At 37.8% G+C, this 55039-nt stretch overlaps 2 protein-coding genes, 2 long non-coding RNA genes and 2 pseudogenes across 4 annotated transcripts; 2 read left to right on the forward strand and 4 right to left on the reverse strand.

Moving 5' to 3' along the window:
* Window positions 1-7946: 7946 nt before the first annotated feature.
* Window positions 7947-8369, reverse strand: LOC133736137 (uncharacterized). The gene has a single exon (XM_062163575.1). It carries the CDS (start codon window positions 8367-8369, stop codon window positions 7947-7949), a length of 423 nt encoding a protein of 140 aa, XP_062019559.1.
* Window positions 8370-16057: 7688 nt separating this feature from the next.
* LOC133737026 (tubulin alpha-1 chain-like) lies at window positions 16058-17259 on the reverse strand (annotated as a pseudogene).
* Window positions 17260-27941: 10682 nt separating this feature from the next.
* On the reverse strand, window positions 27942-31602 carry LOC133740249 ((-)-germacrene D synthase-like; annotated as a pseudogene).
* Window positions 31603-34444: 2842 nt separating this feature from the next.
* Window positions 34445-35272, reverse strand: LOC133737027 (uncharacterized). Its single transcript, XM_062164655.1, has one exon. It carries the CDS (start codon window positions 35270-35272, stop codon window positions 34445-34447), a length of 828 nt encoding a protein of 275 aa, XP_062020639.1.
* Window positions 35273-38176: 2904 nt separating this feature from the next.
* LOC133739367 (uncharacterized) lies at window positions 38177-40349 on the forward strand. Its single transcript, XR_009860592.1, has 3 exons — window positions 38177-39698; window positions 39815-39912; window positions 40052-40349. It is a non-coding gene; the product is annotated as an uncharacterized LOC133739367 (long non-coding RNA).
* Window positions 40350-43352: 3003 nt separating this feature from the next.
* On the forward strand, window positions 43353-45181 carry LOC133735353 (uncharacterized). The gene is made up of 3 exons (XR_009858963.1): window positions 43353-43952; window positions 44196-44261; window positions 44863-45181. It is a non-coding gene; the product is annotated as an uncharacterized LOC133735353 (long non-coding RNA).
* Window positions 45182-55039: the final 9858 nt, after the last annotated feature.

Here is a 55039-nt window from a genome sequence, read left to right on the forward strand (position 1 = left end):
AGGTACGCCATTAGGAAATGATGTCTTAGTGATACAATAATAAATCAATATGGTTGATGCTAATGGACAAAACATTTTTGACCTAAAACTTGGTTTAGGTTCGCCACCAGCCAATGAACATCTTCACTCCAAAGAAAGTGATAGATTTTTGAATGCATCTTTTGAGCATGGTCATAATAAGACAGTCTTCCCGCCGTTAGGGGGAGGAAAGACTACTGTCATTTGAATAACGGCGTGAATTTGTGTGGATTGTATCCACTAGGTCTAAAGTTTTAAGCTCCCAAAACAGGGAAGATTATACAAGCCCTATAATGCTCATACATGAGATTATAAGTAAAAAGATCCACATTCGCTACATGACGCATCTATGAGAGATGATTGTCCTAGAAGTGACAATATATGCCCCAGAAGTGGCATGGGTACCCAATATCAATAAGCTTATTACAGCTAATGCATGCACATAAGAATGTGTGGGATCTATGATTAATGACCATCAATGATAATTTATAAATGGTAGCTACCAAAGAAAAATCATTAAGGGTTGTATTGATGTTATACCACGTTTCATTATAAATGTCGACAAAGTATATTACTGGCCAAATTGGAAAGAGGCAATTCCAATGAAATTGAATTTTTGAAACGTGATGGAATTCTTGGACCTTTAACCCTACATGTAGAAAAGGGTATTTGTCAAAAGTGAAGATAAATCACTATGACACAATGTCTATTTATAGAGACATGAGATTATGATTATCTTCCTTTATACGAATGACAATTTTCTATAAGTACAGTGTTACATATAGCTGTTATATTGACGAGAGATTTATGGCATGTTGTCATCGTATATCATGAAGATCTTAAAGACACATTGCTAAAAGCAAAATCTCAAAAGTAAAGTGTCATTATAAGCGTATTTCTTATCAAATCCTCAAGGGATTCAAATACATGAATGATTATATTCAAATGCAAGTCCATGAAAGGTTGAAAGAGCCTGAAGCTCATTCATGGAATCAAAGAGTCTAAAGCTAGCCCATATGTACTCATTTCGTTCTAGCCAATGAGATCTAAATTGCCTTAATGAGTACTATGATGAGACTACTATCGAATTCAAATTATGAATATAATGTTGCAACATATTCTAACTTTCGCAAAGTTATGAATTACTTAGAGCTCTTGAAGAGCTTATATGAGACATATCAATACACAAAGATATTGATGTGTATGGCTAGGTATGCCATGATGATTTTTCAATGTTTTAAACTATACAAAGTTAAATGTGTCAATTTCTTTATATTGTTTAGCTATTACTTTGTGTATTATTTTGAGCATATGAGATTGTTTTCTAACCTTATCATATGAGGTAAGGCTTATTGAAAATCGTCTAGCTTTGTTAGTATTGCTTTAACTTTGCAGGTATGAAATTTTGTGATGAACCCCTATATAAAAAGCACACATGGTCTCACTTCAGTGATAGACACATCAAACTACTATACATGGTACATGTAGCTTATCACATACATGAATGAGGGTTGCAATAATCAGGGGGAAATTCTCATCAGGGGGAGCATCCAGAAGCATGTTACCTAGGACATATGCGCGTTGTGCTCTTTTTGTCCTTCGACCAGGGTTATTTTTGTCCCACTGGGTTTTTGTTACCTGGCAAGGTTTTTAACGAGGCAACAATAAGCGCGTCCAATACCATCATTCATTGGTGGACATCCAAGGGGGAGTGTTGTAAATATTATTATCTATGTGGATGTCCATGTAAATACTCATTAGTTATGTACTTTGATGTAAACTCTACCTCTATATAAAGGAGGCTAATGAGACTGAATGAGAACACTTCTACTTCTTCCCAACTATTCTCTCTTCATCTTTTCTCTACTTTATAACAAATCTCAATAATTAACGACGAGATTATGTCTTTCTTCATTTAGCACCCTATTTTTCACTATAAAAGGGACCATAGCCATATTTGTTAGAGGTTTCTAGATCTAACACAAAATTTCAATACAATTCAACATTTTCAACATATCTATTGCATTTCAATAAATCTACAGCTTTACTGTATTTTTATCACTTATCCAACCTTGTAACATAGAGCTCGATCTATGAGAAAATTTCATACTTCATAAGATAGGTTACAGCTGGAAGAGAATTTGTATTTTTTTGGGGGGGGGGGGGGGGGGGGGGAGGGGCACTAAAGTTTACAAAAAATGATGGTTAATGGACACACTCTTTTATAGTCAGGGATGAAAATCTCTAGAGCTCATTGATGCACCACCATCCAATCACTTGCAATAAATGCTTCCTTCATGAATCTTCCAATTTCTTGAATCTTCAAAGTAACCACTTGCATAGGAATGTGTGAAACCACTATAAACTTTATGGGAGAACTCAAAAATTACATGGTCTAAAATATTCAACACATGCATGAAAATATTTTCTTTTACATTGGGTTAAAATCATTTCCTTCCTACTATGTATTGGCATCGCCCATCTTTTGCTAGGCAATTTGTTGAGCTGCAAAAGTTCTAGTTAGATACTGAGATGCATGAATGATGAAGACCAACAAGGGCCTCTAAATATGTTATATTGTTTTCCCATATATAACCTGTGGAATTAGCCTTAGCTAGTACCTTTGTGATCAGTGGCGGACGCAGAAACTTTTGGACGTGGGGACGAAAAAAATTAACAACCACAAGATAAAACTTCGATGAATGAAACAAAACTTTAATCGGTATATTTTCTAGCAAATATAAATATCGATTTTCAATCAGTATATTTTTTTTTTAAATACAAAACATTGCTAATATTTCCCTAGAAAATTAAATCTTTCATATCAGTAAAATACAAGAATGTATATTATTGCAAGCCACAATGTGACATTAGGTTGCTTTCTATAACCAATGCTACAGTTCGATCTTATCTGAAGCTTTACATTAGGTTGATGAGCTCTTGAAAACTGTGCTCCTTGTCTTGATTTTCCTCAATAGATTACTATATGCATATTATTGTCCACTAACACCAATATACAAAATTGAAAAATAAAGAATGAATGAGAAGTGGGGTATGATTGTGGGGGAAAACAGTGAAATAATACTAAAATCTGAGGCTCAGCTCAACAAAAATAAAAACCCACTGGGGGCCACAACCCCCACTCACCTCTACATGCGTCCGCCATTGTTTGTGATATTCATTTTGCCTGTCAATTGAATGTTTGAGGGCATGAGCTGCTGCCTGCTAGAATACAACCACCTAATTAAGGCAAGAATAAATGGATCACCTAGAGCACAAGAAGCCATTCAAATATATGTCTATCGTAAATACATAGACAAATTAACTGAGAAAGTGGCATATATCCTTAGTAGATAAAGTTGGTGTTGAGCAAAGTAATAGAATGGAAGTAACAACTCCAACCACAAAAGGAAAAATATGCAAGGAAATAAAGAGTAAAAGAAAGGGAACACCAGATATAACGTGGTTTGACAAGGTGCCTACCTTCATGGGCAAAAACAACATAAACTTCCACTATGAAATAATGGATGGAAATAAGAAATACACGACTTCAAGAACACTACTTGAAGGAAACTCTCTCACACTTGTTTTGCTACCTAACAAGTAACAACTACTACACTCTCAACTTGGATGAGATGACTAGAATGAGCAAATGACTTCTCCTTATATTGGCCAAGGAGGAAACCTCTTTCATTAATGCTTCATTCATCCAACCACTTCAATAAATGCGCATTCATGAATCTTCCACATTCATCTTGATCCATGTACTCCAACATGATGTTCTAGAAAGCCCTCATAAATTCCTTGTGGGAAACGAAAATATCATTCATGTATACACTTTGTATTTTGGTCTGGATATTTAACGATTGGAAATGAGAACTTGCCAAAGTTACATCGATCCCGCAAAACATACTATACCAAAATGCCATCCAATACCAAAGTTCTAGTTTCACTTTAGTTAAAGAGAGCGTGGGAATACCACTCCTCTATTAAGATGGTTAGCGAATACTGCTCTAGCTAGATAGCAGATTAAAGAGTTGTCCTTTCAAAGTCTCCTTTTTTGCATTAGCTAGGTCAGAGTCGGAAGGATCAAGATCCAGCCTTTTTTTTTGCTTCGGTAGTGAATCACCTTTCATTCAAATGTGTCATTGTTGTAGCTCAGAGAAATCTTGACTATCCTTTTTTATACCCGTACGTAATTCGATATAGTTGAAAGTCATTGTTGCTACCCTATAGATGTAATGATATATTGCCGAACCACATTATAATTTGTTTCTAGTGGTCAAACTTAATTCCTATTTGATTTTTGTGGTTTGTGTAGTTACTTGTGTTTATCATTTTAATCTAAATAATTTGGACGAACGGACAATCTTGATACGAATGTAATGAACCAAAATATATTAATTTGTTTTGGCTTAATTTCATGAATAACCCAACTGTGACAAGTTCTTTACTTTATTACTTGCATGTTTAAAAAAGAAATGCTATGAAGTTTAAAGACCAGTGATTACAAAAATTAAGATTTTTTGTATTTTGGGAGGGATCACAAACAAAAATCAATTTCAATTCAGTAAGCAAGTTGAACTACATATTCGGATATTCATTCCTACTCTATAAATCACTTGTTGTGAAAAATTACGTACATAAATGGTCCACTACAATTCTCAACTTGAACTGATTAAAATGAAACAACATATTAATTGTCAAAACTGTGGAAGAATATTGTTCTTTGATCTCTCTAAATGATCCTTTTCATGATCACCTGGCACCCGGCCAGATCAGAAGTAATAAGATCAAGGAAGGTCTCTTCTCTGTAAGGAATCGTGAGACCCCCCATCGGATGATTGAAGCCAAACTCATCTTCGGCTCGCTTAAGCAGGTCCTGGAATGAAGAGTGGTTCAACAAAGATACTGACACCACATACCTGATCGTCTTCCCAATCTTCTCTCCTACATAAACTGCAACATACCCTTTATTGTCTTGGAGTTATTAGTTTAACCATGACTATAGTTGGTATTAGTGGCATTCCTGAGTGGATGACTACGCATATATATATTTACGTGAAATATATATGTATTGGTGCAATTGTTGTGATATGGGCAGCATAGGACGTACTGGGTTCAGTATCATCGGAAATAGTGAAATTAAGTATTGAATCTTTGTGATGATTGCTATGTGAAGCTTGTGTAGGAATATTTGTGTAATGAATCGTTGAAATCAGTGTATTGAATCTTTGTGATGATTGCTATGTGAAGTTTGTGTAAGAATATTTGTGTAATGAATTGTTGAAATCAGTGTATTGAATCTTTGTGATGATTGCTATGTGAAGCTTGTGTAGGAATATTTGTGTAATGAATCATTGAGATCAATGTGATGAATCTTTGTGATGAATACTATCTCTGTGATGACTGGCGGAATCTGTGTGATGACTCGCTGCATGATGGCTATCTGAGTGATGACCAGTGAAATTTGTGTGATGATCAGTTGGACAATTGTTATCTGTGTGATGACCCACGGAATCTGTGTGATGATCAGTAGGATGATGAATATCTGCGTGATGATCGGTGAAATCTGTGCGATGATCAGTGTGATGACTGCTCGGTAGCGGAGCTGAATTGTTATTAAGTTAACAATGATCGAGAAGACTGATGTGATAGTCGGGGTTACCTACGAACGTCAGAGTGTGGGGTTAAGATGACTACTTTGACTTGAATTGCTTGACTTAATGTGACTCCCTGAACTAAATTATATGCAGTGGTTACTATGAATTGTTTTGCTTGCTGCTTGAATTGTAATTGCCGTGTTTTCTTCTTGATTTATTGATTGATGCTTTGATTTATCTTAAGGGCCATTGTGGTGACGAATAGTATTATGTGGTGAGGATAGGAAGGTGATTCATTGCTTTTCACCTTTGATGTCATGTTGATGACAAAAGCTTCCAGTGGGGAGGGAATGAGTGTGATTCTGGAATTCGTCAGGGCGTTAGGATGGCGTCAAACATTGCTTGAGGAAGTCTTGTTTGACAGAAATTTGTGTAATTGGATGCTAGGATTAAGGATCTGAGCATGAGGCTTTAGTCACCAGTTGACTTATGTAAGCACAATATGGAAGGATATGGAATTGATGGTTGTTGGTGTGAGATGTGTGCTTATCATTGTTTAGGTTGTGGTGACTTAAGAAATGTGTTTTGCTTTGTGGATTTGAGTTTACTCATACGAGCTTCATAAGCTTACCGGGTTTGTTGTGTGGCAACCCGGTGCACTATTCAATGGAATGGTGTAGGGGTTAATTCTGCAGGTCAGGGTAATCGTGGCTGAAGCTAAGGTGGCGTGCTGGCAGCATTACGGTATGAAGCCAATTCTGTGACTTTACCGTTGTTATGACTTCCGCTTGTAGTAAGCTCTGAGGAGCATTTACTTATTATTTTGTTGTTGACAATTTAATTCGTAAGCTTATGTAATATATGACTCTGTGGAGCGGGTCAATATGGACATAGTGGGTTCGGGACATCAATATGTATGTTGTATAAGGGAAAAAGTTTTCCAGATATTTGGTATTGATGGCTGAACGTTCACGCATGTATAATTATGGGGTTATATATCGATTTTATTTGTGTTAAAAATCAGGGGCGTGATAAGCAGCCTGTGCAATTTCACTTATTAGCTTTAGTCTTTGTGTTAGTAGAATCAGAAGGATTATTCCTTTAATTTTTAAGCAAATCTAGTTGATGCTGATTTGCCTTATGAGAATTGCTTAGCTTGGAATGTGGTTTCAGGTTATTGGTTCAGCTAGACCTTGGTGTATGATCTTGATGTGCTATTGGCTTTTTTGCTAAATATAGGTTACATTATGGTTTGACTGAAAGTGTTGATAACGTTTGTGTCTAGAATTGTAGAGGTTGTATGTATTCGGAATTTTGAGAATTGCATATCATTGACTGTCTTGAAATGTTCTCTTCTGCCTGTAGTGATTACGGGGTGAAAGGTTTGATCGATTTTGAGTCCTTGATCTTACTCTGAAGAAGAAGAAGAATCACCCAGACACTCAGAAAGTTTTGAGGTTAGTCAGAGTCCAAGTTTGAGGCATTGTTTTTTTTACTTTGCTGCCTTTTGTGGATGCATATCATCTTCTTCGAAACCAAGCATCAATTCGTTGTGAATTGGATCCTTCTGCTGTAAATTCATGATCTTTAAATACCTGTTTCGGATTTGGAAATTGCTTGAGAATGCAAGACTAGACCTATCTATGGTTTCTTACTAGTATATTCTGGGTCGGTTGTTAGTTTCTAATATATGAAATTGTGTGTGCTCACAGGTGACTGTTTGTGACTGCAGATGCTAAATAAGATAAGTGCTACTTCACCAAATCTCCCTGCTGTTTCTTCAATACTGCTTCTAAGGTTGCTTTGGAGTGTTAACCTTTCTTGGTGTTCTGATTGGTATTCCTTTTTCACCAAATTTGCTTATTCTGTCTGTGAAAATGGCTTGATCTCAAATTGGGCTTTTGTGGCTTGCATGTTTGCAGTGATATTGATATTAAGGTTTGTAATTTCTTGCGGAAAGTTACAAACCCATGTTTAGTTTTTTACTTTGGAATCAGTTTGAATGGCAAAATGTATCTATTTTTTCTCACCTAAAAAATTGAAGATCATGTATCTTACTTTTATCTCAAAACTTTTTTTCCTCTTTTATGTTCTGTATTTCGAAACCATTGCTATGTCTGTTAGAAAAGTTTCATGTATATTTTTTTTTTTTTGGTTAATGAATGAATATATAGAAGAAACCTGGCTTTAAACAAAGCCAACAAGCAACAAGGAACATTAACTAAAAAAGCTAACAAAGCAACACCCTCGGCAAAGAGGGAACAGAAAAACAAAGGGAAACAAACACAAACAACCTAACAGCTATACATCCCAGAGATGGCCCCATTAAGAAGGGAGTCTCCACTCATGAATAATATAACTGTTAGAAGGAGAAGGAGGGATCTTCCAAGACAATAAGCATAACTGCATGGACTCCACAATTGCCTTGAACACAACAGCAGAAGGGAGGCTTTCGTTACGGAACTTGCGGTTATTTCTCTCGCACCAGATAGCATAAACTGCAGCTTGCAATGCAAACTTTTTTATTGCAACAGATAAAGATTTACCCTTCCAGTTAGCAGCAGCCCAAGGAATGAAATGCTGCAAAGAGAGGAGAGGATTACTCACATCACATTTAGACAAACTGTGAGTCCAAATGCCAGAGGTATAAACACACTCAAAGAAAAGATGGTTGTGAGTCTCATCAGCAGCAAGACAAAAAGCACAGTCATGGGCAGCAAGAGGAGAACAAAATCTTACACAATCCATAGTTGATAACCTTCCTCTAATAGCAAGCCATAAGATGAAGCTCCATCTAGGAACACAACTACCAAACTAGACTAAATGATACCAAGGAACAATAGGCCTAGAAAAACGAAGAGCATTCCATGCAGAAGAAGTTGAATAAACCTCATTCGAAGAAAGTTTCATGTATGTCAGCGTCGCACGATTAATTGAGAGACTGTCCCACTTGTAGGACCAAACTATTTTATATAAGAAAGCTAAAAGTTTTTGAACAGCTCTAGTTACTGGTTGTTATTACCATATTTTCGTTAATTGGTTGAAATTTTTGAATTCGAATATGCAAATTCAATGTATTGGTAGCTACTGAAAAAACATTTCACCAATCTGTCTACTGGTTTATCTGTGAGCTATTAAATTGTAATGAACTTGAAACTTTTTCCTGTGTACCTGCAGGAGCAATATGGGTATTACTGAGGCATTGCGGTTGCAGGTAGAACTCCAAAATCGGCTTCATGAAAAACTTGAGGTATGCAGTTGGAAACCATGTACTGTCTTTATGTCTCTGAGCTGGTTGTTGGTTGGGATCTATTTACAAGAAGATTTTGTAGAGATTCGGAATATATATAAATTTATGTGCCAGAGTCTAGTCCTGAGAATAACTAATGATTTCTTCTGATTTGCTTCTTCTTCTATACAAACTATACGCTGCTATTATGACTTGCATAATACAAATTTCCAGATAGAGTTTTGCTTTACAGTTACAGAGTTTGGTTATGATGTGATACTTACATGTCAAAACAATCTCCATTATTTTGGTCTTTGTAGTAGGCAGATGGATGAAAAGGTTTATAAAGTTGAGGTGACTGCTCTTGAGTGATAGTGAGCTTTGCTGACTGAAACCAAGCCTTAGTAGGTTTAGATCAAGCAGCTTTGGCAATTTGAAGCCACCAGCTGTGGGGTTTATGAGTCAAGAGTAGTAAAGTTGGGCGGTTGAGCTGAAGAGCCAATGAATTGTATTTCATAGAGTTCTGGTGTACATTTATTACTATGTAGGCCTATATACAGCTTTGATCCCATACATCACCCAATCTCTCTTGGTTTTTATGGCTCTTCTTCACTTTGTTTGGCACAAGCTGACTTAAATTTTCAGCTGAGATGATCCTCTTGTTTATTAATTACTTTTATATTTCCAATCCTAAATAAACCCAAAATGAATGTTATTCAAGTGATGCCAAACCCATCAGTCAAATGATGATATTATTCATGAATGCCAAACCCATCATCTTCAGCTGATGAGCCTTTTATTGTTCTCTTTTTCTTCTTGGCTAGGTAAGTAGTTTATTGCACATACTTTGTGGTACCATTTGTCTGTTATCAGTTTTTTGCTTTCTGTTCAGCGCACTTCTCTGTTGGTTTTGATAAGACCAGTTTTTAAATAGTTTAACAGATTAGTGCAGAAAAAATACACTAGAAAGACCATGATATGCAGCTATAAACATTGATGCATGTTTTCTCTTCGCTATAGAATTTTGTTCTAGGTTAATTGTTTGCTAGGTTGTGTGCAATGACCTTGCAATCAATGACGACAGATATACCAAACAATTCTTCAACAAAGCAGACTATATTAGCAGTAAGAGAAAAGGTAACGAGTTATTTTAATAGGAATGTCTGCTTGTAGCAATTGCAAATTCTCAATGAATGTGCATGAGATATAAGCTTAGATAACCAGACAAAATTTGTAATAAGCTTAGATGCATGTATTGACTAGCTTCTAGGTTAATTCTTAGTTAGGTTGATTGCAAGGTCATTGCACACAACTAATATACTGGTGGTTGATTCACAGCGTGACCAATTTTTTTTCTGGTTTAGATTGGAGTGCAAGGTCAAACAAAATAGTTACTTCATCTCATGATTGGAACTTGGACCTAAATTGAGATATTTTTATTCTGTGATAATTTTAAATTGACATGGTATCTGCTCTCTCTTTCTCTCTCTCAAATGATTTTAAATTGACTATATTGACACTTTTATCTGTCTTTCTATCATTTGGAAGGAGAAGACTTCCTTGTACCTTCCTTGAAGAGGAAAAAATTAGCATCGAATGAATGATCCATACGAGAGGGAAAAAGGCAGACTGGCATTGAAAGCCTTTTTTTTTTTTTTTTTTTGTTGGCATTGGAGGAATCTGGATGTTGAAACACATTGTAAAGAGATGGCATGGTGACCAAATCCAAAGCTCTTGTCATCACCGGAGTAGAAATGAAAAGTGGTAGTTTATCAGAAATTTGATGGGAATGTTACACACCGAATTCAGCATCAAGTTATCAATATGATTGAAGCCTAGTCCCCGTTTGTCTAATATTCAGTATATATAGACGCTTTAATCTGGTCATATCAAGTACTTGCACTAACTTTGAAGTTAGGATAAGAAAAATAATGCCAATTTCCTCATTAGACAGTGTTTATCTGTAACGTGTACTAGAATTGAAATTCTTTACCTCCAAATGCAATTACATATTATCTGCAAGTGTGCAAGTTCAAGTCTTGGTCATACTATTACGTTGAGTTTATACATATCTATATGCAAGGCACTCAAGTTCTGCTTCGCCATTTCAGACGCATTTGGGTCACTGATGGAGCCTTTAAGGTTCAAGACTGTACCCAAGATCGTTTTGCCTTCTCCTTTGATCTGAAACGTGACCGAAATAAGATCTTAAGGGGAGGGCCGTGGTATTTCAACAAAGCCTCGGTTCTGCTACAACAATATGATGGTCTGGAAGATCCACTCGGTATTCCCATGAATCTGCTCTTCTTCTGGGTCAAAATCACAGGTATCCCGCTAGCCATAGAAGATAAGAAAACTATCATGAATATTGCGTCTGTGGCGGGTAAGTATCTGGATTTAGACCAAAGACTGTTTGACAATAAAGGTCAAATTAGGGTTCACGTTGCTCATGCCATATCTCATCCTTTTTTTCTGAAGAGAACTCTCAAAATCATTCCTGGAGTAGTGAAAGAAATTACTTTTTTCTTTGAGAACTTACGTGGAAAATGTAGGGATTGCCATCTTTTGTTTCATGAGCAAGGAGTATGCCCTAATGCTGATGCACAAACTGTGCATGAAACTGCTGCCAGTTCGAAGACATCGGGAAAATCTCTGACATCCCAATTTCCAGGTTTTTCTGATCTTCGTTTCCAGTGTGGAACGTTTCGGTTTCAGGGAATACAAACCCCTCTACTGCCCCCAGTTGCACGTAACCTGTTTGGCACTCCTGTCATGCATAAGCTCCCCAAGCCTATTGTGGTACGTAGTGAGGACTTAAGGCAGGATGATGATGCAAATGCTTTAGCATTGGTCCCTGTTGAAGTGGAGTCCTCCAAGGCGAAAAGAGGCCGGCCTACATCGCCATATGCATCACCAAAAAAACTGAAACTTTGGTTTAATGAAGGTGTTTGAGCCCAAAAGTAATTTTGGCAAGATCCCTTAGGGGATTTAGCACAGCGGGCCGATACCTGTGGCCCAAAAATAAGCCTACTTGGGTTTGGGTTACAGCTTCACCCATTCCGAAATCCATAAGGAAAACGAGCCCTTATTGGAGTCAAGTAGCGGAGATTGTATAGGAAACTTCAATCAATAATCTTTCTATGGCAAGGAACAGTCGAAACCCTAGGTATAAATACCAGGTTTCAAGGACGAATCAAGGACAACTCTCTTCAATCAATCAAACAGATTATCAAAGCCTCTCCGGAGCAAACCTACCTGCAACCTAGTTGCAAACCAGCGAAGCAAGGGTGACGCCCTCGCAACCCAGCGAAGCTAAAGTCACGCTTTAGCAAAACCCGTGCTTTCTCCAAACTTCCCAGTGATTGCTCTGCTCAACCTACAACGTTGAGTATCGATTTGGTGACCCGAAGAGATCACAACCAAAACCCTTATCCGTAAGGCAAGAAGTCCTTTTCCGAAAGGCAGAGAAAAGAGCCTTGTGACGAGGTTGGTGCTCTCCTCGTCCACAACGCTTGATCAAGAAGTCAGGTCAATGGACTCCCCGACAACTGCATCCCACGGTGTCGGCACGCTCACGCACTCAAAAGAGACAGTTTGTACCATACTGGTTTTGGAGCCAAACAGAAGGTGAGACTGCAGCTAGCTCATCTATGGTGCCCAAGAAATTGAAAGTACAGGAATTCCACACCAAATTTTCTGCTAAATCCCTAGGTCTCATTGAAGCTCCAGGGGGTGTCTTAATTCCTAAGGAAGGCTCACTCCCTAAGGAATCTATGCAGCTGATCAAGGTGGAACAAAAAAAGAAAAAAGGTCGGCCTCTGGGGTCGAAAAACAAAAACCCTTCAAAGAAGAAGGTTGCAGCTGATGAGGTGCTTAGCGTGCTCTGCCCTGGAAAACCTCCTAGCCCAAGTGTTAAGGGCAAGGAGAAAAGTTAGTTTTAAATTTCTTTGTTTTATGCCTATTTACTTGTCATTGGTAACATAGTTTATAGGCTTTCTTTGAATAAATGAGCATGGGTACCGTCAAATGATCGGACCTAATCTATGTATCGCTGTGGTTTCACCACAAACTCTTTATCTGCCCAAAGATGGTAGAAGGAGGATATGTAATGGTCCTTTCTGGCCTGAGTATTATTAATATATCGACATTGTTTAAGGAAATCTCTTTTATGTGTTTGGCTCAAACTCTAGGTTACTTGACCTAGTGGTAATAGGGTTAAATTAGAAGGATCTAGATTCCTATTCAATGTACGATTACTTTCCTTATACGATTGAGATTCTATGCATTGTAATCCTCTATATAAAGAGGCCCCTATTATCAATGAGAATACACAACAATTTCCTCTCAATTTCTGATTCCCTAAAACACGTTATCAGCACGAAGCCCTAACCCTGAAACAAATAGCCAAACCCTGATTCAAGAAGCTAAAAACCTTGAATCCGAATTTAAAACCTTGAAGCCTTTTCTGCCTCCACCTCACACATTGAAGAACTCGATCCCAGGAGTCCAGAACCGGCGGCCCCACCCCAAGAACCGGCCGGAAACCCACCGAACATGCCACCGGAAGCTCCATACAAATCGCAGCAAATATTCCACCGGTTCACCATCTTCCGGACCTTCAATTTCCACCAAATTTTGGTAGCAGAAGCCTCTTGATCTGAAGTTTCAGGAACCGGAAGAAAAGGTCCAAAAACCGGCCTAAAAATACTTGAACCGGCCACCTGAGCAGCTGCACCTTGAACCGGCAGAAAAGAAAGAAGAAGAAAAAAAAAGAAAAAAAAAGGGAAAGGAAAAGAAGCCCACAAGCCCAAGAAACCCAAGGCAGAGGCCCACTGCCACGTCAGCAGAGGACCCACAACCACGTCAGCACAGGGACCACTGCTACGTCAGCATATGCTGCAAACATGCCTGCAAGGAAGGACGTCCCTACAAGAGGATGTAGCGCCACCCTACACGGAGGTAGGCATGGCGCCAACGCCAAAGAGAGTAGCACTCTGGCGTTACAGGCCATGGCCCCAGCTAGGATGCATGGGAGGCCCGTGGGTTTCGAAGGATAATTTGGCACATTGCAATCCTTTGATCATCAACACTCAAAATCCGTCTCATGAGTATCTTCCTGGTTATGGTTATCGTTGGGGGACGCCTCAACGTCAGAACCTATTCTTGAGAATATAGAGCTCTATGAAACTTACACTAGTGTACATGAGACGTGGGATAGAAACTCCATCATAATTGATGATGTAGTTGCGCATTTCGTTGTGCATGAGTTTGTTGAGTCAGATGATATCGAACCACGCTCCGTTGATGAATGAATGCCAACGTAGAGAAATCTGGCCTAAATGGAAAGATGCGATCCAAGTTAAGTTGGATTCTCTAACAAAGAGGAAGGTTTTTGAGCCAGTGATGCCAACACCTCCTAACATAAAGCCTATTGACTAATGGGTCTTCGTTAGAAAGCGTAGTGAGAAAAAGATATGGTAATCTCGCCTTATGGCGCAAGGCTTCTCATAAAACGCCCTGGAATTGACTACGATGAGACATATTCTCTCGTAATGGATGTCATTGCACTCAACTACCCTGTCAGTTTGGTAGTTTCCGAATAACTGAACATGCAGCTTACAAATGTGGTCACTACGTATCTCTATAGGGATCTAGATACGGAATATACATAAAGGTTCATGGTGAACTTCATTTACCCAAGTCAAGTAGCTCTAGACCATGGAGCACGTTTACAAAGAGGTTGAAACGCTCACTAAAGTGACTACTTGATTGGGAAGGGATATGCCCACGCGTTTCCATAACAAGTTTCGGATTCTATCGCGGTTCATGTTGGACATGATCTTCATTAGAAGCCCTTAAAGAGTTAAGGGAAACCGCTGAACACTTGAAATCCGATTTTGAGATGAAGGATTATGGGAGAACACGATTATGTCTCGGTTTGGAACTTGAGCATCGTGTTGATAGATGCTTAGGCATTTTGACAATGTCAAACCTTCAAGCACCCCCATGATCGTCCGTAGTCTTGATCCTGAAAAGGATCCTCTTCGTTCGAAGGATGATGACGAAGATGCGCTAGGGGCAGAAATGCCCTAGTTAAGTACAATAGGCGCATTATTGTACCTAGCTCAATGCACAAGACCGTACATCTCATTTACCATGAACTTGTTAGCTAAGAGATAGCTCTGCGCCAACGCGACGCCATTAGATTGGTGTAAAAGATATCCTTCATTACTTGAGATGTACGATTGATATGGGCTTGTTCTATCCCTACAGAGAGACGATGGATTCAAACTCATCACACACCAGGAACGCCGCCAACACTGGCCTGCGTCCATTATCCCCATCCCAAAACGACATGTGTTTTGGAAGGTTTTGCTGATATTGGGTATCTCTCTTACCCATACAAAGGTCATTCCCAAACTGGTTAATTGTTCACCATGGGTAAAGACAGTGATATCTTGGAGGTCTACAGAAATAGACCCTAGTCGCTATATCTTCGAATAATGCAGAGATCATTGCTCTTCACGAAGTGGTTCGTGAATGTATATGGATTGGATCCATAATTACGCATGTTCAAAAAGTTGTGGTTTGAAGTTTACCACAAATGAGCCTACACAAATGAAGCAAGGCTACATCAAAAGCGACAACACCAAGGATAATCAGCAACAACAGACTCTCCTCAAGATCAAAGTGAACTAGGTTCAATCTGAGGACAGTGTGGCAGGCTTACTCACTAAGTCATTGCCTAAATTCCACTTTCGAGAAACATGTTGGTAGCATCGTTTGCGGAAGTTATCCGAACTCCCATGACCGTTGTCATCAGGGGGAGATGCAGACATCAAGGGGAGATGTTTACATGTATGGTCTCGAAACGTGAAGGGTGTGTTGTGTTCTTTTTCCCCTTCGACCGATGTTATTTTTGTCCCACTGGATTTTTGTTACTCGTCAAGGTTTTTAACGAGGCAACGAGAGAAGCACCGCGTTTGGGCAACACAAAGGGGAGTGTTTAAGGAAATCTCTTTTATGTGTTTGGCCCAAACTCTAGGTTACTTGACCTAGTGGTAATATGGTTAAATTAGAAGGATCTAGATTCTTATTCAATGTACGATTACTTTCCTTGTACGATTGTGATTCTATGCATTGTAATCCTCTATATAAAAAGGCCCCTATTATCAATGAGAATACACAGCAATTTCCTCTCAATTTCTTATTCCCTAAAACAGACATGATATTCTTCAAAAAAAAATATTAAAAAAAAAGGGCAAATTACTGGTCACTCCCTCAACTTTTGGGGAGTCGACAGTTCAGTCCCTCGTATCATAATTTTAACAAATAACTCCCTATACATTCAAATCTCACACAATTTGGTTCAAAATGACCATTTTACCCTCACTTCTTTTTTTTCTTTTCTTTTTTTTCTATCCTCTCTCTCACTTCCTCTTCGACTCAGATCAAATAGCAGAGAAGCAGTGAGTGAGGAAATGACCTGAGAAACAAGCCTGTTGAGATTGGTGTAGGTAGGTCGCTCAATGTCAAGCAATCTGCGGCAGATATCATTGATGGCTTCATTGTCCAGAAGCACAGCCACATCAGTGTGCTCCCAGAGCGAGCGAGTGGACAAAACACTGTTATAAGGCTCAACAACAGAGGTTGAGACCTGAGGAGATGGGTAAACAGTGAATCCAAGCTTAGATTTCTTCCCATAGTCCACAGAGAGCCTCTCCAAGAGCAGAGATCCAAGCCCACCTCCGACGGCATGGGACACTAGAAACCCTTGAAGCCCAGTACAGTTGTCCGCAAGCTTCCGGATCCGATCCACAATCTCCTTCCCAATTGTGTAATGGCCTCTGGCAAAGTTATTGGCGGCGTCCTCTTTGCCGCTGATGAGCTGCTCGGGGTGGAACAGCCGGTAAGTTCCGGTCCTCCTCGTTGATGACGGTGGGCTCCAGATCCAGGAACACGACGCGGGGGACGTGCAATCCGGCTCCGGTTTCATTGAAGAAAGTGTTGAAGGCGTCGTCTCCACCGCCGACGGTCTTGTCACTCTGCATTTGGCCAAGCGGAATGCCGTTTTCCTTACGGCGTATCTTCTCGAGCCCGTCCATGATGGCGGAGACGGGGAGCGTGGAATGGAAAACCTCCATTTTCTCCGGAACACTTGAAATTGGCGTTGGAGAAGTTGGATTTGTAGGGTCTGAATCACACTTGAAATTATGGCAGATGTGATTCACACTTGATTAATGCAGATGTGATTTCAACTTGATTAATGCAGATGTGATTTCAAATTACGGCAGATGTGATTCACACTTGATTAATGACCTGAGTCGAAGAGGAAGTGAGAGAGAGGATAGAAAAAAAAAAAAAGAGGAAGTGAGAGAGAGGATAGAAAAAAAAGAAAAGAAAAAAAAGAAGTGAGGGTAAAATGGTCATTTTGGACCAAATTGTGTGAGATTTGAATGTATAGGGAGTTATTTGTTAAAATTATGATACGAGGGACTGAACTGTCGACTCCCCAAAAGTTGAGGGAGTGACCAGTAATTTGCCCAAAAAAAAATATGCAAGGAAGTAATTTATACACAAGTTCTATACAATGAAAGTAATTTAAACATGATTTCTACAAGGAACTCTCACACAATTCTATTTACATGCAAGGAATAGATCCACAACAAGATTAAGGAATTCTATGGATTTCTGTACAAGGTTTGTGCTTGTAAGCAAGGTAGGCTTGAACCACAACTAAACATGAACATTCCAAGAAAGGCTTTTACTTTGAGTGGTAAAACATTACAAAATTGACATGACGGAATTTGCTTTCCCAAAATTCGCTTTTGGATTAGAGCAGTTATACATCAGATGCATCCCAACATGGCTATTAATCTCAATTTGTTCACGACACTACATTTTCTCCTGAAGTTCTGATGTAACTCGAGGGCAAATTGTCAACAAGAGCAAGTAACAATAAGAGATCTCAAGTACCTGCAGCAAAAGCAAGAAGAAATTGATGTATCAATTCAAAAACATGAATGCTTCAACTAATAACGAAATCACAAGTTAACATATCATCTGTATTATTAGTCTATTGTGAAAAAATAAAATGAACTCAGTGCACATAAACATCCAGGGACGGATGAGTTCACAAACCATAAAAGGAAAGATAACCCAAGGCCCAAGCTCATATCCACAAAATGCTAGACAAAACTAGCAAACACAAACTAGAAGAACATATAAATGGAGAAAGAAACGAAGACTTAAATTTCATAACATACTTCTGTTATAGTTAAACAACCCAACTTGGAGGAAAATAAGGAAAGGAATACTTTTCCACATCGCATTTATATTGACAATGGAGGAAATATGGTTATCTCATTTACCCAACTACAGTACAAAGTTAACAATGCAGGAAAGCTAAATATAGCAAATTGATCTCAAATTGTGATTGATGCCATTATATCAATATCTCCTGGCTGCAAAAGTAACTTCACAGACAAGGAAGTCTAATTCAGCCTCACAAGAACAGGTTACTACTAATTAAGGAAAGCTCATAAAAAATACTTTGTGAATACCTAAGTTACATCTTCTGTTTCTTCAAATGGTCTAAGGTCGTAAGTCACAACAAGCATAGCTACATCATCATTATCATTTTACAAGAAATTTACATGCAGCTTTTACAACATAGAAGTGACAAAATGAGATGGGTCATGTATGACACAGATATTCTCTGATTTTTATATGACTAGCTTCCAAGGACAAAATAAACTTAAAAGAATGACTAATTTAGTTGATTCATCCTGAGATCTAGAGGAACAATAGCAACATTTGCAATGATTAAGTGTTCAAAACTGTCTATGTGGTAAAGTCGTAAAGAAGTTTCCAATCTTTAGGCACTTTGTTATGTGCTAAATGAATGCCAAAGAACACCGTCTAACAGTAGCAATTGCTTACGTAGTTGCAGCTCTGTAGATATCCCACCGATAACTAATGACTAAAGCAATCTTTTTAGACCAATCCAGCACATGCTGCCAATTTGCACTTTCTGTAGCATGTTTTTATTAGTATAATATGGTCCACAAAGATTCTAAAACTTCTACATAAGACGAGAAAATTATGATGGTGTAAAATAAGGTCTGCAGAACACATATTTCACACATCAGTGGATACAACTATTTGAGAAGGCAAACAAATCACAGTGGTGCTGAACAAGTACAAATGACTAAAAGAAATGAACAAAAACAAATAGGACATACAGACCCGGAAGTAAGACTAAAAAGCCCATGGACAGAAATGTGTTGTGATCTCGTTTCTGTATCCCCTGTTCCAAGCTGTCCATATTCATTGTTATAAGTGCCATCTGCCTTCTGTGTGCCCGGGGGGAGGAGGGGTCGCCGTGCGTGAAATGCCCCCTATTAATGAGCTTCACCGCTACTCAGAGGATATATATATATATATATATATATATATATATATATATATATATATATATATATATATCATTCGTCTCAGATAAAAAAAAAAAAAAAAAAAAAAACTACATGCTTTCTGTAGCAAAAACTGAACTCCAGCAAAATCATTTACAAGCAAGAGCTTTGTAACCACTTTGCGCAGCAACATATATATAGCAGGACACATTCGACCTATTATCATGTAGAAATGTTCTCACGTCTCTAGCAAATGTTTAAAAATTAAAACTACGCATGCAAATAAAGCTCTAAGTTGCATAGGTTGCTGAAATTTTGCACAAGGGTAATTGGCTGCGTTTCACATATGCAGTTGCAGTCAAAGACAGCATATCCCATGGAAGTCACAAAACACAAAACCGCAAGAATTAGCCATTGTTGGAAGTGAACCTATTCAAAGAGGTAAAATGCATGAGACATTTGTAAGATCAAATATGGACATAACACATATCATCATAAAGTAATTGATGATTAGCTTAATATCAATCCTAGTTTAACATGGATACAAACAGTAAATCAATACTAGTAACTTAATGAATAGTGTATCAATTCATTAAGGATAGTAATCCATTGCTTAGTCGACAAGAAAGGCTACAAGTTGTGATACATTAGGAATCTAAGAGTGAAACCTAAACCGACAAGGAATGCTTTAATGGGAAGCTTCTTGAGGTTTAAGTCTCATATATATACAGATGAATTGGTCCCTGATTACTACCACGACTATTGCATATTGTTCTGTCCATTGAGAAGCAAGTTGGTAAGTAACAGAAGACCACATTCAGTGATCGAGTTAAGCAGTTGCATAAGATGGAATCCATGCCTGTTATTGCTGAAGGTAAGCCTTAATCCTTTTATGATTGTTGTGCATATGTTGTGAGCATGTAACTATGGTTTTACAATTGGTATCAAAGCATAGGCTCACAAATATGAAAAATCGTTTTAGGGTTTTGCAAAACAAACATAAAATTTTTTAAGAGTTTTTTGCTTTACGGGTCAAGTAATTGATCAGGTTACTGACCAAGTCACTGGTCATGTAACTGGTCAGGTATCTGACCAAGTAAGTAACTGACCAGGTAACTGACCAAGTAACTAGTCAGGTACCTGATCAAGGTAAGTTACTTAAGTCGACTGCTGCATCTGGTTAATTATAAAATTCACGCTTCCGCTATGATTTCTTAAGCAGCAAATTGGGGAAAAAGCAAAAACAGGTTTTTCTGTGAAAATTGTTTTCGGTTCAAAGCATGATAATTGAATTTTTGATTGTGCTCAAGAACCCTAGTTGCATTCCCGGCGTGCGTTAGGCTAGAGTAGATGGTGACCGGATGAAATTTACAATTTCTTGATTGTTCTGTGGTTTCTTGGAATCGAATCAATTTTGGTTATGCTTGAATATGCATGTTGAATTGATTGATGATATGGTATTGTATCTGTGATTGTGTAAAATTGTATGAAGAACAGAAATCTCCCAGATTTTGTTTACACGTTAAAGTTGACAGATACAAGAGCTTAATTTTCTTACAAGGATGAATCTGGATAGAATGTAAAGTAAAAGAGCTCATATGTTTTGTGGTTTTCTGTTGGCATAAGTGATTATGATGCACAAAGCATCCTTCATTGATGTTGGCAGAAAACATTGATCAGGTACGTGTAACTGGTCAAGTAACTGACCAAGCAACTGACCAAGTAACTGTACCTGATCGAGTAACAAAACTGAAATTGTGTTTTGTGTTTTAAAACTATGCTTCAGTTTTATCTTCCAAAGAAGTGGTAAAGTATGGTTTTAGAATACAAAACAGCAGTATGCATGCTAGATGAAAATAAATACGGATACTTAGAAATTTTTCTTCTGTCTAAAGATGTGGATAAATTTCTTTGGATAACTTGTTTTCATTGAACATGGCATATTGATAAAGAACTCCAGGATATTAAGTTTCTGCTCAAAAGTGATGCTTAATATTGTTTTTGTTATGGACTGACATGAATGCAAGTATGGTTGTTTAGGTTTTCTGTATGTTCTTGTTTTGGTTACTTAAAGCTAAATAAAACACAGAAAACTTAAACATATTTTCTTTACAAACTGAGAACTCACTCGAATTTTTGTTTTGCTCCTTAGGTAACTCTTACATGAACTTGAACAGTGTCTTGATGTTAACTGGAACCAACTATAGAGCTTGGCTAGACTCTGTGGAAAATTATATGGGAATGCATGAGAACATAGACTACTGCTTTACTGAGGATAAGCCTGAAGAGTTAAATGAAAAGAGCACCAAGAAAGATACTGACCTTTACAAGAAGTGGCATAGATCCAATAGAATGGCTAAGAACCTCATTAGAACATCTATGTCTAAGACTGTCAGGGGAAGTATAGAAGAGCCTGAGCTAGCATCAGATTTTCTGGAACTCATAGGTGCTAAGTTTAAAGAAAGTGAAAAAGCAGAAGCAGCTAGGCTAACCAAGGAGTTTCATGATCTAAAGTACATGGGTTCAGGGGGAGTTAGAGAGCATATTATGAAGATGATCAATATAAATGGCAGACTCAGAGAGCTCTTGATGGGGGTTAGGGATGAGCAGGTAGTGCATTATGCACTACATTCCTTGCCTAACAGTTTTAGTCATCTTAGGACCAGTTACAACTCTCAAAAGGGAAATTGGACTCTAGATGCACTTATATCCATCTGTGTGGATGAGGAATCTAGGATCAAGGAAGAAAAGGAACCTGCTACAACCATTAACCTCATTGAGAAGCCTAAAAGGAAAAAGCCCCAGAACAAGCTCAAGCCTACCAAAGCCATAACTAAGAGTTCAACAGCTGCAGTGGCCAAGGAAAACAGGCCATTCAGGTTCAAGTGCTACTTTTGCAAAAGAGTAGGACACATGAAAAAGGACTGCACTGGCTATAAGAATTGGTTAGCCAAAAAGGGTAAGATTTTTTCTAATACAGTTTTTTCCTTAGAAATTAATCTTATAAATGTTGAACCACAGTCTTGGTGGATAGATTCAGGCTCACCTATTCATATTACTAATTCTTTGCAGGGATTCATAAGGAGGAGAATCCCAAAAAGTGATGAAGTGAACCTGTGTGTAGGCAACGGCATGAGAGTGGCAGTCAAGGCTATTGGAACCTTAAAGCTCGATTTAGGATTAGGAAAATTATTAGTTCTGGACAATGTTTTTTATGTACCTTCCATGAGAAGAAATTTGGTTTCAGTTTCTCTTTTAGTAAAATCTGGTTGTAGACTTGTTATGGATAGTAATGGAATTCTTATTTCTAAAAATTCTGTTCAAATTGGTTCTGGTGTTATTATGAATGATTATTTACAGTTAAATTGTTCAATGGCTCAACAAGAAATTTTACTTGTTGAAAATAACACCAACAGTACTAGCACTTTAACAGGTGTTAAAAGAACCAAACTAAATGAAAAGTCTGCATTTTTATGGCATAGAAGACTCGGCCATGTTTCAAAAGAGAGACTGAAAATTTTGGTGAAAAACAACATCCTAAATGAACTTGATTTTTCTGATCTAACAGATTGTGTTGAATGCTTTAAGGGAAAAATAACTAATACTAGAAAGAAGACTGCATATAGAAGCCAAAATTTATTAGAACTCATACACACTGATATATGTGGACCATTTAGGCATCAAACTATCTGTGGGAATGTGTATTTTATCACATTCATTGATGATTTTTCTAGATACAGTTATGTTTATCTACTTTCAGAAAAGGCACAAGCATTGAAAGCTTTTCAAATCTTTAAGTCTGAGGTAGAAAATCAACTAGAAAAGAAAATCAAAACAGTAAGATCAGATAGAGGGGGTGAGTTCTATGGCAAGTACACTGAATCCGGCCAACAAAAGGGTCCATTTGCCTTGTTTTTGCAAGAAAATGGAATTAAAGCTCAATATACAACACCCTATAACCCACAACAGAATGGTGTTGCAGAGAGAAAGAATAGGACTCTTTTGAACATGGTTAGATGTATGATGTGTACAACAGGTTTGCCTAAATTTCTGTGGGGTGAGGCTTTAAAAACTGCAAATTATATTTGCAACAGAACACCTAGCAAAGCCATAGAAAATACTGCTTTTGAGCTTTGGTGTGGCAGAAAACCTAGTCTTCATCACTGCCATGTTTGGGGATGTCATGCAGAAGCTAGGATTTATAATCCAAGCTTGAATAAACTTGATCCTAAGACAGTTAGTTGCTATTTTATAGGTTATCCAGATAAATCTAAAGGCTATAAATTATATTCTGCTCATCATTCACCTAGAATTTTTGAAACACATCAAGTAAAGTTTCTAAGTGAAAAAGTTCACAATACAAACCTTGAGGATTTAACCTCAGATTTTGAGGAAATTGTGTCGGATGAGAATATAAGTGTTGTATTGCCTTTAGAACAAGATGTAACTGATCGAGTCACTGGTCGAGTAACTGACCTCGTAACTGTCCCTGATCAAGTAACCGGTCATGTAACTGGTCATGTCACTGACCATGTAACTGACCAAGTAACTGTACCTGGTCATGTAACTGACCATGTAACTGGTCAAGTACCTGTCACTGGTCAAGTCACTGACCAAGTAACTGTCGCTGGACAAGTAACTGACCATGTCACTGGTCAAGTAACTAACCAAGTAACTGTCACTGGTCAAGTAACTGACCCTGTAACTGATCAAGTCCCTGTCAACCCTCAGCCTAGAAGATCACAGAGAGCAAGAAAACCAACTTATGGGGGGGAAGATAATGACTACATTGTTTATCTGCAAGAAGCAGAAATTGAAATGGACTGTGCAGAGGACAATGATCCAACTACATTTAACCAGGCTATTGAAAGTAATGAATCTCACCAATGGCAGCTAGCAATGGAAGCAGAAATTGATTCCATGAGCCAAAATGCAGTTTGGGAATTAGTTGAACCTGACCCTAATCAGAAACCTATAGGTTGTAAATGGGTTTTCAAAACCAAAAGAGATGCAAATGGCAATGTAGAGAGACATAAAGCAAGATTAGTTGCCAAGGGTTTTACACAGAAGGAGGGCATTGATTTTACTGAGACTTTTTCTCCAGTTTCTACAAAAGACTCGTTTAGGATAATCATGGCTTTAGTGGCTCATTTTGATATGGAGCTGCACCAAATGGATGTTAAAACAGCCTTCTTGAATGGTGAACTAGATGAAGTGATTTATATGAAGCAGCCAGAAGGTTTTGTGCAAGCTGGAAGTGAAAACTTAGTATGCAGGTTAAGAAAATCAATTTATGGCCTTAAACAAGCTTCTAGACAGTGGTACAAGAAATTTGATTCTGTGATTTCTACTTTTGGATTTACAGAGAATCTTGTTGATGAGTGTGTTTACTTGAAGACAATTGGGAACAATTTTATTTTCCTAGTACTCTATGTCGATGATATACTTTTGGCTAGCAGTAATTTTAAACTGCTTAAAGACACCAAGAGTTTTCTGTCAAAGAATTTTGACATGAAAGACTTAGGAGAAGCATCCTATGTACTAGGCATTGAGATTAAAAGAGATAGAGCACATAGACTACTTGGTTTGTCTCAACAGAACTATATTACCAAAGTTTTGAAGAGATTTGGTATGGAAAAGTGTGCAGCTGGAGAAGTTCCCATGTCCAAAGGTGATAAGTTAACCAAGAAGCAGAGTCCTAATAGTGATGTTGAGAAAGAAATTATGGAGTCAAAGCCTTATGCTAGACTTGTAGGAAGTCTCATGTATGCACAAGTCTGCACTAGGCCAGACTTGTCTTTTGCAGTAGGGATTTTATCGAGATTTCAATCTAATCCAGGCCATGAACATTGGGTAGCTGGGAAGAAAGTGTTGAGGTACCTGCAGAAAACTAAATGTCACATGCTAGTTTATAGGCAAGTGGAGGATTTGAAACTCGTTGGATTTTCAGATTCTGATTTCGCAGGGAACTATTCGGACTCCAAGAAGTCAACTTGTGGATATGTGTACATGCTAGCAGGAGGTGCAGTTGCTTGGAAAACCATGAAGCAAACACTAGTTTCAACCTCCACCATGCAAGCTGAATTTATTGCAGTATATGAAACTGTGTGTGAAGGACTTTGGATCAGGAATTTCTTGATGCAGACCAAAGTGTTAAGTCACATTGTGGCAGGCACACTTGTGATTTATTGTGATAATGAAGCAGCAGTTTTCTTTAGCAAGAACAGTAAAAGATCAAATAATTCTAAACACATTGATCTAAAGTATTACAGTGTTAGAGAAAGGGTAAAGCATGGTGAAATAGCTGTTTTGAGTATTGACACGAATTCACAGCTAGCAGACCCCTTCACCAAGGCCTTGTCAGTAGCAGCATTCCAGAAGCATACGGCAAGCATTGGAGTTTTAGCTAATCTAGATGCTTAGGTTCAGTAGAGAGTTAATCCAGTTGGAGCAATTTAAATTTCTAAGGTTTTTGAGTTCTTGTATTTTTAGTTGTGATCTTTTGACTTTATTTATCACAACTTGTTTGTAATGACAGATTTTATTATTATCAATAAACTTTTGAGGTATTTCCAGTTATGATTTTGCTGCAGCTTTATTGTTTTATTTTGGAAATTATCATCTTGTTTTGAATATCATACTTGCTATCAGATGGCTTAAATCATGTGAAGCATGATGTTAAGGTTCAAGCAATATTTTTTAAGCCATCAGTGTTCAGTAAATTTGCTTGAGTTTCTGGTTTTAGAAACATAAAGTAGGACCTAATATATGTTTACTTGTTGATACACATTAACATATATTGTATCACTTCTGGTTGAACATATGTGGATTGCAGAAGCTTATGTTAGTGGTTTTGAAACTCTGCATTTTTGTTAAAATGTATACTGTTTCTTGCTCTGCATAAGTAACTGTGATCTGACCATGTTGGAATGGATTTTCGATTTGAGTTTGTTATCTGGCGCGCACTTCAGTAAGTTAAGTAGGTTTTGATGTTCTCTGGTGCAAATCATCGAGCATGATATGTGTGAGTCCAAGGGGGAGATTGTAAGATCAAATATGGACATAACACATATCATCATAAAGTAATTGATGATTAGCTTAATATCAATCCTAGTTTAACATGGATACAAACAGTAAATCAATACTAGTAACTTAATGAATAGTGTATCAATTCATTAAGGATAGTAATCCATTGCTTAGTCGACAAGAAAGGCTACAAGTTGTGATACATTAGGAATCTAAGAGTGAAACCTAAACCGACAAGGAATGCTTTAATGGGAAGCTTCTTGAGGTTTAAGTCTCATATATATACAGATGAATTGGTCCCTGATTACTACCACGACTATTGCATATTGTTCTGTCCATTGAGAAGCAAGTTGGTAAGTAACAGAAGACCACATTCAGTGATCGAGTTAAGCAGTTGCATAAGATGGAATCCATGCCTGTTATTGCTGAAGGTAAGCCTTAATCCTTTTATGATTGTTGTGCATATGTTGTGAGCATGTAACTATGGTTTTACAACATTTGCCAAAAAATTGCATTTGGAGCATTTATTCAAACAGCTAATGTGCACACTAAAAGATCCAATGAATCAAAATTTTCTAACCTATAGGTTGATTCATAGTCCCACAAATTCAGTAATCTAGCCATAAGCGGCACTCAAACCCATCTCTCTGATTTTGTATAAAAAGAGGAAACAAGCTTACCTTTGATTTTGATTGCAGCTCTGGGAGCAAGCAACCCCTATAACTTGGCATATGTAAGGCAAATGTTCAAATATAAGCAAAGTGAGAATTCCCAGGGTTTGTTAAAAATGGGATTAAAAAGAGTTTTAATGACCTCCTCTCCCTGGGATTCAAGAGCAGTGAGAATTCCGAGGAATTGTAAAGATATCAATCAAACAAATGACAACCCACATTGGTCAACTCAAAACGTACAAATGCCTCCCTCATGTAATCAAAAGCAAACTATGCTACCCATCAAAAACAAAGAGCTAACCATCAAAATTGATCAAGTGATAGTTACAAAAACAATAAACAAGATAAATTAATTAGAAGAGGTGGCGGAACCCGATCCCATTCCCATCATGAAAACCAAGCAGCCTAAGCTTAAGACCCACCCAGCTTTTCTCACCATCGTCTTCCTCATCTTCTGGTTTGTAATCTTCCTAAATAATCAACACAACCGGAAATCATTTATCGGACATGATATATAAACTGCATGATATATAAAACCAGAGGCTCTAAACGGGAAACTGGGGAAAGCTAGCCAGCAATTGAGCATCATCGGGAACAAAACCCATCTGGTCAGTTTTATGAAACAAAAGGGGGGAGGTTCAAATTTAATGGATGAAATGGTAGCTACATATAGCCTCATTCTGAGTTGGAATTGATGGCTGGTTTGTTTGAGGGTATCTAAGTCTAACATGCTCAGGTCCCATATGTTTTGTTTTCTTTTATATATCCACCAATATTGCTGTTCAGACGAAAAAAAAAAACAAAATCCACCAATATTGCTGACTGCAACTCCGTACTTATATCTATATATTATTCTGAATAATTCTTCTAGAGAGAACCTCATAAATATATGGCAGAAAGATCGATATAGCTCCATGTTTTCTATTTATTAGATTTGAATAGGTTTTTTGTGTGTTTGGTTTGTACGTACCAAAGAACGACAACCCATCATATGTATTAAGATATATAAGAAACGTACATGATTTGAAGTTTATACAGGCACGGGTTGGACAAGTGTAGAAATTACAAAATCCTTGAGCACAGTATCATGAAGAGTAGTGTAACCGTCTCCGTACTTGTATAGAACATCCGTGGCACGTGCAAAGTTAATAATTCGAGTTAGCAATGGCCTCGGAACAACATTAGGGAGCTGAGGAGGAACGATTCATTTATGTCCTTCCATGCGTCACTCACTTTCCTACGCAATTCGATTATTGCCTCTTCTTCTGTGGCACCATATTCTTTCATGTACGTAGCACTCTACAGCTGAGGTTATAACATGTCCTCTCTTTTGCTCAAACTACAAATGCAGAGACGTACATGATCATCTAGCTAGGTTCAAATACAAAGCTTAATAATTGCTGTAATTAGAAGAAAAAAAATGCATGCACTAGAGGAATTGGCTCATATATATACAGAACCGTGGTAAGTACAATATATCAATTAACAACCACTATACCAGTATAAAGTCTTAAAGTGATCGATGATGAAATTAGTGGACAACAAGTATCGATCAAGACTTGCTATATAGCAATAGGTATGTACGTACCTTATGGTCCGCTATGTCATCCATGAGTCGGCCAACTACCGCAGCCGCTTTTACAGCCTTGGGATAAGTGGCCAACCAATCGAAGGAGTCTTGTGTAGCAACATCTCCCATTCCAACAAAAGATGTTGTTATTAGCAGAGGGAAGCCTGTGGTCATTCAAGCTAGGGCCATGTATTCATCCATTGTTGGTATGTGTTTCTGGTGCAACCATTTAGCTTCAAGGAAGTAATTTTCAGCTTGCTTTTTCATCTACATATAAGAGACAACCGATCGATTAACGTACATTTGTTCGTCACTAACCAAAGTCATATTTTACATACATAAACTATGTATATAGACTTAAAACTCAAAAAGTACTAGGCTAATGGGGCTTACAGCTTCTCTGGCGTAGTGGATTCGATACAACTTTCTTTCCTTTGCAAGCTCTTCTTCAATTTCAGTGTAGACTTCTAACAGTGCCTTATAACAGACTTTCATATAATCTGCAGGTAACAGATCTATGGCATAGACGTCCCACCTAATCGATTAGTAGACAATTGAAAAGTTAGCCCTGCATATTTTAACATACCCAAAAATGCACTTAAACCAAAAAACCATTGATTTGTAGTATTTATATATGCCGATACTTATTATCAACCATGCATGCATGTATATAACTATATACATATATATATATATATATATATATATATAATTTAAATTGTTTTTGATGATCTTGACTACCCCTCTTAATTCTAGGTCACTCAAATAATATATGACCTGCAAAAGTTTCAGGAAAAACAAAAACCATTTAACCATTTCAGTTATTTCCAACACTCTACATTTATCTTTAATGATTTGTATGTGTGTGCGCGTGTGCGTGTGTATTGAGGTAAATCCATGTGTATCTTTTAACTAGCTTTCAATTGTTGGGTGATCAAGTTTAGACAAGGGCTAGTGACAGTTAATTTAAATAATAAATTAACCTTTGAATAGCTTTAGTAAAGAGCTCTAGTTCTTCAAGTGTGCCATAGGCATCATAAATGTCATCGATAATAGATGTCATGGCGGTGACTTTGCATGATGTCCTCCTAGCAAAGGAATATTGAGGTTCGAAGTACACTGACAAAACCCAGCCAAAGTAAGCTTCGGTAACTCTATCTCTTATAAACGGCAACGTGTTTCTCACGTTCAAGTCCTTCCACCACCTACAATTAAATTACAGAACAATTTAATTGGTAGAACCAAATAGTATTTCTTAGATTTAGTAAATATGTAAGTAGTTTGATAGTTAATTAACCTTGTAATTTCACATAGTTCCTTTTGATGGACTTGCTGCAGTAGGTTGAAATCCAACTTTGCAAAAGTCAGGAGAGTCTCGTTATGTGAATCGCATTCATGATAGATTGACAAGTAATATCTAGCTTCCACCCTTGTGATGCCCTTTCGAAGTGGCTGAGTTAAGGAATGAGCTACTTGTTTCGAAAGTGGAGGGCTTAAACTGTGTTTGATCGACTCAAGATGAGTGGTGGTGAAAGCTAGAGCCTTTTCAAGTATGTCTTCTCCGTGTATCCTAAGATGGGCGGCTTCATACAAGCTTAATAGTCCTGATACATCACTCAAGAGAGATGCCTTAAATTTTTGATCATTTGCTTCCATGTACTTGTTGAACATATCTGCATTACCAGGGAATCCATTATACGAGCCTCTATATATCATATTATCTATATACAGACAAAGACAAAGAGATGGACAAATTTCATGTCAGGCTATTATCCGTATATTGGCATGCATGGGCATAGAAATTCAACTAAGAGTTTACGAAATCATGTCGATGCTAATATTATACGTATCAAGTAACATATACTATTTTTCCTTAGTTTAGCACTATAAAGCGAGCTATTAGAATACACACACAAATGAACAACTTACCGCATGAAACATTGTAACCTTGTTGTCTCAGCAATCGAAAACGGAGAGCAATAGTGTATAGGTCATCTTCACTACCATAAGAGTAGTTGTGGTGACTTTGTTTCAAAATTTCATCAATCTCATTTTCAAAATGATAGGACACGCCTAGGCGTTGAATGTCATCAACCAAGTCCAATTGTTGTGAAGGGTTTTTGAAGGAGTCAATTAGCATTCTCTTCACCTCTTCTTTCAGTTCTCGGACATGTTGCTCAAGTTTAATGTCAACTTCCTACACAAGCAAATTGAAGAAAAGAAAAATTATATGATTTTCAAATGCTCTAAATTAACGTGGCCATGCATTTGCTTTAGCCTTATTGGAGTTTTTAGCTACGCATAAGGAGTTGTACGTACGTAAAAAAACACACACACACACACACACACACACACACACACACACACATATATATATATCTGTGTGTGTGTGTGTATTCAGGTCGGATCAGAAGCGGATGTCTGTAAAGAAGCAAAAGTGCAGACGTCCCTCTTCCAGCCTCGATCAGGCAATGATTTCAGGCGCTGCGGTTGCCAGATGAACCCTCTGGACATCCCGGACGGCGTCACCATCAAGACGAAGCCTCAGCTGATCGGAATCGAAGGGGTGCACAGCGAGCTCGCTTGAAACCATGGAAGTCCATCGAGGTCGACTTTGAATTATTCATCGACGACTCCAACGGCATGCAGAGGCTCGACATCGAGGCCTGGTTCGGCACCGACAACCGCAGCGTCGCCTGATCGAGACCGGAGGAGGAACGTCCGCACTTTTGCGTCTGTGCGGACGTCCTATTCTGAACGGCTCCGTATATATATTTATAGCTTACATGGTATTGCAATGATGCAAAACAATAAAATTATGCCCAACTGAAATTTTAGAATTAAAATCAATATAAGTATATATTATTGGAAATTGCTAACTTAAAGAAAAATATGCGCTTCTACATACATATATTATATATCCTACCATGGTAGCATAAGAGAGAAAATGATCACCCCAAATGCTTGGGGTAAAATTAGCTGAAGGTCGCTTAACATCAGCAACGGTATCTGGCCTTTCAGCTTGAGATGCTAAAACTTGGAGAGACATTTTCTTGTATGAATGGCTTTGCGCGAGTAGAAGAAGTTTGAAAGAATATATATAAGTGCTAGCTGCACGTGTTGGTTTAAAAAATGGAAAAAGACAAAAGAAAAAATAAAAAAGGTGAACAGTCGAATGTGCTAGCTGCACGTGTTGATTGATTAATTAAAGCAAAGGATCTTGCGTAATTATGCTTTCCCGACCAATTCACGTGGCACAATCCCAGCCCTTGTTTTGATCTTTTTTCTTACTCCACATTTTATTTTATTTTAAAAGATTTTTTTTAAAAGATTTTTTTTTTCCTTACCTCACATGCCTTATCCATTCGTTCTCTCCAACAGGTGAAGACCAACAGCCACCCAAACTCTATCATCTCCTCTCTCTGTCTCTCTCAACTAATCAGCCATAAACACATATATAGACACATGACATACACTAGCAATAAATCAGCCACACACATATATGTTGGAAAAGTGACAAGCCGCCTCTTCAGGTTACGCTTGGGACTTGGTGTCTCATACAGTCGAGTTGCAATTTGGAAGAGCTCCCGTTTGGATTGGGATCACAAGATTTGAAATTGGATGCTTGTGGTCAAGGTGGAGCTATTGGAATTCAGATCATGAGACAATTGAAGATGGCTCGAATCAAGCCAAGGTGGAGATTGTTGGAAAAGTGTAGCTTAGATTAGAGCCATTTGGAATCCCACATCAGAAAGGTGAAGAATCATCCTTGGGTTATAAGGAATGGTACCACACACACTAATGCAGAGGCCTTTTGTATTAAAACCCCATACTCGTTCTGCACCGGGTGGCTAAAGTGGGGGGAGTATCGGCATTATTGGATCCGTGTGTGTGTGACTCATTTGCCGCTTCCGCACAACAATATACACATGCACTAGCAATGTGACCGCTTTTCTCGCATGTCATATTGTGAGGTTAATGAAAAATAGATCAACTAAGGGCTAGTTTGGGATTACTGTGACTTAAAAAAAAAAAAACTGCTGCTGTTGTGTTGTGAGAATAATAAACAGTTTCATGTTTTTAAATAATATTTTTAAAAGTGCTGTCAGTACATAAAACAACTTCAAAGTGTGTTTTAATCAAGGTTTTAAATTTCTCCAAAACTGCTGAAATTTCCGTCGAAATTTGCGTAATTTTGAAGTACCGAAACGAAATTCATATGCTATATCATTTCCGTCAGAAGTTTCCCGAAATTTTCTGAAATTTTCCGTACATTTCCACGAAATTCTTAATTTCCGAAATATCTACACACACAATATATATTTAAAAATTCACACCGAAATTTTGTTCGAAATTTCTCTAAAATTTCTGTTAAATTTTTATGTCACCTACAATGAATTTTTACTTCATACTTTTATAGAGAAAATATGAAATTTTGGTTTTTTTTTTTTTTTTTTTTTTTTTTTGGAATCAAGTTGAATACAACAAAAAGCCTTTTTGTTTTTATCTGCTACAAAGTTGAATGCTCCAACCATAACATGATTTCCTTTTTGCTTCGTCTCAAATATTGTATGCTTCATACACTGTAACATCATATTAGGTAATTCCACAATATCCGATATATGGATTGCATGTGGAAATGGAACAACACGTACACATACAATAACCATGTGATGAAGTACGAAAATCATTTCCAAAATTCATGTACTTAGGAGCAGTATTGTATGATACTAAATGAAAGCAGTTCAACCAGCTACATCGAACCACATCATAGTAGCTTTTATATTCCTTTTGTTGTACTTGTTCATTTTCATTCACGGGGTTTTGGTTTTATGTGCCCCGCCCCACCCCCTTGTAATTTTCTAATTATTAAAAAAAGTAAATCATATTTACATTATCAATGACAACACATTATCAATACACATAGATAAAACACTAGTTTAGCAACCTACTACAGTACTAGTTAATTACTCGTCCATATAAAATATCATAATTCTATTATAAATGTATAATTTTAGAGATGTTACATTGTAAATAGGTTTATTATAGGTTAGTTTAGTCTATATAAAAGTTTCATTCAAAAATATCATTTTATAAATGCAATTAATTTGATTTCTTTATTTTTAACCGAAATTTCCACCGAAATCGAAACTTTCTCCTAAATTTCCTTAAATTTGAAGTACCGAAATCGAAACCGAAACTGAAATTTGAAACCTTGGTTTTAATCGATAATAGCTTCTAAAAGTAACATTTGGGTTGCTACTAAAAATCTAAAATCTACTGTCAGTTACCTATAATTTTAAATTAAAGCTGCTTTTTCTTTATTTACCAAACACAATATAATCTAAAATTTTAGATAAAAACTTTTTTTTTTTTTAAATGAAGCAATCCCAAACGGAGCCTAAAAAGAATAGTGATTTTCTTTTTGGATATATCATAATGGTGATTTGGTTACTTTTTCAGTTTTACACTTTTATCTATTAATATTTTATTGGTTTAATTTAATAGTTATGTTATGTAAGGGTATTATGGACAGTTTAAAATTTGGTGAAACTCTTTGACACCAAAAAATAGCCTCCATTTAGAGCGGTAGATAGACACACACACCATTCCCTTTTCTTTCCTCTATCACTGACCAGCCACTACACCATTCTCCATCCTTTTCTCTCTCACCGCCAATACCCAATATTCTAATTTTTTCTTTCTCTTTTCTCTCATTTGCTCTACATCAAACCTTCATCAAATTTTCAAAGGATTTCAAAGAGAATCAAGATTTTGAGCTTGGGTAAAAGTGAGAAGCTATAAATCAATTAAGGCTTGTCATATTTGCTCCATAGCAATTGTGACTTATTCTTGTGACTTCTCACTTCTTTTTTTTTTTTTTTTTTTGAAAATAAATTTCATTGAATCAATTAACGATTACAATCATTTCGAATGGCATCCCTTATAAATTCGGGAGCTATGACAAACCAAGTTTGACTATCCCTATTTCTTAAGGCATGAGAAGCAAATCCATGAGCTACTGTATTTGCTTCCCTTGGTACATAATTAATTCTATAACCACCATGATTTTGCAGCACTAGTCTGATCTCATCAAGCAACATACTCATTGTAGATAAATCCGGTTCAGTTGAATGCAAAGCTTGAACCAATAAAGAGCTATCAGATTCAAACAGTACCTGTTCATGCTGTAATGCCACTGCCAAATTGATCCCTTCCTTTAACACCATCAATTCTGCATGGAAAGGCGACGTTACTAAAGGGAGAGGTCTAGCAGCACCAACTTGAAAATCACCATTAGCATCTCGGATCACAACTCCAGCACCCCCCTTTCTTGTTGCCGGCTGGAATGCACCATCACAATTAACCTTCACCCAATTCTCTTGTGGTCTTGTCCATGTCACCAATTGTCTCCTAATCTCCGTTGGCTGCACATTTACTTTTTTGAATTCCTCATACCAACCCATAGTGAGCAACACAGCCTCAGATGCATGCTGTCTCTTATGTTCCCACAATTGACTGTTCTTGTTTTTCCAAATCCACCATAAGAGCATCAAACACCTAGCTATCTGCTCCTTTGTCAAACTATTGATTACACCCAAAAACCAATCTATAAAATTGTCGCCCGGCCCAGTAGGCAGCTGTAAACCAGCTCTATACCAAACTTCCTGTGCATATGGACAATCAACAAAAACATGCAAGTTGTTTTCCAAAGTATGCAGACACAATAAACACCCCATCTCTCCATTATAGCCTTTAGTACTCAATCCCAGCCGTGTAGGAAGAATATTAACCGCTGTCTTCCATGCATGTAGAGCTACCTTGCTAGGTACTTTAGCATCCCATATTGCCTTCCACACTGCCTTATAAGAATCAACAGGTGGTGGGGGGGGGGGGGGGGGGGCTAAAATTAAACCCAAAGCCAAATCACGAGCAACAAAGTATGCACTATTTGTAGTAAAGAAACCCTTCTTGTGAAAATGCCAAATTTGTCTATCACTCTGTGCATGCCTTGTCAATGGAATGCTCAATACCAAATCAATATCAGTTTGGGTAAAGTACCTACACTACAACAGAAAGTGTTTTTAGCGACCAAGTTTTTTGCGAGGAATTTATTTTCCTCAGTAAATGTCACTTTTTACGAGGAATATGTTGATTCCTCACTAAATGTCATTAGGTTTTCTGCGAGAAACATAATTTCCTCACTATACACCACTTTCTACGACGAATATTTCAGTTCATCACTAAAGGTGACCATAATTTGGTCTCCTAAATCATCATGTTATTGGCGATGAAATAGGAGACTTCAGTGAGGATTTTTTTCATCGCTAAAAAGACATTCAATGAGAAAATAACGATTTCGTCGTTATTAGTTTGGCGGAAAATTATGTAAAACCCGCCAAGTTCAACGACGACAAAACCATGGTTTCCTCGCTAACAGTCCGTGTTTTGCGAGGAACTATTTCCTCGTCAAAAGAAGCATTTAGCGAGGGAAATACACTTTTCTCGCTATTTGTTTGGCGGAAAATTATGTAAAACCCGCCAAATCTGGTAGCGACGAAACTATTGGTTCCTTGCTAAATGTCAATGTTCAGTGAGGAAACATTTGGTCGCCAAAAGATGTAGTTTGCGAGGAAATAATCAAGTCGTCGCTATAGTTTTGGTGGGAAGTTTTCTCGAACCCGCCAAATTGTATGACGACGGAAGTATAATTTCCTCGCTAAAAGATGACTTTTAATGATGAACGATTTCCTCGCTAAAAGCGGACTTTTATCGATGAATGATTTCCTCGCTAAAATAGAAATTTTAGCGATGAATGATTTTTTCGCTATTTATACATTTAGCGAGAAATTGATAATTTCGACGCAATAGTTTTGGCAGAAGGTTTTTTGAACCTACCAAATTTAATAGCAATGAAATAAGTCTTCCTCGCTAAAGTTATTATTTTATCGAGGAAATAATTAAGTCGTCGCTATAGTTTTGGTAGGAAGTTTTCTCGAACCTGCAAAATTATATGTCGACAAAAGTATGATTTCCTCGCTAAAAATGACTTTTATAGAGAATGATTTCCTCGCTAAAAGTTCTTTTTTAGTGATAATTGATTTTCTTGCCTTTGATACATTTAGCGAGATAATAATAATTTCAACTCAATGACTGGAAGTTTTTTGAACCGCCAAATTTAATAGCAGTGAAACCAAGTCTTCTTCACTAAAGATATTATATAATTGAAGAATGACATGTTCTTGCCGTTAGTACATTAGATGACCAACTAATTATTTTGTCATCGTGTCATATATATAGGGCCCTTTCATTAAGGGATCCATTTTTGATCGCATTTCAACATTTCGACCGTTCAGTTTTTAGGTTCTAATATATAGATCACTTTTACAAATTTTCAGCTAAACTGATGATCGTTAAGCTATCAAACTAGATTAAATCAATTGACGAACCAAATCTATCCAACTTGAACCGTTGATTTTTATAACTGTAAATCGCAGTTATGAATGCCTTAATGATTATCAATTTGGCTGAAAATTTACAGAAGTGATATACTCATATAGACATAAAAACTGAACGGTTGAGATGTGAATATGTGATCAAAAAGTGGGTCTAATAAGCAATCCCTTAAAATGGCAAAAAAAAAAGGATCTCTCGCTAGAAGGGCCCTGTGTGTGTGTGTGTAACTTATTATCACTCCCCAATTCCTTCCCATTGATCTTGCGCTCACTTTGCATACATGACGTTTCCACTAAGGGACTCTTCTTTATGCATATTACTGTATCATACATGACTTACTATGTCATTCCAATTGAACTGCTCTGGTTTTATAACACTCTTTGAAGATGTAGAACTTCGAAGAAAAGTAGACGATCGATCACACTATGTTCAATATGATCATCCTGATAATTCATGATAATTAACGACTAAATGGTACTCAATTTAGCTTAAAATTTACAAAGATTATCTAGGAGTGATGTCTTAAGATTGAACTATTCAGATCATCGAAATAAAATTTCCATAGAAAATCTCACACTAGACACTAAATTGTTGATAATATAATACATTCTTCAAATTGAAAATCATGTAGACACTAAATTGTTGATAATATAATACATTCTTCAAATTGAAAATCATGTAGTTAGCCATTATCATGACTTAAGCCATCAACCCCTAAACCCTAAACCCTAAACCACAAACCCTGAATTAAAGCGAGCTTTCAAAAACCTCAATAAAATTAAAAGCGAAACATTTAAAAGTTCTAAGCGGCAATCAAAACAGAAACGCGCCCGTTTGCAAAAGTGAAAAATCAAATAAAATGAGACACTGCCAAAAAGGCCCAATTAGAAGACTATTGTATTGCTGACTGCTACTAAGAACCTAAAAGAACTTTTTTGATAATCTGGAATCTAGATCATCTTCTATATGAAAAGAGTTTAGCGTATTATGATTTTTTTATTTTAATTATTTTATCTATTAAAATAAAAAGATTTGCTAGCCAAAACAAAGTTTTTTACGTAAATACCCTCTATAAAGATACTAGGAGAACTATGTGAATGAAAAAGGACAAACAAGTAAAATTACAAATAAAAAAAATAAATAAACATATCTTTTCATCTTTTATTGAAGGTAATGGGGATAAAAATCTCTTCAAGCCAAAGAAAAAGAGGTGTACCGAACGGAACACGCTACACGCGCACAGAGTCGAGGAAACTAGGGGAACTTGGGGCGTAGGGTTTTTGATCGAAATCTTCTGGATCTCGTGGGTAGTTAGGTGGCGATCCTTCTGGTCTCATCCTCTCTCTCATTGGAACCTGTTTTCTTCCTTCCCTCGTCATGATTTGAAGCTCATGGTTGGGTACAGCTTCGATGGAGAAAATTTTGATTTACTACAGAGTGAAAGCTTCAATTATAAATCTTCTCTCTCCATCAGTCGGTTTGGTTGGGATTAAGATCAATTTGCATCGTTTCTTTCTGTATCGGACAGCGTCGGAGGAGATGCAAGTGGTTAAAAGCCATTTGCTTCGACCCAAGCCATGGCGGCACCCAAATCTTAACATGGTAAGATTTTGTCCAGCAAGAATAAACAATGTATAGAAACCATCAGTTTGAAAATTCTAATCCAGTCTCTTTTTTCTTTTGGAATCCTTGATTTTACACGTTCATATACTTGTTCCTATTTTTGCTTGAATATTCATGTGCAAATACCAAGTATATGTTCAGCCATATATCAGTGGCTACTACCAGTCTGTTTCTGTTGTTTATGATATCAAGCATACTGTATCTTCGTTGTTTTAGTTTTGGTATCTCAAATCCTGAAGGCGCAAGGCTAATGGTAGTGTGTAGAATTCAATTGTTACTGTTATGTCTGTTTACTAGCTGGCCTTGAACCAAGTATCCCAAACCTTTCCCTCTATTTCTCACCACCAAATTTTACTCCTTTTATAGTAGAAAAGAAGCCTAAACGCTGCAATGTGATCTACTCGTCCTTTCATTCTCCAGCCTATATGTTTAGAAAGTGGGAAAATAACTTGTTTTAGCATCTATTGAGATTGTTAATGTATTCTGATGGATGCTGGTCTCTTACTTTTTTTGTTGTCATGTACACATGTCTTTTTAATAAACATGCAATCGCCTTGGCCATCTATGCAAAATGTATTTTATTTTACCAAAAGCTATGAATAGAGTACTGTTGAAAAGTGTATCAGAAGAGAGAGTTACCTTTGCTGGAAATTCTTGGCCATCTCTTGGAAGGTATATTTTTTATGGGGTTGCTCAAATTTAATGTAGTTGAGCAATTTCTCTCATTCTTATTTTGTATGAGTTTGTGTAGTTATAAATTTCCTCAACATGTTGTTTGGAGGTTACAATGATCGACTCAGCTCTCTGCTCCATCAGGTTCGTTTATTTGACCACTATTCACCGCATTATTGTGATCTTGAATGGTTAGTATCCCCGTACTTGTGAAAGTTAAACAAAATGAGATACCATTGTGAATATCTGTTCTGGATATTGGTCTCTTTGTGTTTATTTTTATTATTTTTTTCTCAGGTGGATTCTTTTCTCAGGTGCATTATACATGTTTGCTTCATGCAGGATTAACAGACTGAACTCTGCGAGTTATCTTTCTTTAATAAGGCAATAATAATGTAAAACTGATTATTACTGGTACTATTATCCCTAAGCTTGAATAATTTCTCAAGTCTTTTTGTATAAGTTTCTAGTAGGATTACATATATTGGTCGAGTTTCTTAATCACCAAAATTACTGTGGTTTCTTTGCAGAGAATGAATCTTCTTCGTCTTCTTCGACAACAGTTTGTACGCTTCTTCTTTTCTTACTAGTCCTACATGGCTTTATCAGAGCCCTGATCAATCTCAAGGTTGGATTTTTTCTCTTTTTTACTTCCCTTAGATGCTTTACAGTGTCAAGTTGGAAACAATTTCTGTCTCAATTTGAAGCACTTCACACTGATTGTAGGAACAAGAATCACATACTAGGATATGATTTATTGCTTGCAGTCTTGTAGATAAGGGGAGCTTGCACTGGAAGGAGCTCATTATTTGACAACCGCGGAGGTCGTGAGTCTCAGTGAGCAGCAGCTTGTGGACTGTGATCATGAGGAAGTGAGAGGCTTGTCTTGTTAAGCTTTCATGAACAAGAGCTAAAGCTGCTAGTATATGCTTTTGCCTTTGAAATATAGGTTTGGATCTTTTCCTTCAAGTCTGAGAATAATGAACTACCAAGAGAGTTTTGTCCTGTAAACCATATGTAAACCATGTTTGCTGCAATAAAAGTTATTTCTTCTGTTCCAAAATCCTTGCTATGTTCTTTTATTTCCTTCATTATTTTGTTGATTGTTTGACTAGTTTTGAATAAGAATCCTCAGGTCATATCGTAATAAACAACAATTGTAACAAAAAGAATATTTTCCTCGCTATAGACTAAAATTTAATAACGACAAAGGATAATTTTCTCACTATAGACTTTAGTTCCTACACCGATGGAAAAAACATTCCTCGTTGTTGATTATTTTTAGGGAGATAACTTTTTCTCGCTAAAATGATACATATTACGATGAAACAAAATTTCCTCGCCGAAAACGGTTTAGAGTGAGGAAAAACTTCTTCACCGAAAGCTATTTATAATGACGAAAATATTTTTGTCGCAAAAGCAGTAGTTTAAATTTTTTATTATTTAAAACTTCTTTAATTACTAATTATCATCAGCGAGGAAATACATAATTTAGCGACGAAATCAAGTTTGTCAGAAAATATATTTAACGACTATTTTCTAATCCTTGAAATTTTTTAACGAGGTAAAATTATGAGTTTGGGTGAGGAAATATATTGTCGCCAAAGATTAACAGCAAGAAAAAATAATTTTCTCGCAAAAAAGGTTTGGCGAGGAAATAGTTTTTTCGTCGTTGAAACTTTTCTTGACGAGCTTTCTCCGACGAATTGAAGACGAAAAAAATTTCCTCGCGGAAATACTACAACGAGGAAATGTTGGTTTTCAACGAGGAATAAGTTCCTCGCTAATGAGGTTTTTTGTTGTAGTGCTAGCAAGTAGATTTACATCCCAACTCCGAGTAATTGGATCAATAAGCTCCTCAACAAAACGGGGTGCATCATACGGAGGAGGTGAAGACGGCCCTCTGGGGTACACACACTATGTCAAAAAATGCTTCATACCATACCCCTCAGACGACAGAAGACGTTTTTTCTGTTGTCTGATTTTTTTGAACGTCTTCAGACAACAGATTTAACTATTTATGTCGTCTAAATGGTATCAAAATCAACACCAATTCAACTTTTTTAAGTTTGTTATAATTTAGAAAATTCAGACAACAGATTCTGTTGTCTGAGTAAATGAAAAAACATATGAGGACAGACTTGAAAAAACAGGAGCAAAATACTGCTGCCCCGCCTATTTTTTTAGTCAAAAGTTAAACTTCCCACTTCTTTTTTTCCAGACATATTCACACTTCATCGGGTCACTTCGTCCTAAAGGCCAAAACGCCGTCCTAAAGCTCAGTCTCTCCTCAGCTCAGTCGCTGGTGACTGGTGAGCCTCTCTCTCTTGCTCGACCTTCTTTTCCATCGTTGCTGTCGCTCTCTCTCTCTGTCGCTCTCTATTTCTCTCTGCGCGGCTGAACTTTGGAAGTCCGGAACAAGATCGGAACTCTGAAGCAAATCGGATCGGAAAAGCTTCTTCGTCGCTCTGGGTCTTTCTCTCTGCGCGGTTGAACTCTGGAACTCTGAAGCAGATCGAAACTCTGAAGCATCGGATCGGAAGCTTCTTCGTCGCTCTGGGTCTGTCTCTCTGCGCGCGCGGCTGTACTCTTAAGCAGATTGGAAGCTTCTTCGCCCCTCCGTACTGGAGTCGACTCTTCCTCCACCAGATTCAACCGGAAGCTTCTTCCCCCCTCCTCTCCACAGCTCCTCCCCTCTGCTTCTCCACGGTAAGTGATAATCTTTGCTTGAAGCCTTGAATTGATAATCATAATCTGGAAATTGATAATGTTTGTTCTTGTTGAGTTGATGGCTTGTTGCTGGAAAATGGAAATTCCGAAATTGATGATCTTATTGTTCTTGTTGCTGGAATTGTTGTTGAGTTAAGTTGTTGCTGGAAAGTGGAAAGTGATAATCATCTTGTTGAGTTGTTGCTGGAAAGTGGAAATTCTGAAATTGATAATCTTCTTCACTTCTTGTAATCTTGTTCTTGTTGGTGGAAATCCGAAATTGATAATCTTCTTCTTGTTGCTGGAAAAGTGGAAATTGATAATGCATTTGTTTTGGAAATTGATAATCTGGATGTTTCAGTTGTAGGCAGTGGGCTTGTTGATTTGGTCATTTGTTGCAGGATGTTTCTGTTGTTGGCAGTACCGCAGTAGGCAGTAGGTGCTAATCCGTGCTATAATCATATAATGTTAACTGTTAAATTATAATGAGTTAAATTAGACAATTAGTTAATGACTTAATGTCTAATGTAATGATTTTTGTGTTTCTTGTGTGGGAATGTGGGACGATAAAAACATGGCAGCTGGGAACCCAGTGTATGATGAATCCGTACTTAGAGGAGTTCAAGAGGCTATATTTTGTTTAGGTATATATTTTGTGTTTCTCAAGGTATATATTTTTGTGTTTCTCAAGGTATATATTTTTGTGTTTCTCAAGGTATATATTTTGTTTAGGTTGCCAATGTGAATTGTGTGTCCCTAGAGTCATTGCCAAGGTATATATTCATGATTCAACTTTGCTGTACTGCTTCTGATTTTTAATCTTGTTTTGTTTTCAGATAATGAATTTTATGTGTGCTTGCTATCCATCATATCGTTCTTTACATAGGCCAAGTAAAAATGGGACACTTGAAGGTTAGCCTTTCTTATAACAGTTTGGATCTCCATAATCGACACCATTTGTATTTCACATCCTTTTTTTTACCCCCTTTATCTTTGTTTCCTCCCTTAATTAGTCTATATTTCCTGGAGGAGTTCTTTCCATATTTTGTAGTAAGAAATGATGTCTCCCTGTATTGACAGTTGGGGAAAACAAAATTCTTGATGCTAAAACTGGTTCAGCAAGCAAGAGGCGACGTAGTACCAAGACTGTTAAAAGTGCAGAAATCATCATTTAACAGGTGTGCTCATCTATATATCATGCGATCCCAATATTACAATGTCAGGTGGTTTCACCTTTTCTTGGTAGGGTCTGTGCTGCTGTGAATAATATTCTTTAGAAAATGAAAGTTGAGATAAGGTAAGTTAATTTCCACTGTAAAGTTGGAACAATATTATATTACCTTTACCTCTGTGTTACAGTTCATTGAACTAACATGAATCAACAACCATATCTTTGTTTCTTTTCAGTTAAGGATACTTCAATATGCACTGGTTGAGTTTATGTTGGTTGGCTAGGGGTCAACTTTGTTCTGTACCATTTTTGTTTTTCAGTTTATATGTTCTGTACCAACTCCATCTTGTGGAGTTGTTGAGTGGAGAAAGTGGATAATATGATGAGTTTTCCTGCTAGCAGATCAGAAGTGTTTCCAAGTGTTTCAGCAACTTACAAATCAAAGATTGTATAAAACTAATAATTTGCATTATAAACTATAAACCCGCAAGTAGAAGCAGTATTAGGAATACTTGGGACATAATCAAGATTCAAGAACTAACCGAGATTTGGTCTTGCTGTGGCAGTATTATGAATTTGACTGCTTCTCAAACTTGACTCTTGTAGAGTCAACCAGTTTCTTATATTAACTGCCTTTCAAAATATCAAATTGCAATGTTTCAGTTCTGATTTCTTCAACTCTGATTCCATATATATATGCATTGGTATAGCGTGCAGGAGGTTCAAAAGTCATGTTATGCAGCTTGAAGCCCTATTGAGAGGAGTGGCGCCAATGTTGACAGCAATAGGTTTGGTTCCATCATTTCTAGCAACAGATTTTGATTATGGCTTATTGGTTTACTCTACAAGTAAGGAATGTTGCGTGGTCTGCATGATTTAGATGCTTGTGTGTTTTGATGTGGACATCCATATGTGGTTGCATCTATTAAGTTTTGGATTAAGATGCTGCTATGTAATACGTTTTGTAATTTAATCAATTAATAGTAGTGTTATATTGCTCACTTGCACTAATGTAAAACTTTTGATATCAGGTTGAGGACTAGCAAAAGAAAGATCAAAAGGCCAATAAAGTACATTAACTACCGGGATTATACACGGTAATGACTTTTGCTTATGTCCTAAGTTTGGGATCGTAGAGATTACATTTCGAAATATGACTGCTCTACAAGGGCAAATCACATAGTTCCAGATGGAACTTTGTTTTGCTTCTTTCTTTTGCCTCTGCCACAATTCATGATTTACCTTAAGAAAATCTGTCTTAGTTATTATGGTATAGGTGATATGTGGGCTGAGTTTCAAATAAGTTTATAGCTTAGAAAATGGAATCAATAATACCATGGTATGGTATTTATGCAATTGAGAACTTTCTATGAAAAGGCTAGAAGGTTTTTGGTGCCATGGCCTCTACTTATTACGTTCTAAATTTTGCTTGTGTTTCCAAACAACTGATCTTGTCATTTTTTCACTGATAATTTGCTTACTGTCTCCAACTATGTGTGATTCAAATTCATTTATATATATGTGGGAATTTGATTTTGTCAACCCCATAAAGAAAATGCAGTAATATAAAATGGTTTTTTTGTAGTAGTGACATCTTTGCAGACTTTGAAGTTCCTTTAGATGATGGCAAAAAGAAGAAAGCCATAACATCAATCGGAATATTAATAGCAGCACTTCTGCTTCTGCTTTTGGTTGCAGGTATTATGTGGAGTAAGGGCTACATAGGAGGAAAGATCGCTGCAGATAAAGGTTTGAAGCTTGTTAAAGTCTAGTGTGGTCAAAGTCGTAACTAGTATCTTCTATCTCCTAAGAATCAAGTTTTGCCTTGTCCACAATGTCTGAATAGTTCAACTGTTGGCTCAATCATTATGTAACTGTTGGCTAGGTTTAGAGTTGGAACTATGAATTGTATTTTGGATGATGTTGATGCAATGAAACATAGGCATCATTTTGAATGCTGATTTTAGTCCAATTTTATGGTTTTGATGATTGTAGATGAATGATGTTGAAATTGTTGAAAGGCAACAAATATATATATGCAGGTTTCACAATTTATGTTGTATCAAGAAAATAGAAACAACATAAACAAATGATCATCTGTTGTTTCTACCAAGTTCAAACAACATAAAAGTAGAGTTTAAAGAGCTCTCAGACAACAGACGTAAGTGGTTGATATGTTATTTCTACCTACTTCAAACAACATAAAAGTAGAGTTCAAAGAGCTCTCAGACAACAGAAGTAGGTGGTTGATATGTTATTTCTACCTACTTCAAACAACAGAAAAGTGGAGTTCAAAGAGCTCTCAGACAACAAAATCACAATTATCTGTAGTCCAAACAAATCTCAAACAACATAACTTACGATATAAATGTTGTTGCATACGAAATCAGTCGACATATAACTGTCATTGTACTTTAAATCAGACGACAGAAACAACATAAATATGTAGTGGTATGGTGTTTCAGACGACAGAAAGACCCCGATTCTTCAATATTAGGTACTTCAGACGACAGTACCTTAAACTGAATCTGTCGTCTGAGTGCATTATCAACGACGGAGAATATCTGTCGTCTGAGTGGATAAGAGACGGCAGCCACTTAGACAACAGATTTTTACTTCATCAGACGACAGATATGGTCTGTCGTCTGAAGCATTTTTTGGCATAGTGACATCTGGAATCCAATTATGGTTCCATATCTCAATATGCTCACCATTCCCAACCTGCCATCTGAGGCCCTGAACTAACACCTGCCTAGCTTCCACAATGCTCCTCCATGAAAATGAGGGTGTATCCCCTAAACCAGCTGTGAGATACTCACCATTAGGAAAATAAATAGCTTTATACAATCTAGCTATCAATGAATTTGGATTCTGTAGCAACCGCCAACTTTGTTTAGCCAACATAGCCTTATTAAACCAATGCAAGTTCTTAAAACCCATACCACCCTCCTTTTTAGGAACACATAACCGTTCCCAAGATCTCCAGTGAATTTTATTTTTCTCCTCTGAATCCCCCCACCAGAAACCGGCACATAACTGATGCATATCATCACAGAGACCCAAAGGGAGCATATAGCAGTTCATCACATACATTGGAACAGTTTGAGCAACAACTTTAATTAGAATTTCTTTACCTGCTCCGCTTAATAATTTGGCTCTCCAGCTGACGACTTTCTTTGTAAGTTTCTCTTTCAAGTAAGCAAATGCAGCTGTCTTTGATCTTCCAACATGGGTAGGCAAGCCAAGATACTTCTCATGTTTATCCACCCTTTGCACCCCAAGGATATCTGCCAGATACAATTGCCTGTCCATACTAACATTCTTACTAAAAGCGACATTGCTTTTTTGTAGATTTACTCTCTGCCCAGAAGCTATCTCGTAGGCATATAAAATATTTCTGAATTGCTGACATTCCTCTTCAGTTGCAGCGCCAAACAAAAAACTATCATCTGCAAACAATAAATGATGCAAAATCGGTGCAGTAGGAGTAACCTTGATACCTTGAATCCATTGCTGCTGTGCAAAAAACTCAATCAGAGAAGACAACCCTTCAGCACATAAGATAAATAGATAAGGTGACAATGGATCACCTTGTCTAATACCCCTAGATGGTCGAACATAACCCCGGACTTCTCCATTCACTAAGAAGGAATAGCTGACTGTTTGAATACTAGCCATCACTAGATCCACCCACTCTTCTGCAAACCCTAACTTTAACAGGATCTGTCTCAAAAAATTCCACTCCAGCCTGTCATACGCTTTACTAATGTCAAGTTTTAGAGAGAAATACTCATCCCCGCTTCTCTTCTTATGCAGAAAATGAGCCACCTCAGTGGCCACTAAAGTATTGTCAGAGATCAACCGACCTGGTACAAATGCACTCTGTAATGGAGATATAACCTCTCCCAAAATCTTCTTCAATCTATTGGCCAAAACTTTAGAGCAAATTCGGTATACCACATTACATAGTGCAATAGGCCTTAACTCAGTCATATCTTTCGGGTCCTTCACCTTGGGAATAAGGGTGACATGAGTAAAATTCACCGCTCTGATAAGATTTCCAGAAACCAGAAAAGAACGTACTGCCCTACAGACATCACTACCTACAATGTCCCAATACTTCTGGAAAAAGAAAGGAGACATGCCGTCCGGACCCGGGGCCTTGGAAGGATGCATCTGAAATAATGCTGCTCGAATTTCATCATCTGTATACGCTGCCAATAATTGCTGATTCATCTCAAATGTAACTTTGGGATGGACAGTATTCAAAATCAATTCCAAAGCTGCCTCATTTGTGCCTTCCGTAGAGAACAAGTGACGATAATAGTGAGTCACTACATTCTCAATATCATCTGGTTCCGTTACCCAAGCTCCATCTGCATTCTTCAACCTCTTGATCGTATTCCGTTGTCTCCTGTTTGATGCTCTTCTATGAAAATAAGCTGTATTCCTATCTCCCTCTTTCAACCACAGTGCCTTGGATCGTTGACTCCAAATAGTTTCCTCCTCTGTCAACATCTCCTGTAACCTGCCATGTAATTCCTGCTTCTCAACATTCATCGCAGCATCAAAGGGGGCTTGTAACAGTTCATCCAGCCTCACCCTAATAGCTCGCATCTCCGTCTGTCGAAAGAGAAAAGTATTACGCTGCCATGTAGCCAACTGCTTCCCTGTTTTCTTAATTTGCTGACAAACCTTTTGCATAGGGTCCCCTTCAGTAGCCCCCTGCCATCCATTCTGAACCACAGCCTCACAATCACTATGCCGTGCCCAAAACTGTTCAAATCGAAATCTATGCCTCTTTCGACTTGTCTGCGTTACAGAGTCATTACAAATATCAATCAAGAGTGGACTATGATCAGAGGAACTCGGGTGAAGGTGTGTAGTGCGTGAGTGCCTGAACAAATTGCGCAACTCCACGTTCCACAGACTGCGGTCTAACCGTTCCTTCGTCTGATGATCAGACCACGTATACGGGCTGCCGTAAAACCCTATATCAATCAAAGAACAATCTGTAATGGCCTCCCGGAAAGCTTGTATCTGCCCAAGCCTCCTAGCCCCGCCGCCAGACTTCTCATTGCTATCCACAATCTCGTTGAAATCACCACACAGCAGCCACGGTAGATTTATCTCCGCCGCCAACCGCCGCATCAGAGCCCAAGTCGCCCTTCTGTCCCCAGTTTGAGCGAAACCATATATACCCGAAAACCTCCATTCATCAGGTGAACCTCTGACCCCCACAGTCACGTCGACATGCCGTATGGAATAGTTTCTCACATTGACTGGAACATCATTCTGCCATAACAGTGCCACACCCCTCGAACCATTCCCTTTGGGATACCCCAAACACTGGTCAAACCCGACCTTGATTCTCAAAGTTTCCAGTTGTCTTTTATCACAGAGAGTCTCGGAGAGGAAGAGAATGCGAGGTTTCTCTTGCCTGATTAAATCGATCAACGCTCTGCGTCGATAGCAGCCTGCAATGCCTCTACAATTCCAGGCGAGAACGCGGTAAGCCATCACCGCCTTGTGCGCCGCTGTCGTGGCGATACTCAGAGCGCCGTCGCGACTCTGCTAGGGTTTTTTTCTCTTTTTATCATTTTCGTATTTAGGATAAAGAAAACATATTCTTGTCCTCTTTGTAATAGAGATAATGAGACTGCTTCTCACTTCTCTTTGTTTTTCTCTCTTTAATGGATGTATATTGTTGTTAATTTGATTATGGGTAGTGAGTAGTCTATTTAGGAACACTATACCAATAAATGCTTCAAATGACACACCTCAGACAACAGAAGGCTTTGTCAATTTTTTTTTTTCAACGTTTCTAGACAACATATAAAATTAATTATGTTATTTGATAGTATGGATTTTGATACTAGAGGCTCTGAGAACATCAGGAACAAACGTTTTGTTTTATGAAACAAAAAGGGAAGGTTCAAATTTAATGGATGAAATGGAAATGGTACGTAGCTATAGCCTCATTATGAGTTGGAATTGATGGCTAGTTTTTTTTAGGGTATCTAATCCCAATTTGGTCTAACATGCTCAGGTCCCATATGTTTTATTTTCTTTTATATACCCACCAATATTGCTGTTCAAACCAAAAAAAAAAAAAAAATCCACCAATATTGCTGACTGCATCTCCGTACTTATCTTTATGTTATTCTGAATAATTCTTCTAGAGAGAACCTCATCATATATAGCAGAAAGATCGATATATCTCCATGTTTTCAATTTATTAGATTTGAATAGTTTTTTGTATGTTTGGTTTGTATCAAAAAACGACAACCCATCAGCCTTCCCACCTTCTCCTTTACAATATATAATTATATATAGCTTATAGCTATGATTATATAACAATTAGTCAAGATAATAAAACTATATTATTATCATATCACTTCGGATCGAATTAAGTTATCACCTAAAATTTATGTTTGTCCATGAAGTTGATTAGCTAGATCTGACTATCTGACTATAAGATTGAAGTTGCTCTAACATATGGGAGTAGGCTGCAATGAACCAACGCATTTGTAGACCAAAGGGGCCCCACTGACGTGGCCAGTTATCATCCTCACAACCTGGTTACTTTTTGTTGACTGGTAATGGGACATTAACTGTAATTCCAGTTCCGTCATGGTGAAAGCAGCAGGGGTTAATGGTATTTTGGCATTTGGGATGAGGTTTACAGTTGGGTTGGCATCCTCTTCATCAAAACCATGAAAACTTGTCTGGTTTGGGCGTTTGGCAGCTCTTCCCCTGGGCTTCAGACGGGGTCAGAAGTGCATTACGAGTCGGACCAATTTGCGAATCGAGCGACCTTCCCATGAAATGATGTGGTGGTGATTGGTGAACCTCTCGATCATTCTAATTCAATGCTCTCCGCTCGGTAAGAACAATTAGAATACAAGTTCAATTAGAGGACTCCCTATCGTCCCCGTCGTCCTAACAACAATTAGAGCTACCAACAGTTTGATTGCTCTTGGGCAACAAAATCTGTAACACAATTAGGGGTGCCAGGCTTGGCTCAATAGTCATCCCACAAGCAGGTTGCTCTTTGCTTTGCTTTATCAGTCTCTATTGTAGAATCGCTGTAAATCTGTATGTAATTAGGATTTTATTTAATTAGGATATCCTGTAATTATGGAAAGATTGTTTCCTATTAGAGTTAGACTACTCCTTTGTACTTGTATATATACCGTCATTGTGGAATGAATAGAATTATCGAATTAACCCTGAATTGAAGTATTCTTTTCTACTTGGTATCAGAGCAGGTTCAATCCTTTGAACTTGCGCTGCATCCTTTGAATCCTGAATCCTGAATCCCGAAGAACACCACAAACCGCTGCGTACCACCACCGTTGAAATCAAACCATCCTGAATTTCAAACCACCATCACCCTACCTTTTTTCGCAAATTTTTTTTTTTTTTTTTCAAAAACATTCATATCCATCTTGAAACCCTTGAAAATCCAATCCTGCGAAAATCATGAATTCCTCAATGATGCAATCAGAGAAACAGGCTATGGGGCATTCGGTGACTACCGAATTTTCTGTTATGGCTCAACGCAAACAGGGTCCTCCAGGCTTCTCAGGACCTTCTCCACACCGTCCTCTAGGTAAACCAAATCCATATGCAAACAAAAGGTGCATTATCTGTGGGGAATTAGGTCATAGCAAGGAGCGGTGCTATGAAGTGATTGGTTACCCTGATTGGTGGGACTTCACCAAGAAACCGCGAAAGAATATGGGCAAGGCCGCTGTTGCTACTAAAGAGGAAGTTTACCTAGACAATGCCTCCGCTAATGTAGCGCAGTCAGGTATGAAAGGTAAGGTTACTTTTAATAGTACATGGATAATTGATACAGGTGCATCTGACCATATGACCAATGACCCCAGTCTTGTGAAAAACCTTAGACGTTCCCCTCAAGACGTTGTCTCTACTGCTGATGGTACTCCAACTCCGGTCACCGGAGAAGGTTCTATTGCTTTATCTGATACCTTAACCCTTGAATCTGTCTTAGTTGTTCCATCACTAGCTTATAATCTCCTGTCTGTTGGTCAAGTTATTTTAGCTCTTGCGTGTATTGTGACCTTCTATCCGTCTTTCTATGTGTTTCAGGATATTCTGACTCGACGAATTCTTGGTTATGGTGTTAGAAGGGGGAAATTATACTATCTGGATCTGACAGAGACTGGAAAGAAACAGAAGCATCTTTTGGGACAAGCTAATCAGATCAACGGGGTAGAGAATGCGAAGGAAGCTGTATGGTTATGGCATCGCCGTTTAGGTCATCTATCCTTTCGTTATCTTAAGAAGCCGCAACCTCAATTGTTTTCAGTTGTTAGTGATTTGGATTTCCACTGTGACATCTGTGAACTGGCCAAGAGTCACCGTATTTCATATTCACCAAGTCTTAATAAAAGTCCTGTTCCTTTTATCTTCATTCACTCCGATGTCTGGGGTCCTGCGAAAATTCCTTCTCTTTCTGGAGCTCGGTATTTTGTAACGTTTATTGATGATTGCACTCGCATGACATGGGTGTCATTACTGAAGAATAAGAGTGATGTATTTGGAATGTTTACTGAATTTCACAAAATGGTGGCAACTCAGTATCAACAATCCATCAGAGTGTTTCAGTCTGACAATGGTGGAGAGTTTGTGAATGGCCCTATGATTGAGTTTTGCCGGTCACATGGAATTCGTCATCAAACCTCCAATTCTTATACTCCTCAACAGAATGGTTTAGCAGAACGGCAGAACAGGCAGTTGATGGAAGTTGTTCGTGCTTCCTTATTTGGCATGAATGTACCTCGGTCCTATTGGGGAGAAGCAGTAAAATCAGCAGCATATCTTATCAACCGTACTCCTTCACGGGTGATTGAGTTTCAGAATCCTCATCAGAAGCTTCATACAGTTTTAACCATCCCTTCTATGCCTAATTTGGAGCCCCGGGTGTTTGGGTGCACAGCCTATGTTCATATTCCCAAGCCTCAACGCAGCAAGCTTGATCCCAGTGCCCGTAAGTGTATCTTTGTTGGTTATGCTGACTTCCAGAAGGGTTATCGATGTTATGATCCCCTTACTGGCACTATACATGTCTCTCTTGATATTGCTTTTCGTGAATCTGAGCCTTATTACTCAGGGGGAGCTTCTCAGTCTTCCCTTCAGGGGGAGAGAGGTTGTGAAGGGAATCCTCGTTCTATTATTGATTTTGATGTCTTTGAAGACTTGGAAAATTTGGAGGATACATTTGAGGGTAGAAATTTGGAAACAGAAAATGCAGTTGCCGAACAGAGCATTGTGAATTCCGAAATAGACAATGCGACTGCCGAACGAAGTGTTGCGAATTCCGAAACAGAAAATGCGACTGTCGAACAGAGTGTTGTGAATTCCGAAACAGAAAATGTAACTGCCGAAAAGAGTGTTGTGAATTCCGAAACAGAAAATGTAACTGCCGAACAGAGTGTTGTGAATTCCGAGACAGAAGAGACGACTTTTCTGGATAGTTTGAATCAAAATCAAGACGTATCTGAAGCTCACACACAAGATATTCCCCCTTCTGCATCACCAACTGAAGATCCCGGTCAGAATGATCCTCCTCAGGTACCCCTAAACTTTAATGAATCTTCTGGGTTAGAAAGTGTCGAACCTAGGAAATCACAAAGGGTTACCAAGGGAATTCCTAAGAAACAATATGAACCAGATATCAAAGCCAAAGCTAAATACCCTATAGCTAATTTTATGTCTAACCATAGGATTTCTGGGTCACATGCACTTGTTGTTGATCAATTATCTACTATATCTATTTCTAGTAATGTGCAGGATGCATTGACGGATCCAAAATGGACAAAGGCGATGAATGAAGAATTGGAAGCTCTTCAAAAGAATGCAACATGGGAGCTAGTACTATGCCGGTTGGAAAGAAGACTGTAGGGTGTCGTTGGGTATTTACTGTGAAGCTTAATGCAGATGGAACTATTAATAGATACAAGGCGAGGTTGGTTGCCAAAGGATATACACAACGCTATGGGATTGATTATGAGGAGACTTTTGCACCTGTGGCAAAGATTAATACTGTCCGGATTCTAATCTCACTTGCAGCAAACAAAGATTGGCCCTTGCACCAGTTTGATGTGAAGAATGCGTTTCTTAATGGGAATTTGGAGGAAGAAGTGTACATGGATGTGCCCCCAGGTGTTAAGAATTACCTAAGTGACGTTGGCAAGGTGTAAATTGAAGAAGTCTTTGTATGGCCTGAAGCAGTCTCCAAGAGCTTGGTTTGGAAGATTTTCAAAGTCCATGAAAGCCTTTGGGTACAGATAGAGCAATTCTGACCATACCTTGTTTATCAAACGCAAGAATGGTAAGATTACAGCTCTTATTGTGTATGTTGATGACATGATTGTTACAGGGGATGATCCGAAAGAGATGAATGAATTGCAAAAGTATCTGTCAAAGGAGTTTGAAATGAAGGATCTGGGACAATTGAAGTATTTTCTGGGTATTGAAGTTGCATGGTCTAAGAAGGGGATTTTGCTTTCACAAAGGAAGTATGTCCTTGATTTACTTGCTGAAACAGGGATGCTGGACTGCAGACCAATAGAGACACCCATTGAGATGAATCACAGACTTGCTATTTATCCTGATCAAGTTCCAACTGACAAAGGGAGGTATCAACGTCTTGTAGGAAGGTTGATTTATCTTTCACATACTAGACCTGATATTGCTTATGCTGTGAGTGTTGTTAGTCAATTTATGCATTGTGTCCTAGTGAAGAGCATATGGATGCAGTCCTTTCGTATTTTGAAGTACTTGAAGATGGCGCCAGGTAAAGGGTTACTGTTTTAGAAAAAAGATGAATTGGAAGTTGTTGGGTACACAGATGCAGATTGGGCTGGTGATAAAACTGACAGACGTTCTACATCTGGGTACTTCACTTTTGTTGGAGGGAACCTTGTCACTTGGCGTAGCATGAAGCATAAAGTTGTTGCCAGATCAAGTGCAGAAGCTGAGTTCCGAGGTATGGCACACGGAGTCTGTGAAATGTTGTGGATTCGTAATGTCTTGAAAGACCTGGGTTACAAGCTTAAAAAGCCTATGGATTTGCATTGTGATAATACAGCTGCCATTGAGATTGCACATAATCCAGTTCAGCATGATAGAACAAAGCATGTGGAGGTTGACCGTCATTTTATTAAAGAAAATCTCGACAGAAAGGTTATTCGCTTTCCATTTGTAAACTCAGAGGAGCAATTAGCTGATGTTCTTACTAAAGGAGTGTCCAGGAAGGTATTTGACAGCTCAGTTGACAAGTTGGGCATGATAGACATCTATGCACCAACTTGAGGGGGAGTGTAGAATCGCTGTAAATCTGTATGTAATTAGGATTTTATTTAATTAGGATATCCTGTAATTATGGAAAGATTGTTTCCTATTAGAGTTAGACTACTCCTTTGTACTTGTATATATACCCTCATTGTGGGATGAATAGAATTATCGAATTAACCCTGAATTGAAGTATTCTTTTCTACTTCTATTCCAAGCTTTCAGTCCAAAAGACTTGGGCTTTGTTCACCACTTAGTTCTTCACTACTTTATCCATCTGAAATTGTTATCATTTCGATTTCTTACTGATTTTTTTTGGATGCCTGATGTATGGGCCCGGTCTTGTTTGCACAAATTTTGAGCTATTGGCATGGATGTTTCGATTGGTTAATCAAGTTCGATTCTGTATTATGGTATTTGAAATGATGAACTGAAAGGGGCTATGGGCTCTGCTAATCTATGTGAAACAGTGTTGTATAGAAATTTGAATTAGAAAGCGGGCAGCGTGTATGTGCTTGAGTTGATGGTATAGGAAAGATTGAATCTTTTG

Source organism: Rosa rugosa, chromosome 3 (assembly GCF_958449725.1).
Source record: "Rosa rugosa chromosome 3, drRosRugo1.1, whole genome shotgun sequence".
NCBI classification, from domain to species: domain Eukaryota; kingdom Viridiplantae; phylum Streptophyta; class Magnoliopsida; order Rosales; family Rosaceae; genus Rosa; species Rosa rugosa.

What these genes read in the sequence shown, in the direction of transcription:
- LOC133736137 (XM_062163575.1), bottom strand. Translation starts at nt 8,369, where the DNA reads ATGGATTGTGTAAGATTTTGTTCTCCTCTTGCTGCCCATGACTGTGCT.
- LOC133737027 (XM_062164655.1), bottom strand. Translation starts at nt 35,272, where the DNA reads ATGGGGTGTTTATTGTGTCTGCATACTTTGGAAAACAACTTGCATGTT.